At 33.5% G+C, this 69347-nt stretch overlaps 10 protein-coding genes, 1 long non-coding RNA gene and 1 other non-coding gene across 27 annotated transcripts; 6 read left to right on the forward strand and 6 right to left on the reverse strand.

Annotated features, from left to right (window-relative positions):
• The first annotated feature begins 7338 nt into the window (after positions 1–7338).
• LOC104750584 (protein terminal ear1-like) lies at positions 7339–9963 on the forward strand. The gene is made up of 5 exons (XM_010472401.3): positions 7339–8102; positions 8188–8635; positions 8896–9018; positions 9135–9276; positions 9367–9963. The coding sequence occupies exons 1-5, from the start codon at positions 7514–7516 to the stop codon at positions 9655–9657; spliced, it is 1593 nt and encodes a 530-aa protein (XP_010470703.2). The 5' UTR covers positions 7339–7513; the 3' UTR covers positions 9658–9963.
• A 3572-nt stretch (positions 9964–13535) lies between these two features.
• Positions 13536–17095, forward strand: LOC104750585 (uncharacterized). Its single transcript, XM_010472402.3, has 13 exons — positions 13536–14152; positions 14484–14581; positions 14674–14760; positions 14837–14966; positions 15056–15125; positions 15211–15392; positions 15481–15623; positions 15709–15900; positions 15986–16076; positions 16149–16317; positions 16403–16513; positions 16596–16692; positions 16782–17095. Exons 1-13 carry the CDS (start codon positions 14048–14050, stop codon positions 16843–16845), a joined length of 1539 nt encoding a protein of 512 aa, XP_010470704.1. The 5' UTR covers positions 13536–14047; the 3' UTR covers positions 16846–17095.
• A 39-nt stretch (positions 17096–17134) lies between these two features.
• Positions 17135–18682, reverse strand: LOC104701388 (uncharacterized). The gene is made up of 2 exons (XM_019227685.2): positions 18310–18682; positions 17135–17539 (listed from the first exon to the last, which is right to left on the reverse strand). Exons 1-2 carry the CDS (start codon positions 18412–18414, stop codon positions 17453–17455), a joined length of 192 nt encoding a protein of 63 aa, XP_019083230.1. The 5' UTR covers positions 18415–18682; the 3' UTR covers positions 17135–17452.
• Positions 18683–24880: 6198 nt separating this feature from the next.
• On the forward strand, positions 24881–27856 carry LOC104750587 (phenylacetaldehyde synthase-like). Of its 2 annotated transcripts, none has more exons than XM_010472403.2 (13): positions 24881–25012; positions 25097–25229; positions 25320–25392; positions 25486–25716; positions 25794–25957; positions 26023–26163; positions 26246–26305; positions 26400–26564; positions 26660–26716; positions 26818–26882; positions 26977–27100; positions 27185–27322; positions 27416–27856. In XM_010472403.2, coding segments are annotated over exons 1-13 (1473 nt in total). In that variant the 5' UTR covers positions 24881–25010; the 3' UTR covers positions 27536–27856. The 2 variants fall into 2 exon arrangements, with proteins under 2 accessions (XP_010470705.1, XP_010470706.1); XM_010472404.3 differs by having other exon boundaries at positions 24938–25012; positions 25324–25392.
• A 5090-nt stretch (positions 27857–32946) lies between these two features.
• On the reverse strand, positions 32947–35768 carry LOC104750590 (protein SIEVE ELEMENT OCCLUSION C-like). The gene is made up of 7 exons (XM_087492458.1): positions 35554–35768; positions 35384–35482; positions 34861–35298; positions 34579–34720; positions 34359–34480; positions 33772–34254; positions 32947–33698 (listed from the first exon to the last, which is right to left on the reverse strand). The coding sequence occupies exons 1-7, from the start codon at positions 35701–35703 to the stop codon at positions 33132–33134; spliced, it is 2001 nt and encodes a 666-aa protein (XP_087348584.1). The 5' UTR covers positions 35704–35768; the 3' UTR covers positions 32947–33131.
• On the forward strand, positions 33311–35902 carry LOC104750589 (uncharacterized). 12 transcript variants are annotated; one of them, XR_015584986.1, is made up of 5 exons: positions 33311–33448; positions 33530–33581; positions 33777–34040; positions 34825–34923; positions 35097–35902. It is a non-coding gene; the product is annotated as an uncharacterized LOC104750589 (long non-coding RNA). The 12 variants fall into 12 exon arrangements; XR_015584987.1 differs by having other exon boundaries at positions 34829–34923; XR_015584989.1 differs by having other exon boundaries at positions 33789–34040.
• A 483-nt stretch (positions 35903–36385) lies between these two features.
• LOC104750588 (E3 ubiquitin-protein ligase RGLG5) lies at positions 36386–42280 on the reverse strand. 4 transcript variants are annotated; one of them, XM_010472405.3, is made up of 14 exons: positions 42149–42280; positions 41827–42039; positions 41132–41403; positions 38620–38901; positions 38442–38526; positions 38224–38364; positions 38020–38133; positions 37834–37931; positions 37635–37714; positions 37448–37553; positions 37219–37346; positions 36970–37141; positions 36825–36881; positions 36386–36728 (listed from the first exon to the last, which is right to left on the reverse strand). In XM_010472405.3, the coding sequence occupies exons 1-14, from the start codon at positions 42213–42215 to the stop codon at positions 36648–36650; spliced, it is 1896 nt and encodes a 631-aa protein (XP_010470707.1). In that variant the 5' UTR covers positions 42216–42280; the 3' UTR covers positions 36386–36647. The 4 variants fall into 4 exon arrangements, with proteins under 4 accessions (XP_010470707.1, XP_010470709.1, XP_010470710.1 ...); XM_010472407.3 differs by lacking the exons at positions 41132–41403; positions 41827–42039; positions 42149–42280 and adding an exon at positions 39374–39540; XM_010472408.3 differs by lacking the exons at positions 41132–41403; positions 41827–42039; positions 42149–42280 and adding an exon at positions 39374–39467 and having other exon boundaries at positions 38620–38912.
• A 1044-nt stretch (positions 42281–43324) lies between these two features.
• On the reverse strand, positions 43325–44779 carry LOC147925690 (uncharacterized). Its single transcript, XM_087492723.1, has 3 exons — positions 44704–44779; positions 44237–44527; positions 43325–43785 (listed from the first exon to the last, which is right to left on the reverse strand). The coding sequence occupies exons 1-3, from the start codon at positions 44777–44779 to the stop codon at positions 43325–43327; spliced, it is 828 nt and encodes a 275-aa protein (XP_087348849.1).
• A 2366-nt stretch (positions 44780–47145) lies between these two features.
• On the reverse strand, positions 47146–47742 carry LOC147925691 (uncharacterized protein At4g02000-like). Its single transcript, XM_087492724.1, has one exon. It carries the CDS (start codon positions 47740–47742, stop codon positions 47146–47148), a length of 597 nt encoding a protein of 198 aa, XP_087348850.1.
• A 1694-nt stretch (positions 47743–49436) lies between these two features.
• On the forward strand, positions 49437–51375 carry LOC147925692 (zinc finger BED domain-containing protein RICESLEEPER 2-like). The gene is made up of 2 exons (XM_087492725.1): positions 49437–49774; positions 50715–51375. Exons 1-2 carry the CDS (start codon positions 49437–49439, stop codon positions 51373–51375), a joined length of 999 nt encoding a protein of 332 aa, XP_087348851.1.
• Positions 51376–66477: 15102 nt separating this feature from the next.
• On the reverse strand, positions 66478–66565 carry TRNAS-GCU (transfer RNA serine (anticodon GCU)). The gene has a single exon. It is a non-coding gene; the product is annotated as a tRNA-Ser (tRNA).
• Positions 66566–67994: 1429 nt separating this feature from the next.
• LOC104750591 (sufE-like protein 2, chloroplastic) lies at positions 67995–69104 on the forward strand. The gene has a single exon (XM_010472410.3). It carries the CDS (start codon positions 68247–68249, stop codon positions 69033–69035), a length of 789 nt encoding a protein of 262 aa, XP_010470712.1. The 5' UTR covers positions 67995–68246; the 3' UTR covers positions 69036–69104.
• Positions 69105–69347: the final 243 nt, after the last annotated feature.

Consider the following 69347-nt stretch of genomic DNA (forward strand, 5'->3'; position numbering starts at 1 on the left):
CAAAAAATTCAAATTCTTGTTCATTATGAATAAGGGCAAAATAGTCAGACACAGTGATGTTTGTGTGTATTGTTGTGCCTTTCACTGTTCTAATGCATAATTACGAACCTTACTCCATGATAATGCATGTTTTTATAAATTTCCCTAAAAGTATAACAATAACACTTCTTAAAACAAGAATTTGCTTTTATTCGTTTTTGGTTCTACCAACTACACCCTCTAACTCAATATATGTATACATATATCACCTACACTCGTATATACATTATGTCTCTGATTGGTTATATGAGGATGTTATAAATTATCAATGTATCACCGCAAATCCAACGAGTGCTATTTAATATTTTTATGCAAAATCTAAACACTTGTTTGATAATATAATATAGCGTACTTATTATCAAAGTCTTTTAATTAAGATCAGAATTGGCATATTGTACAAATTTAGTATGAGCTTTATTTTTTTTTCTATTTCTTAGGTCAAGTACAATTCAAATTGAGCATGTATTTTGTTTTCAGATAGGGTTGGAAAGTGATTAGCTCTCTTGGACATGAAACAGAACTAAAGAAGTGGTGAATGTCGACGTTGACATTGTAAAATATCCATTTGAGATTTCCGAATAACAATTTTTAATAGTATACTAATATGAACAAATATAAGAATCCAAATTTAAACAATGTCAAGAAAAACAACACATTGACAAATAGGGAACAGATGCATTGTGATCTTTTCTGAAGAAAAAAGTTCATACACAAAGCGTAGACAATAATTTCTCAAATCTAGGCAAACGGTAAGACAATCAACAACTTGATCTGTTGTAGAAATGTGTTTAGTGTCTATGTACACGTGAAACACATGGAGATCAATCGGATGTGAATGATTGTGTGTTTTTATTCATTAACGTAAATCAATATTTATACAAAGTTGGTTACATATACTTGGTAGGATTAAATCAAAATAAAGTAGTATTGACATATAGTGATATTCTAATATATATTCTCACACTAAATCAGTTCAATTGTGCTACATTTTTTTTTTTTTATCTTGAATGATCAGTTCACACTAATTTACACAGTTACAATATGTTAAATTAATTATTATAATTTTTTTTAGGTTTGGTTTCTCTATTTTATATTTAGGATATAGTATTGAGGGTTTAGAATTTAATATTTGGACTTTAGGGCTTAGAATTTAGTTATTTATACATAGAAATAGAAAAGAGGTATTTTTGAAAATGACAACATAAAAGAGTAATTTTGAAAAATGACATAGGAAAATATGTATTTTTGAAAACCCCCGTAAAATAATGTAGATTTAGGATAAGTAGATCTAGCATATTGTACATATTTAGTGTGAGCGGCCGAGCTTTTTTTTCTTTGTCTTATTCGCAAATGCATATACGTTTCTAAAAATGTGAATTAGATCTTCATTTCTTATACATCAAAGAATGTATGTAGGAGAGATTGTAGAAAAAATAATGGTAGGAGAGATGTCTGAATTATATAGTAAAAAAATAAATGGTATTTGTATTTATGGGCATTCTCAAAAATACCTCTTTTTGAATGTCCTTTTTTTTTTTAATACTTTTTCATGTTGACCATTTTCAAAACTAAACATTTTTATGTACAAAATGACCAAATTACCTTTTCATTGAGTGACAGCGAGAATGTACAGTCACCAAAATCGAAAAAAAATTCCCGCCCAAAAATGGAATTTTTTTCCCGCCAAAATCGAAAAAATTTCCTGCCAAAAATTGAAAAAAAAAATCTTGTCAAAATTACGAAATTGGATTTTTCCGCCAAAATTTTTGAAATTTATACCTTTAAAAATTATTATAAAAACCTTGTAAACGATTTTAAAAACTTTTAAAAAACTTTTTAAAAGACATTTACAAAGTTTTTATAAGGTTTTACAAGACTTTTATAAGGTTTTTAAATCGTTTATAACCTTATAATAACTTTGTAAGTTTTTTTTGACGGGAATTTTTTTTTGTCGATTTTTTTTGTCAAATTTGTTTTGACAAAAAAAAATTGGCGGAAAGTTTTTTGAAATGTTTTTTGGCGAAAAATGTGGCGAATTGTTTTTTATTTTATTGATTAAAATATTTTCATGTAAGGGTAAAATGGTCGTTAAAAATCAAAGGTGAACAAAAATGAAAATGACAAAAAAAAAGGTATTTCTAACAAATTCCTTATATTTATAAATAGGTGGCAAAGAATGTTAAGTACTAGATACTATATGAATAATATATAATTAAGTAAAATACATAGAACTTATTTAAAACTATACTTCCGTAAGTCTCTGTCTGAAGACTTCAGATTTATAATCTCGTCGACGTAAGAAGAGAATTAATAAGAATAGTTTTTTTCATTCTATATCTCAAAATAATATAGGAGATTGATGAAATCTTATACAAATCTATGAAACAAAAGCCAAGAGTAGGCTAATATGGCCAGAACGAAAATGTAATTGTTTAAGAGAGTGAGCTTTTACTGTTTTACATCGGCTAACTAGACCAATATCACTCCAGGTTTCTACGATGTTTTTACGTGAGAAGGGATGTAGTTGTTACAAGAGCACTCTACTTCTATTGGAACATAAACAATACGAAATTATCTATATATACACATTGCTTAGAAAACCTATACGCATATTATTTAGTAGATAGTTAGCATTTGAGATGGGGAGACACGACAAATCGGCCCATGAACTTTTGCGGTGAAAATGGGGAACACATACGAGCTATTCGCACCCAAATACAAGTTCTACATATGAACAAATGATACATGGATCATGATACCCAATTAATCGGAAACTGTGTTCTATTTATAAAATCTAATGTATATTTCTGTAGTAATTTTAAGTTTATCAAACAACAAATATGTTCTTTTTTGTATATAGATAGTATTAGAGAGAAATAGTTAAGAAATAGTATCACACATATTCTATTTGACCTTCCTTACCTCCAATTCAATGGGATTTAATTTCTTATTTTTTGTTGTAGTGGGAAGCACTTGCGCTCTTGCTGATAGGGATTAGTGTAAATCAGCTGCCTTCTCTTCCTGAAGGTGCTACTGCTGTGGCTGTTCCAATTGCTACGGGTGCATACATCTGTACCTTTATCTTTGTAAGTTACATTTCTTGGCTCTTATATATATCCTTCCCTTGGAATTTAGTGTGGAAGTGATTTCATGCACATAGTCTGTTGTAAGTAATGCAATTGCGAAACTGTTGCTGCATCAAAGAAAACTTGTAATTCGTGCTAGACGCTTATTCAGCACATCATCATGCAGGTTACTATACATTTTTGGCATCCGTCTACAACGAGTATGCTCTAAAGAGCCAGTACGACACAAGCATTTATCTTCAGGTTAGCTAATCTTGATACACAGTTTTTTTCTCCATATAGCATCAGAGAAATGAACTCTCTTTTCAGTTCTCTGGTTGAGTTGGTTGTGTTAACTAACGCTGTGGTCAGTTACTGTCTAGATCAGAACTTTTGGCTTGTGTTGTTGAACTTTCTCTGTTCTCTGTTCTTAGATAGTGAGGTCTTTGTATGAACTTGATGTGAAGACACTATTCTCAACTGGTATCACAAAGGAACCCACCCGTTGCTTTTCTAACGGCAAGTTCAGATGACTTAAGTCGAGAATATTTTATACTTCATTATTGTTTACTTATTAACTCTTTTTAAATGGTATATTTTTGTGAATATTTTTGTAACATTTCTTCAAATCTAAATTATATATCTGTTTCACAACATTGATAAATCGGATATTGAATGGTGTAGAAGATATTCGGTTTTTTTTTAACTTCATAGTTAGGTAAACTCTTCGTTGGTATTCGAAAAGATCTCATATACTATTCAAGATTTGTTAATAAACATGACCCATTTTCATTTCAAAATAATTAGTTTTGGATTTTATGTAATTCAGTTGAACTTGATATAACTTAACAAAGAACTGTATTAAAACCGTTTAAGATTTTTTTTTAATCAATTACTAGAACTCCAAAATAATAATTTTAACATTTTTGAGAAAAATGATGAATATTTTAACTTGAATACAAAGAGTTTTCGTTACATAAATTCATTGTTACATTTTTTTGTCTATCACATAAATTATAAATATTAAATTTGGAAATGAAATATAAGTATTCCACTTATGAATTATGCCATTCAATTTTCAAAAAAAAAGAATTTAAATATTTAATTGGGAAATTATTTACCCAATGAATTAACACTGCATATTATAATATTACAACTTTAACATATTTAGTTATTAACCAGCTGTCTTAATACGAAAAAGGGAATGATAACGATGATCAACACAAAATAATCACTATATTGCATACTAACACCAACAGAACTAATTAAATAAAATTATTTTTAAGCAACAATAAGCTAATTCGCTCTTTTAGATCATTGTACCAATATAATCCACGGGCCACATCCATCATCACAATTTAATATCAATCTAATAACACAAGTCACATGGATCACAAACTAACAAAACAAGTATATTATAATTAGATAATATATTAAAAAAATAGAAAAATTAAAAGGACAATTAGCATGCATTACATTCTTAATTAATGCAATGTCGATTTTTTAAATTAAAAATAGTATTCAATTGTAGGTTGTATGTGAGTTTTAAAAAATATAACACAAAAATATAATTAGATATATTTATCTAATATAAAGTCTTAAAATATTTAAATAATTTGTAGTGTATATCAGTACTTATCAAATTAAATTATTTTCAAAGAATATGTGTATTAATGTTTAAAATTATGTATTATTTTCTAGCTCCAAATATATTTTATAAATTAACAAGAGCGATTTATTCATATGTAAGCGTAAACGGTATGAAGCAGATATACTATTTACTCACGCGAACGCATGACATATTTGACATGTTTAACAGTTTTACCTTAAGGCACTTTAAAATGTACATTATGGGGAAAATTAGAATGTATGTAAAAATCTTATCCCACATGTCAATCTTTTAAAATGTTTAAATCGTTTAATTTGCATAAAAACGACAAAATTTCAGCCTATGCAAATATATTAGCCAATACGAAACGTGACGGAAAGCGACAGGACGAGAGGTGAAAAGATGGGACAAGAAGGGTTTCCTGTTCTAAAATCTAACTAAAATCAAAGTGAAATATGATATTCTGATTTAACACCTCTAAGCAAACTATGTAAAATATTTTGATTAGTTTGAAAATACATAAGTAAATCACTTAATATTTTTAACAAACACTGGGTGTGTTTGTATTTTATGGATATCATAAAAAAACTAAATAATTTCAACCGAAATCGAATCAAAAGATCCAAAAAACACTAAATAATTTCAACTGAAATCGAATCAAAAGACGGATTGAAAATCTTTAATCATAAGATTATTTTTTTTTCTTATAAATATACTCTTAATATAATCAGAAACATATTAATGTTTACGCATATGATTTCATACCATAACAGAACATGTAAATTAAACTATAATTAAAATTCCAGTCTATTTATGGTATTGCGATGAGAAATAGTGGAAAATGACAGAAATTGGTTATTCATATAACAGAAAACATTGTACTCAAACTATTTTCAAAAAAAATTTGAGTAATATTATACAATTAAAAAATTTAAGACCCTAAAAGGGTTTATTATTTAACTTAATATATGTTTTACCACTGTTTTTGAAGTAATTTAATTTACTAATTAAGTACATATACTTTAAAAAACAATAATTAAATTTTGAGAAAAATCCAGTCTATTTATGATATTAAGACAATAAATAATATATATAAACTGAAACGGGTAAGTCGAATAATGAAAAACAATAAATTGAACATTTTTTAAAAAGGGACATAAATTTTAGATAAAAATACGAAATAAAAAAATATAGGTAGATAAATTCAAATGTGACGCTTTCACTAATTTGGATAAGGATTAACTATGCAACATGTAATTAACTACTTTGGAACGAGCACTTAGAAAATTTTGGTATTTTTGAAGAAAATGATATAGTTTTTGAAATTATATTTTTTTGATCATTTCAACTAACTAAAAAAATATAATCAATGGAAAACTCTGGTATCCCGTCTAAATTTCTTACTCAATCTCTTTTAATAAATATTGTCTAACGAGTAATTGTTTAACAGAAAAAAACATTATAATAATACATGATGCAACGAGAGACGAGATGAGACGAGAGAAGATGAAACAAGATAAAACAGGTCACTAGGGGATGAGTTAGGACGAGACGTATTTCCCGTTCCAAACTAAACACGTCTAAGTTTGAATTTTATTAATTTACATGAAAATAGCGCACATGTGCTATAACACCCGGATTAATATAATTCTTAGTCATTTGACGAATTTAAAATTTATATTAAAATGTTTTGTCCCGTATTGTAGCACGGGTTATTACCTAATACCCAATTAATCGGAAATTGTGTTCTATTTATAAAATCTAATGTATATTTCTGTAGTAATTTTAAATTTATCAAACAACAAATATGTTCTTTTTTTGTATATAGATAGTATTAGAGAGAAATAGTTAAGACATAAAAAGTTTAACCTTTTTTAATATGTGTGAAACTATTGAAACATCCATCTTTTAGAAATAGAGAAAATATTACTTAAAATCCACCATAGTTTTGTAAAAAGATCAATTTGTAGTAGTATATATTGCTGAAAATATCAGATATATGCTAACAGTCACATTAGACAAATATCTACTAAAAAATACATAATTCATGAATTGCATTGGTAAATTGTTATCTTTGACGGAATTACCATATTTAGATTTGACTATTTTAAAATGGTTTTGTATCTGTCTCAAAAAAAAAAAAAAAAGTAATCATCTGTTTATAAAAAAATAATTTAATCTAATAGAATAGTAGGATAATTTTTTTTCGAAATATTTAATTGAAAATAGATTTGTATGCGATATCCATAACAAAAAATGATATTAATCCAAATTAGTGAAAATTTAGGTATTCTAAATTTCTGTTTGGATATCTAAATATCGACATGTATACAATTACCATCATATCATGTATGAAGAAGGCCATCTGATGCCATTTTTATTCATTTTTCTCTTATACTATTTTCTTCTTAACCGGAAAATAAAATCCTTAACCGCTTTATCTACTGGTCATCAAATCAGTCCACTGCAATGAAATCCTCCACAAGGGTAAAACTGTAAAATTTCTCGGACTAGTGAGTATCACCATCAGATTAAAGAACCTTGACTTGTTGCGTTGGTAAAAAATAAAAACTCAAAATTGGGAAAATAATAATTACAAAACTCTGCAGAATAAAAACAAAACCCAAAAATTCCACTTTTTGCTCTCTCTCCCTCCCCTCTGCACCAAATAAAGCGCTAGCAGAGAGAGACAGAGACGAAATAGTACGATCACTGAAGCAGAAGAAGATCGAACGTCCCATAGTCATCATAGCACCGGTCACCGGCAAAACAACCTCTCTCTCTCCCTTCAAACCAAACCATGTCAGTCACCGGACCCTTCAGTCACCCAACAAACCTTAACCCAACAGCTCCGGAATTCTTACCGGCGACGACAAACCTAAACCCAAACCCATTCCCTTTCTTTATTCCGACAAGAATCTACTTCCCTCTTCCACCTCCTCCTCCGCCGCCGCCGTCTTACCCTTCTTTTTTCCATCTCCCTCCACCTCATCTTCTTCCACTAACTTCAGTAGCACCAACCAGAGCCCTGATGCTGTTTCCAGTCACTGGCAACGTCACCGAGTCATCTATAAGACAAGACATGGGACTGTTCGGCGAAGTCCGTGGTGTCCAAATGGAGAGAGCAGACGAAGGGATCGTGACCGTCCATTTCTACAACCTGAGAACCTCGCAGACAGCTTTCAATGAGATACGTTACCGTCACATGCAACATCAACTCCACTTCACGGCGGCGCGTGGACAAGTCTATAATCAACCGGTTTGGGCTCATTTCGTGTTTCCTCAACTCAATGCTGTTCCCGATGGAAACAATCAAGGCACGCTCGTGGTTATGAACTTGGAACCCACCGTCTCTTCCACTACCCTCCGTCACATTTTTCAAGCTTATGGTAAACGTTTTTAACAAAAACCACAATTTTTTTTTTTATGTAAAGTTTCAAACTTTATGTTAATTTTGTAAAAATCATGTTGTAGGAGAAGTGAAGCAAGTGAGAGAGACACCGTACAAGAGAGAACAGAGATTTGTTGAGTTCTTTGACGTTAGAGACGCCGCAAGAGCTCTCCGTGAGATGGACGGTAAACTTATCTCCGGTAAACCAATGTTTATCCAGTTTAGCCGTCCCGGTGGTTTAACTAAAAAGCTCTTCCTCGCTTCACGCTTCCATAAAAACTTCACCTTTGATAACAACCACAGCCACTATCATCCACCACCAACGATGATGATCTATAGTAACCAAATGTACGAGCAAAAACAGAGGAACAATAAGAAGAAGAAGAAGAAGAAGAAGAAGAAGCAAGAGAAGCATATGAAGAAGAGTTTTGATGATCCTCGTTTCATGATAAGGGAAAACGCTATCGCCGCAGGCGAGAACAGAGACAGAAGAACCACCGTGATGATCAAGAACATCCCAAACAAGTACACGTAAGTAAAAATAAAAGCATGCATCTTTTTCATTAAAACTTGTGATGGTGATAGGCATGTGCTTGATGATATTGTTCTAAAACGAGGAAATGCTTTTCTCTTCTTATTGGGGTTGACAAAAAGTCAACAAGACCCAATGGATATTAGTAAATGAGAAGCTCATTTGTATTTCATATGTTACTATTTTTGTATATGTTCTGGTCCCTTGGAGATTAACAAATATCGACTAGTCAATTTTATAGTATTGTTTCCATTTACAGTCAGAGGCTGTTTTTGAAAATGTTGGACACACATTGTAACGAGTGTAACCAAAAGGTAATCAAAGAAGGGAACAAAACTCCTATGTCTTCTTATGACTTTGTCTACCTCCCTATTGATTTCAGGTAATGTGTTATATACAGCTATATACACATCACTCTTTTCTTCCTCCTGCCACTTTTGTTTGACTAAAGAGTAAATCAGTGATTAATAATTAAAAAATTTGGTGTTTTGTGTTTAGCAACAAATGCAATGTGGGATATGGGTTTGTGAACATGACATCACCAGAAGCAGTGTGGAGACTTTACAAGACCTTTCACAATCAACATTGGGGAGTTTTCAACACTAGAAAGATCTGTGAGGTCACTTATGCTCGAATCCAGGTATTAAGTAAAAAAAAAAAGTAAACAATAAAGGTTCAATCTTAATCTCTGGTTTTATATAAGCTGTTTTGTTTTTGTGTTTTAAAAAAGGGTCTTGAGTCGTTAAAGGAACATTTCAAGAACGCAAGACTACCAGGAGTAGAGATGGAGCATAACAAGTACATGCCGGTTCTATTCTCTCCGCCACGTGACGGGGGGCTGCTGACGGAGCCTATGGTCATTGTTGACTCTTCGGATAATACTAATGTTAAGCCAGTGGCTGATGAAGAGAGCTGTAATAGTAATAACTCACGACGAGACGGGTTTGTGTCCGACAAGGACATGGTAGGAAGTGATGGTTGTTGTTGTCTTGGTGAGAGAATCGAAAGCGGCGGCGTTTGAAATGACGTAAGGGGAGAAAAAAAAATACAAACAGGAGATGAAAATTTAATGATGGTTTCGGCTTTTAGGCTGCGATCTATATGTGTAGCTCTGTGTCCAATGCCTTATCATCATCATGTTCTTCGTTCTCTCTCTCTCTCTTCATCTTTTGTTTTTAGGTTTTTTGTTTGGATGTGTAAAACATCTTTTGGTTAGTATTGAAATGTTTGGCAACTTTTTCTTTTGTATTAGAAAACAAAATTAACGTTGTACAAATGTGTAGGAACCTTTTTTGTCCTCAAAATATTATGGTTGTACGTTCACTTTGTTTTGTAGGGGGTTGCATTTTGTTTTATTGTTCCCATGTCTCAATTACTATGGTTAACCAGTTTAAGATCTAGTTCGTAAACACATAATTTTTGTTCGTAAATAGAATGTAACTAATTATTTGCACATTAATATTGATAATGATACATACATGAAAGAGTACAGTCATCATGTTAAGCTCTTTTTTTTAGCCTTTCTTGTCACTTTACTTTAATACTTGGAAACAAAAATTACACTGCAATTTTAATGACTATTATGCTATGAAATCTCTAATCACTAGCTAGTAGCCTAGTAGTAGTACTATTATACTCCTAGGTTTTAATCATTTTTCTCTTTTTTTTTGGTTAAAATTTGGGTTGCTTGTTCGATTTAATCAGTTAGTGTTGACTTTTACAGATTCTTGGGAATGATTAAATTTCAAACAAGTACTCGTACTTACAATTTCATAATCCTTGCCGGTTTTGCTTCACGATTTTCACAACACTTCTTAATTCTGAAATTTGCTTGTCATTTTTATCCACTCTTTTTAAAGAGTTAGCGTTCTCCAATATTTTAAGTAGTGTTTATGACTTGAACATGCAACTTCGAAACTTCTAAAGCATACAATTAAATTCACTTATGCCTTAGAACCACCAAAACGTTTTAAGTATCAAGGCCTTACCAAAATTATGAACTCATAGACTGCAAGCACAACATAATTCTAGAATCATATATATGCCTTCGACTCATTGTTTTTACAGTCATATCCGCAAAATATATAATTAATTGTGGACGTTTAGAAATTGTTAGCTTAAATATGTATAAGCTACGAAAGAAGATTTATATTTTGTTGCATAATTCGGATATTTAGTTACTACTACAGCAAAAATGAGGTAATTATCAAAGAGGTCGTATCCTAGTGATTGTATTTCAAAAATGAACTTCACTTGGTAGGTTTGAATATTCATGACAAAATACCTCTATTTTAAAAATCTTTACCTAGCACCGATTACGCCCCGTAAATCGCTATATTTGTCCTTTTCGCCTCAATTAATGACTAATCCCCGTGTAACATCGATTATCCAATTATACAGCAAAATCCAACTAATTCCCGCTTAATTTTGTATATACCGATTAATTTTGTATATATTTTTGTTATTTAGATATTTAAATTAAGAGTTTATGATGTTTTACAATAACTAATGTACGAACTTTTGATTAAAATTATAATTTTTTTAAAAATTACGTTTTTATGTGTTAATCGTAATTTTAAAGACAATACTATAGTTTTATATTATATTTGATATTTTTCTTTTCACATAAACAGAATTATACATATATTAAGTACTATATATTTTTAATTTAATAAAATAATCATAAAACTAGTCTCCGATTAATTCCTGTTTAATCTCCGATTTTCTCAATAGGTGTTAGGCCCATCCCAACCGCCCGACTAACGCTTAGCGATTTCTAAAACAAATGAAAATACTAATCAATTTACATGTTCTAGTAGCCCGACACACATATACGTGCCAACAGTGGCGGATCTAGAAAAAAAGATTATCCGGGGCAAAATTTGACTAGAATTAAAAGAGAAAAAAGCTAAAAAAGATTTTAGGAATTGAAGTATAGTTTAATGAAAAACTCTACTTTTGTTTTCTTTTTAAACTAACTTTCTAAAAATTTGGTTAATAACTTGTACGTAACCCAGTATTATTAAAAAATATGGGCTTGTAATGAGAAATTAAATAAAATAAATTGGGCTTTTTACTTGTGTTTGTATGAATTAGAAAAATAATAAGTTAAAAAAAACGTTATAGAATAAACAGAGTACTAGAGACATTTAACATATATTTACTAGGAGCATAATTCAAAACTGTTATAAAATAACATTAATCTCAGAAAAATTGACGGTGGCAACTGCCCCTGTTTAGTACAACGTGGATCCGCCCTTGTGTGCCAACCAAAACTCCAAATTTCGCAGTTATAAAAAAGTAAAAACCTAACCATCAAATCATTATTATCAAGTGTAAAAAGGAGATAATACATTAATAGATTAACAATTGTAGTTCTGCATTAAATATGATAAAGTATAATTGATTAATAATTTAATATTGAGTACAATAGTGGATGCTTTTTTTTTTCTCTTAATTTAAAACAGAGGAAGATGAGGTTGCGCCTTGTTTTATTTAAATCGGCCCTTAGTTAGCGTAGGTTTCCAACAGACTACATATTTTGGTGAAAAAAGGGGCCGATTAAAAACATATTTTTATGGCACCAGCTTCACTTGCTTGTACCAATCACCGACTCTATATTTAGAATGTAGTTTTAAGCACATAGAATTTAGTATTTAGAATTTAGGGTTTAGTTTTAAAAATTTAATTTGAAATATAATTCTGTTTTTGCAATTTAAGAGACAATGTGCTAAATTTGAAGAAAAAAACTTTTTTTGGTGGTATTTGTGAGAATTGCTGAATTTTAAAGAATAACATCATGTAGATTCATTTTCATATACTATTACAACTCCTTGTAAACATTGAACATATTATAATGCTAAGGAATGAAACAAAAAATAAACATCATAAATTAAAGGGCAATATTAGTAGATAACTACAGATTCAAAAAAGAATTAAAAAATGACCATATAGGTAACTAATTTTTTTGAGAGAGGAAAAAAATCAAAACTGCCGTCAAACAAAAGACAAAGATACAACAATTTATTGTTATTTGTAAAAAACATAGTATTTAATTAAAAAAGTCATATCATACTAAAAAATGCATATCATTTGGAGAAACAATATGTTTTTCACATTAAAATTTATGTTTTCGAAAAAAATTACATGTAAATTTAATAAATAAATAATGTGTAATACAAGAGAACAACATGTTAAACAGAAAGATCTTATGCTATCACTTGTTACTTGTGACTATGTGTCAGAAAATACAGGTAACTAATCTTTTTTAGAGAGGGAAAAATTCAAAACTGCCCTCGAACAAAATACAAAGATACAACAACTTATTGTTACTTATGGAAAACATTTAATTAAAAAAATTATGTCATACTGAAAAAGGTATATCATTTGGAGAAACAATGTGTTTTTAACATTAAAAGTTATGTCTTTGGAAGAAATCATATGTAATCTTGATAAATAAATAACATGGAATACAAGAAAACAATGTGTTAAAGAAAAAGATCTTCTGATATCACGTGTAATATTGAGAAAGTAGCGTGTTACAAAAAAAATTAACATGTATAAAAAAACACAGACGATGGAGATTCTAAGAGCAATGCAGTGCAAGGTTCTCAAATTAGTTATCACAAAAATAAATTAATGAAATATTAAAAATTAAGAGAGAGATTTAGAATCGATTCTCAACTAAGAACTTTTGAAAACCCTTGAGAGACTCTCTTGTCCACATGTCACTATATAATTAGTTTAAATTTCTATTTTATTTAAAATTAAAAAAAATAATTTAAATAAATTAAAAGTAATTAAATACTGTACTATTTTTTGAGAGACTTGGTGAATCTATGTGCATTGCACATGCTCTAAGAGAGATTATAATCTAACAAACGGAAGAAAGAGAATATTAGAGTGTGAATGATTGCAGCAATTGAAGCAGACAAATCTGTCTGCGAATTAGACTATTTTTTATTTAATATTCATGAAGCGTTGTTTGCAGGTTGCAGCGGTATGATCCAAGGCTGCAGCAGACTAACTATGGACCGCTTTTACAAGGGTATACTATACGGCCGACTGCTCTTACTATTCACACCCTTAACATTCCAATTTCGTTTCTTCTACCTCTTAAATTTTTTTTACACAGCGGTCATTTTCAATATATTTTTTTCCCTCTATTTGAAATTTTAGCCCAATTAAAGAAGAGGGAAAAAACCCTTTCAGATTCCCACACTACTCCTTAACTTTTGGTTTTCTCATCTTCTCTATTCAATTTCCCAAATTTTCTTAAAGTTGCTCCATTGCTCTCCAGATTGAGCTTCTTTGGTTGTTTTCAAATTCTTCTTCTGCATCGATTTTGTTATTCAGACTCTCTATTGTTCCTCAAATTTCGAACCTTTTTCACCTTTACTTTCCCCGTTGTTATGGCTATCAAGGGTGAGAAACAATCAAGGCGCACCACCAATCCCGGTGTACGAGTCATCGGAGGAAGGATCTATGATTCAAGTAATGGCAAAACCTGTCACCAGGTGAAACCCTTAGAACGACTCTACGATTTTCTGAAATTTTGTGTGTTTTTCGTTGGTTATGCTAAAGACTTGATTTTCTTTTTGGTTTATGGTTAAAGATTTGATTTTGTTTGTTGTGGCTAAAGACTTGGTTTTGTTTGTGGCTTTAGACTTGAGTTTGTTTGCTGTGGCTAAAGACTTGATTTTGTTTCTCGCTTTAGAATTGAGTTTGTTTGTTGTGGCGAAAGACTTGGTTTTGTTTGTTGTGGCTAAAGACTTGATTTTGTTAAGTATATGATATTAAAGTTTCTTTTTTTTTTAAGATTCAAATGTTGGCTTGTTTTGTTTGCAGTGTCGACAGAAGACGATGGACTTTGTTGCATCGTGCAAGGGCATGAAGAAGGACAAGCAATGTACCATTAATTTTTGTCATAAGTGTTTAATAAACAGGTTTGTTTTGTGTTTTGTGTTTTCTTGTATCATCAGATGTTCCTGAGGTTATGTGTTCTTATTATGTGTGTGTTTTTGATATTGAATCATAGGTATGGTGAGAATGCAGAAGAAGTAGCAAAGCTGGAAGGTTGGATATGTCCTCAGTGCAGAGGCATCTGCAATTGCAGTTTTTGCAGGTAAATTACATGTCTTTGAGATTGAGCTTTATGAATTAAAGAGAGCTTTTTAAAAATGGTTGTGAGGATTTAACAGGAAGAAACGAGGGCTAAATCCCACTGGGATATTGACACACAAAGCTAAAGCCAGTGGATTAGCTTCAGTCTCTGAGCTTCTTGAAGCTGAGGGGCCTGATAACTTTGCTTATCAGAAGAAGCCAAAACTGGTACTGTATACAATTACATAAATCCTTGTTTTTGTGATCTTTAGCTTCCGAGTTTTATTATGCTTACTTGATTAATATGGTTTCTGCAGGATGTTGCTTCTATGGAAGACAGTAGTGACAACAGTGACTCTGTTCTTGAGAAAGATACTAAAGGAGCTGGTGAGAATTTGAGTTTTGTGTTTTGGAAATTGTCTACTTGTCTTATAAAAAGGAGAGGCTAATGATTTTTACGGTTATGAAACAGATATTACCAAGGAGAAGAAGAAAGTGGTAGGCAAGAGCACTAAAGCACTAGAAGAGGAGATACAATTTGAGGCTCAACTTCCTCAGGGTATAAGCTTGACTTCTGTGTCAGGCATTGTTATACCAACTGAAGAAGCTGGAAATGTATTCCAGCTTTTTGAGTTTTGCTCAGCCTTTGGAAAGGTATGTTAATTGCTCTCTATTGCTTCATTACTAACTTATGATCTGTAATTGTTTACTCATGTCTGTTTCATTGTGAATTTCCTAATAGGCTCTTGATTTGATGGAAGGACAAGCTGAAACTGTTGTCCGTGAACTTTTCATATCTGGGCGTAACTCAAGGAGACAACAATACTGTTCTATTATCCCGATGATGATCCAATTGTTGGATTTAATTTCACAGGATAGAGAGATGTATGAGTCATTTTCAACTGTCATCATAAGTACACATATGTTTGTTTTCTGCTTATGTGTCTGATGCATTTGAATTTGATTACAGGTCTTTGTCTCTAAGTGAGACTGACAGCAGTTGGTTCACTGCTATTGGAGAGATCCTATTGCAGTCAGAAGTTTCAAGCGATGAGTTCCCACCTGAAACTTTTGTAGCGGGTATTGCTGAGTACGAGAAGATGAATGCATCAAGAAGGCTCAAGCTTCTCAATTTCTTATGTGATGAATCACTTAGCACATTGTATGTGAATCTTTATATGCCAATATCAACTTTTCTTGTGGCTTATACTTCGTTATGAGTTAACGTATTTGTGAATATTTTCCAGGGCAATGAGGAATTGCATTAACAACCAGAATGCAGAGTGGAAAGCAAAGGACAAAGAAGCTAAACAAAGGGCTGCAGCTGCAAAGGAAAAGGTATTTTGTAAATCTGCAAAGCTGGTTTAAATTTTAAACTCTTTCTGCTTAAAAGCTCGTTTTGTCTTATAGGAGAAGCAGTTCAAACTGAAGATGCAAGATGATGTTGCCAAATCCATTATGGAGAAAAACAGAGCTCCTTTGTCCATTGAAGAGCATAACTTAATTATGTCTCAAATTAGAGCTGAAGCTAAAAAGGCTCATGAAGAAATGGTGGAGGCAAAGGGCATGACATCTGGAAGTAAGTCTAAACCCTTTTTGTTAATTGTCTAACAAATCTTCCAGTAGATTTTTTGTTTCTTTAACATGATGAAATCCATTTGCAGCAATGCTTATATGTGATGCACGTAGAACTGAACCAATCATGTTGGAAGAAAATGGTCTTGTTCTCTGGAAACTGAAGTGCTATGAAGAAGAACCAAATATTTTGCTTCAAGGTTCGAACTTTACTAAACTCTTAGTTTATGTTTGTTATGCAAATTTGTTTAGTAATTTAATCTCAATCTTATTGATGCACAGATCTAGGAACATTTGACAGTTTATGTCCAAATGAAAAATGGTTAGCTTTTAAGCCTGAGCAGAAACCAGAGATAGAGAACTATATCTCTTACAAGAGGTAAGTCATTCTCATAATGAGGCAAGAGCATAATATTCCGATTTTGTACTGTTAAAATGAAGATTTTTTTGTTTGCTTCTGTTATGTAGGAGGAAACTGATTCAAGCACAGAAGAGCGCAAATGAGGAAAAGAATGCCAATGCGGGTGCATAAGAATCAGCACCAAGTCAGTCCCAACTCAAAGCTCAGCATTTCTGAACAACCTTGAAACTTTATTTTTTCTTTCTATTGTATAAGAAAAGTGGAGTATGAGAATAGGCCATTAACTCATTTCCTATTCTCTCTTTTGATTCTTCTTTTTTTGTCTCCTCTGGTTCAGTTCAGTTTAGTTACATTGGTATCGATTAATTGTAACTGGTCTAGTTTTTTGGTCTAATGGAAACTGATGGAGGATGATATGCTAGTTTTATGATTCACATTCTTACTAATTACTAGCTCTTACTAAGCTCAAACTTGTCTGTCATCAGACATCTGAAATCTGTTTGACTTGTACATGAACATGAATCCATGACATATAGTTACAGTACAAGTTAGAGGAAAACAAAAAACCAGAACAAAATGCTGATACGTCCCCACTTGTAGTATTTCATTAGTTAAGAAGAGCAACAAAAACGCCATTATTCATCATCATCATCCGACCACATTCAGAAGCATATATGGGAATGTCATTTTATGCAAACTCAATTTCGGTCCATAACAGTAAAGACAAAATGTGCAGGAAGAAGTGAACTGATATGATTCCCGAAGAAGAAGAAGAAGATCAGGCAAGAGGATCCTCCTCTCTAGCTTTCCGCAGCAGCTCTGCTCTAACCCGCCTTACCTCCGCTTCCTTCTCCAATCTTTCTTGCTGCACATAGTTACAGTTTTATAATCAGAATACTACTACTTAATTCCAAGAAGAAAACATATCAGTGAGCTGTTTTTTCACTTCCCTAATCACAGTCTCTACTTTGTGCTTTCTCACAGCAAAAACAATCACGAATTGAATCAAACATATCAAACAAAAGTTAGGCTTAGCTTAGCTTCTAAATCATGACATCTTTAACAAGGCGTCTAACGAAACCCCTAGGCCAAATGAAACTGTTCATCTCCATGACCCAACATTTCATAATCTAATCATGGTAACGCTTCTCAAAACAACTACTAATGTTTGGCTAGAGAGGAGAACATATCAGTGAGCTGTTTCTTATCCCTTATCACAATCTGTGCTTCTTCCACAGAACAATCCATCACAAATTAAAGTAAGCGCAAACGAATACAAGTAAAGATTGAAGCTTCTATAATCCAACATTCCATAATCTAAGCATTTGAGTCATAGAAAGTGCTAATCATGGTAAAGCTATAACAACAATTGCAGATAGTGAAGAACACTAAGACACTGAACAAAAACCAATTACTCCATGGCTATGTACTTGTGTATCTTCAACAAAATGAGAAACGAACACAAAACAACCCATTTCTCAAAAATCGAGATCAGTCTAGGGTTTGACCTAAATTCCTAAATTCGGTGTCACATTAGCTCAAAATCGAAAACTTTTTATGCAATTGAATCCAAAATTATGACAAAAAGGTTTCAGATTTCACAGAGAGAGAGAGAGGGAAAGAGAATCAAAGAACCTTCTCGTCTTGATGAAGAGCGATCCACACATGAACTTTGTCCATGGATTGCCAAAAGGCGAAAGCTGCCAATGTCATGCCAAAATAGGTCAAAACCTTCACCATTGTTGTAGTCGTCTGCTAAATCTTCTTTCGCCGTATAAGTTTCTTCTTCTTCTTCTTCTTCTCGTCGTCGTTTCTCAGAACAGAGAAGGGTCGCAGATCGGGGGATGATGATGGTGGTGGTGGTACGGGGTAAAGATCTAGTGCAGGAAGATACACACAACTAAGTGTGTGTTTACAATTCCAGACTGGATTTATCTCGAGTAAATGCCACGTGTCTTTATCCTGGAAAATCAAGGATAACCGGATCCGGATCGTGCCTTACCTATATTCGGATATAGAATTGTGTGACTTTTTGATAACTGGTTTTTATAAATAAATATAGTAGTAATATGTTAAAGACCACAATTGCGTTAGGTGCGATTTCATTTCTTTTTCAAAAATCATATCAACCGAATTTTGGTCCACTATGAATACTGTGGGCATTATGAGTACTGTGGGTATTGTGGACATTATGGGCACTGTGGGCACTTGCTTAGGCTGAGACTCAGAAGGAATGATATTTACAAACAACATACATCTTCGCTTCTCATAATTAACAAAGTCTAGATAAATATTAACATTCTTATCATCATTAAGCTCACAATGTTCCGATGTTTCTACTGTTTCTACCACTAATGGATTGTAGCTCAACTTCAAATTCAAGTTACTTTCAGCAAACCCAATCTTCATGTGTATCTTTGCTTTTAACATCAACAATGTTATATTCCTCTTGAACATTATGCTATACATACGACCTTCAAATTTAAAACGTAGGCTTACGTTCTCGCACATTTTATCCTGCCAAACCAACAAATATAAAAAATCTTAATTAGTACGACTACTAGTTTTACTAGTTGTACTACATGAATCAGTATTACTAGTTTTACTAAATATACCAGTATTACCAGTTTCACCACCTTCTCTCTCCTATCAAAATCGAACAAAATGGTTTCGGGTTCTAATGGTTCTAATCCAATCTCTGTAATTCACTACGATTCAAACACTAAAATCCAAATCCATTTCTTATCTACTAGATAACTCAATCGACCCATAAACCTCCTTAAAACACCCAATGTGCTAAGCAATCTTCAATCCAAATCCAATTCAATTTTTAAATTTTCAAATCAAGAAACAAAATCAATCAAAAGGTACTCTAATGTGAAGAACGCACCTGCATTTTGAAGGAGAACGAAAAAATGAAGAAAAAACAATGGAGCTCCGATCATAGAATACTCGCCGGCGGCGGACCCGAAGAGATCGAAGACGTCGAGCTGATTTTTTTTTCTTTTTGGTTTCTGTTTTTTTTGGGTTAAAAAAAATAAATCAGAAAATGAAGAGGGTAAAACCGTCTTCACACATATGTTTGAAAAAGAGGGGATGGGGTATGAAGAATAGAGAAGGAGATAGGAGATTAGTAAAAAATTTATAGGGACTTTTAAGACTGTTTTAACCTAGTTTATATGTAAATAATTTAATTGGAGTAAACATCTCAAAACTCCCTCTTAGAGTAAAACAAATCTCTTATCTCCCTCTTTATTCTCTATACCCCTTTCTTATTTAAAAAAATATGTTCTGACTAAAATACCATTCCTTCTATTCTTTCATTTTTTAATTAAAAACAAAAAACAAGAAAAAAATATAGATCTCGATCCTCTCTTCCTCTCTCGCCGCCGTTCTTCGCCGGAACTCTCCACCGTTGCTGTTTCATCGCCAGAGCTCTCCATCGCCGCCGCTTCTTCGCGACTATGGAGCTGCATCGAGCTCTTCTTCAAAATCCAAATACCTTCTTCAACAAAATAATCTAACAATAGTTGATTGAATTGGTTTTTCTCTTGGGTGTTTTATAGATTTGATTATGCAATTATGCAATTATGCAATTATGCAATTCACATTGGCTGTTTACCATAGCTTATGGGTCGATTGAGCCTTTAAATTGATAACAAATGAATTTCAGTGGTTGAGTTGTAGTAGATTGTAGAATAGAACCCAAAATCATCCAATTTGAGCTTTTGTAGTATTAATGGTAAATGTAGTAAAACTGGTACTACTGATAAATGTAGTATAACTAGTATTACAGACTGAGTTTTTTTTTTTTGGTATTGTATTTGTAGGATACAATGAGCAACAATGTCAAAATACATTTAGATTGTTAAGGTCACATGGATAGTTTAATGTTGAAGACATATGTGGGATATGATGAACAATTTACTATTTATGATGATAAGGAGCTATGTGTTTATCTAATCTAACATCCATTGATAATGAGAACCGTAGGTGTATTTTGTTTGTGGAGGTCATCACTATTTCGGAGCTGTTTAAGCAAGTGCGGAGAGCAGACACAAGAATTATGACAATTTCCACTCAAAGGATGATAAAATCGGGCCTAATGCCATTTTTTGTTCAATAAAAATCTGTAAATGTGGTTTACAAGTTCGAAGGATTGCAAAGACACATATTTCTCAATTACAAACTGATTTCAATAATGTAATTTTTATATACTAGTTTTTTTGGCAACATGGTAATACTGGTATAACTGAGGAAAAACATGTATAACAATTATGTTTTTTTTAACAAAACCTAAACGAAAAGTACTTAATATACTTACTGTCTTCGTAAACTTTAGAAAAAATGTTACAATGTGTAATAAGAAAGAAGTTACAAAATTATGCTGTTATGAAAGACTCAACACAATATATTCCTTATACTTTTAAGGTCAGTTTGTAAATAATAACCAACTAAAGATGAAAAAGTTGCATAAATATTTGTTTTAAACATTTGAATGCATAAAACATTCGTAATTATATGTTAATAGAATTTAATCAACTGTAAAACTAAAAAATATAATTTTAAGAGTGTGTAAAACTAATTAAATGGAAAAAACCTAAAAGTAGAACTATTTACAAGTATGGTACAACTACTATATTGGGTAAAACTATGTGTGAACACTAGGTGTGAACACACATATTACACACGTGGAAATACATTTCGGATTTTTATTTTTATTTTTTTCCCCATAAAAATCAAAAATGTTGAAAATCTCATATTTTCTAAAATCCCAAAATTCCAGATTAGTTTTACCTAATATTTCTAGTTGTACAGGACAAAATCCAAAACAAAAAAAAACAGATTAGTTTTACATAGTAATTGCAGTTGCACACAACTAAATTCCAAAAAGTAATATGAATCCAACAAAGTTTTATAAGTAGTTCTACAAATAGAAATAAGAAGAACATCCAAACACCCACAAAATTAGTTCTACATGTCCATGACCTTGTAAAGACTCTTTTACTACGGTTATTGGTGTCTTCCTCCACGGCAGTCGGTTTAACACCCTTCTTTTTCTTCTTACCAATGTCTTGTACCAACATCATCTCATGGATATTACACCTCGTCGATACTTGATTTTCTTGTTGTACTCACTCGAGGGGAAGTAAATTCTAAGAAGCTATAGTGGTGTCGAGGAGGAGGATTCCTGCAACAAATAGTTATACCAAGTATTATCAAGTTATATTTTTTCAGAAATTCATATTAAGACTCTTCGTTCTACCTAGTTATTCTAATTTTACACACTAGTTCTACCTAGTTATTCCAGTGTAACAAAATACTAGTTAGTAGTGATACTTCTATATACCACAAAAATTTGATTCCGAGAGACATCAAGAGCAATTCCAACTAGTTTTATTTATTTTACATGTTCATACGAATCCAAACTTACCATTGAGTCGATGGTCTCGCTCTCACTTCGGCTTCTACTTCTTCTCGAGTTTGTTCCCAGCTCGAACTACTTGATTCCATAAAGAGGGATTCTTCGTTATCTCCTTAAACTTCATCTCGATTACTTGATTCTGGAAAAAGGGATTCTTCGTTAGCTCCTTCTTCTACGACCGCATTGGAATCCCTCTCTCCCTCTTCTTTAACCACCAGATTCAAAACCTCTTTCTACCACCGGATTATCTCCTCCTTGTACCAACGGTTCTGAACCCTTCTTTTACCACCGATTTTGAATCTTTCTCTCCTCCTTCTTTTACCACCGCTTGCGAATCTTCCTCTCCTTCTTCTACTTGTGTGATCTTAGTGTTTTTTTTCCCCCACCTTGTTCTTACCATCCTCGTTATCAAGTATGAAGACAAACGATGAAGAAAAAGAGCGGTTTGTATTTTCTCTTTTAATTTAGGGATTTAATCGAGTTAGAAAGAGGAGAGAGAGAGGAGATTGGGTTAGATCCGATTTTGTTATGGGTGGGTGGATAAAACCCTAGTTTTCTTTGTAATTTTTCTTATTTTTGTAGGGTAAGGGAGTAAAACACCAATTTTTCGGATTTTAAATAAATCAAAAATAAATTTTAATTAGACGGGGGAGTTTTGAGATTTTCGATTTAGTTTTAGGGACTTTGGAGACGATTCCTCATTTAATTGTATGTAAATGTTTTAAATGCTAGTTTATAATTTATATAAAGGAATTAAATCCTAGATTGTTTTGAGCGGTTTGAACTCATTTTCAAATTTGGATTCGTGATAACTTATCAATTGAGTTTATTCTGATTGCAAAAAGATAAATACTATTTAACGATTTTAAAACGCAATGAATCGAATAGTAAATCACATTGATCTCCTATTATCTATATTAGTATCATAGACAGATTAGGAAGAAGAGGTGATGCTAATCATGTCATGTATTTGGCCACATATATTGCATTGATTCATAAGCTAGAGGATCCTGAGGCATGAAGTACATGGTCGTGCTTTCCGCTGCTTGTACGAAGAGAGTTGTGGTGGTGTCTTATTCAAAAGAAACCACCTCATCCAAAATAAACCACCTCGTGGAAGGTTTCAATATCTTTTGTCTTTGACAAAACGCCCGCCGAAGTTTATATTATAGATTAAACCACCTCGTATCTCAAGATGATCTATTACTTTTGGGGTGAGCGATGTTTTAAGATACTTTTTTTTCCTGATAAGATATTATACTGTTTTTACTAATGCGGATCTGTAAATATGAAAAAGATAAAAAAAATGAAGATGAATATACAAAATATATGCATTGCTGTCTCTAGAGGCATATATTTGTTAGGAGTTTGAAGTCCCTTTTAGATTGGTAGTCTTATGTTTGTTTACGAAGAAGCTAAGACGATGAAGATACACAGTTCATTTGACAATATGATCTTTTACTTTAGTGAATGGAATATCGAAATAGCCAAATGATGAGACAAAGGGAGATATTCTCAAAACAATTCCACAACAGCGTTATTTGATGACGGTTACTGTCTACCATAAAAAAACATAATTTGCAAACTAAACACGAGCCTTGTTTCTAATTTCAGAGTTGTAATGATCTTCAATTGTTAAAGTTTTCAAATGTTTTTAAATATTAAATATACAAAATAAGTAGCCAACAATATCTATATATACATTTTTTAAGTACGTTTTGGGTTCTACCCTTTTAATTTTGCTTATTTGAAAATTTAGTCCCTACAAAATTACACTAAAAGCAATAAGTAAAATATGGTAAATTGATAAAATCACTTTTTTTTATAGAAACTAATTAATTCTACTTAAATTTCTTATTAATAGCAAATTTCTTTTCTATATATGTGTCCAAAAATAAAATAAAAATAGAAAAATCAATCATTAAACTGTATACACTGAAAAATAAAAAATCAGTTGAATTAAATAATTATATATCAAACAAAAAAAATAATAGTATTATTTTAAATAAATAAAAAATATTATTCTGATTAATTATACATTATACAAACAGTTATAATTCATAATTTTAGTGTTTTATCCTGATAAAAATACTTTAAGAATAATTGTATCACCGTTTAAATATATTAAAAAAAAATTAGAAATATATAATTTTATTACTAAATGAAATACCGCTAAAAAAATTATTATAAATAAAATAATTATTCCGTGGTGTACCATGGTAAATCCTAGTAAGATACAATTATATAACATGATAAAATAGTAAAAACAAGTTTAAGATTTAAGAACATGATAAATAGTAAAAACAAGATTAAGATACAATTTGTTTTATACAAAAAGTGATATATAATTTATGTAACATATCTCAGGAGGCATATTATCAAGTAGAACTACAATTCTATAAAATGATAAAAAGGTAAAAACAAGTTTAAGATTTCATCAATTTTATTAATAAATTAAAGGAGACCTTTGTCTCTACTATTCCACCACAAAAAAATAGATGGATGCAAATCATGTATTTGTGTATACAATCAATAAATGAGGTGCGTTTGTGTCCAGAAAAAAAAATATAAAGTTGAAGAACATGAGAAAAATATGAACAATTTTCTCTGACAATTTGACATCGCACGTAGGCCTGGGCAAATTGATCTCATTCATTATTGATAAATGATAATGATTTAGGTGGTTAGGTTACCATAATAAATACCTGAAAAGTATTTGATTCTTTTTTTCTCTTTATGGAAAATACTTATATATAATTGTCTAAATATATATACTTACATATTTTTAAAAGTCTGGTCCTAGCTATAAATAAGTAATCTTACTCCAACTGGAACCTCGCAACAATTCAGAAGGCTCCTGAGGCACAACCACTAACTACCACCAATCCAAAACGAGGCAAGACAAAACAAAATGTGAGTCATTGAAGGATTTGGAATCCCGTTTTCTCATATTTTGTCAGACGACATGACTTGTCTTAGTTTTTTTTTTTTTTTTAGGGAAAATGGAAGCAAGAACGTGTTGAAGCCGATGGATTCAGAGCAACTTAGAGAATACGGACATCGAATGGTCGATTTCATTGCCGATTATTACAAAACCATCGATAAGTTCCCTGTTCTTAGCCAAGTTCAGGTCATTTCTACTTGTTTCCTCTTCACATTTGGTCTTGTTTAATTTGAAGTGAAAGTGTAGATTGTTGAATATACTTATGTTTTGATGCAGCCAGGTTATCTTCATAAGCTCTTGCCTGATTTCGCACCATACCACCCTGAAACGATGGACCAAGTTCTTGATGGTGAGATAACTGAATATTAATACCATCCCTGACAGTTTTGGTTGAGAGTATAGTTACGTCTAAACTTGAGTTGGTCTGAGTTTATTTTTGAAGATTTTCGGACGAAGATATTGCCTGGAGTAACGCATTGGCAAAGCCCGAGTTTCTTTGCTTATTACCCTGCCAACAGCAGTGTTGCCGGGTTCTTGGGTGAAATGTTGAGTGTTGGTCTTGGAATTATTGGTTTTAGTTGGATAACTTCTCCAGCTGCAACTGAGCTTGAAATGATTGTTCTTGATTGGCTTGCCAAACTGCTCAACCTACCCGAGCAGTTTCTCTCCAAAGGTAATAGCTATAATGCATACAAAAACTTATTTGCTTTTTTATATAAAAGACCTAATAAATAAGTGTGGCTTGTGTAGGAAATGGAGGTGGAGTAATACAAGGGTCAGCTAGTGAATCTATTCTTGTTGTTCTGATTGCTGCACGCAATAAGGTTTTAAGAAGCGTTGGTCAAAACGCGCTTGAGAAGCTTGTAGTCTACTCCTCTGACCAGACTCATTCAGCTTTACAAAAGACCTGCCAGGTGAAATTTTTTTAGATTACCACTCAAAAGAAATTTTGTAAAACGAAGCTAACTATTGTTGACAGATTGCTGGAATCTATCCAGCTAATTTCAGGGTGCTAGAAACGGACGCCTCTACAAATTACGCTATGCGTCCAGAATTGCTTCAAGAAGCTGTTTCTCAAGATCTTGAAGCTGGATTGATTCCATTCTTCTTATGTGCTACTGTAAGAAGTAGCGCATGTGTGAATTACTTACCCTCTTGAAGTTGAAGCATGTCCTTTGATGAATTTATTTGTTATATTCTAGGTTGGAACCACTTCTTCAACCGCCGTTGATCCATTAGCTGAGTTGGGAACGATCGCTAACGTTAGTTATTTCACATTTTCAAAAAACAAGCTTCATTGAGAACTTATTATGGCATATATACAACTAATGTTATTTCTCTTGCTACGTTTCTCAGAAAAATGGCATATGGTTTCACGTAGATGCAGCTTATGCTGGAAGTGCTTGTATATGTCCAGAGTACCGACAATACATTGACGGTGTGGAAACTACAGACTCTTTTAATACGAGTCCTCACAAATGGTTACTTACTAATTTTGAATGTTCACTACTTTGGGTAAAGGTATGGTTATAATATCCTTTTTAATCTCATATTCTCTTTTCTTGTTCTTTCTTCGCGCGTATATAAGAAGAAACTGATTAATAGTTATAAAACAGGATCAAGATTCTCTCACTGAAGCTCTTTCAACAAATCCAGAGTATCTCAAAAACAAGGTAAAGAAATATTTGTTACCATAAATCTGTACTTCTTTGAGTACTCTATTAGATTAGTAGTCTTGTTATATCCACTTTTTTTCCTTTTTTTTTTTGGCCAGGCCTCGCAGGCAAACTTGGTTATTGATTACAAAGATTGGCAAGTCCCTCTCGGACGAAGTTTTAGGTTCTTTGCTTTCACATATATTTTTAATTTAAAGTCTTGTAAGAACATGTTGCATAGATACAATCTATGTTTTGTTTTTGTTTTTTTCCGACAGATCATTGAAACTCTGGATGGTTTTACGGCTCTATGGATCTGAGGCCTTAAAGAGATATATAAGAAACCATATCAAACTGGCTAGATATTTTGAACAACTTGTCTCTCAAGATCCAAACTTTGAGGCAACTATTAAAATCTCTAAAACTCTCTAGAAAAACAAAATATTTTAGTAAGAAGGTGAATAAAGTGATTGTTCTCATTTTCAGATTGTAACTCCTCGGATCTTTTCTCTTGTCTGTTTCCGCCTCGTGCCTAAGGAAAACGATGAAAAGAAGTGTAATAACCAAAACCGCAAACTCCTAGACGCAGTGAACTCTTCAGGGAAACTCTTCATTTCTCACACTGTAAATGAGACTTATCTTTCTTCTTCTTCTTGATCTAGCTGATTAATGTTGTTGTTAATCAATTTAAATGTATTTGATTTGGGGGGGAAACAGGTTTTGTCGGGAAAAGTAGTACTTCGTTGCGCCATAGGAGCACCATTGACGGAGGAGAAGCATGTGACGGAGGCGTGGAAGGTTATTCAAGATGAAGCATCTTTCTTGCTTCACAAGTAAATAGTATAAGATTTTTTTAAAAATGCTCTAGTAGTTTGCAAACAAACTAGAGCATTTGGGTTTGGTTTGGTTTAATTTGATTTGATTATAATTATTTAATAATAATAATAATAAAATCAAATAAAAACTTGCTAAAGTCAGAGAATAATCACCAATGGTTTTGATTTCTGTACACTTAAGCAAGGTAGTCATGCATGTGTGATTGTGTGTATTGTATCCTCTTTATTTTCCCCAATTGTGTGTATTGCATCTTTATCTATGTTGTTTGGATCTATTGTGGTTAATGTAAGCAATGACAATAAAAAAGTTCATGTTTTTATTGTTAGAGGTTTTATACCATGCGATAAAATAGAGAACAAATGAATATGAAAATTTACACATAATAAAACCCCATGTTATATTGACTATTTTATATGAGGTAGCTGGTAAATGTTGCATTTTCTATCTCTATCAAGTTAGTACCTGTCAACACCACAATCCACAAGTCGCATAGTCTGAAAACAAATGCTAACTTTGATAGAAATTGGCTAAAAGCACAACATTATAGGCGGATGCAAATTCACTTCGACACTTCCCAACAATATACACTTTTTTTTTTTTCTTTTTTGATAAGTATAGAAAACAAAAATACTGTGTTTCTTTTTTTTTTTCTCTCGAACCATCATGTATCCGACGTATCCTATTCATGAATGGAGGAATTAGAAATTTAGAAGAGAGTGGAGCTCATCTAAAAACAAAGGTATCACGATACGCATAATAGTATTCTTCTCCTGGTTATATTATTGAATCCAAGGAGCGAGTAGTGTATCGGAGACCCAATTAAGCTATATAGCAACTTTTTAGGTAGCAATCTGCAATCTTCAAATAACAAATTGCGAGGGAGACTTATGTGTTACACGTAACACATCTTTTTGCTTCAATTTTTAGTTTTCTGTATTTTATAGTCTTCTTTTGTTTAAGTCTATGATAACCTCTAGCTGATGATTTGATGTTCTTGTGCGAGTGATCATAAGACTACAGGATGCTAAGAACCCAAGCTATTACATCTCTCAACCTCAAAATGCAACATGCCCTTTTCTCAACACAACAATGTCTTTGAAGAAACCAAAAGCAAATAATAACTTTATACTAGGGAAAAACTCATTTTCAGTACCAAATGTGAGATAAATAAGATGCATTATCTAAGTAAACACCTTGTGTAGTTCGTCCTAGCCGCTATTCTCTTTGGCATAACCTTCAAGATCCCTTCTTCCGGCGGCATCAATTCTATTCAGTGTTGCTGGGACACATTTTCTTCATCTCTATCTCCTCTAGTTTATGTCTTCTAGTCTTGGTCTTGTCCTCTTCTAATTTCATCGGAGTTTCAATGAGATCCCAAATCTCTACTCCGATCATGATTCAACTTCATTCTCCCCTTCCTCTCCCTTCTCACCCGGTGGACCTCGACGAGTCTTTTCTCTCCTAGTCCCATCCACCAATTCTAGCCCCCATCGATCCAGGTCACACATCCAAACCTTCACTAAGGATCTCCTTCTCGCCACCACTATAAATCAACAAATCAGAAGCCTCTAATGGTGGTTCTTGCTTTGTATGAAACCCTCACATCTGTAAACGGCCGCCGAGTTAGCCCTCTCATGCTTCATGACAACTCCTGCACATTTATATGCAGTCCATCCTATTACCCACTTTCGCCTAGGGAAATTCCCAATATCTTTATGCAAAAGCTCAGGTCTGGTCCATACTCTTCCTTGTCCTTTCGTAGCCAATCATTGAGTCAATTCATGGAACCAATTGATAGAGGAAATCAACTGGAACATAATCAACCATTGTTGCTAAACTGGTAGAAAAACAGCTTGAGAACCATGCCATCCAAGGCTATTTTCTATGAAAGTAAAGCTTGAAGAAGAATGACATTATGATCCCGTCTCCAAGCAGCGGTGGTTACCAAAGCTTCTTCAACCTTTCACCTTTCCCTCATATGTACATGGAGTTCATACAAGAGCTATTTTGCAACATTATGGATAACAATTTTGGAAGTACAAGAGTGAAGAAGAACGGCATTATGAACTCCTTTTGATCTGCTTCATCTGATTATTGAACTCAAGCTCATACCAGAAAAAATCTATATCTTTAAGGATATTTTACCACTTGTGCTAACGTTCTCATTGCGTTTTGAGCCAACAAACCAAGAGATAAAAGACTCTTTCTCAACGTCATATGCTCTCTTATTGATCGTGACTTTCTCAAAATTCCCCGAATTGATCATGGAAGTGTCTATAACACACCATGAGGTTGCATGGGGCTGTTGCTTGTTTGCTTATGTCTCCTACTCTCTTTGGTCTCTCTATCCTTATCATTAGCTTATGCTCTTTGAAGTTGTAAACCTCTTAGTGGACCCCATGTCCACTCCCAGTCCATGGGCTCACCTTCCTTAATGGGCCTCACATCCTCTCATAGGCTCGTGAGCCCATCCATATCCGATGATGATTTGCTACGTCCGGGGGGGTTTTTAAAGACTTGTTACCGTCCCTACAAATCACCACATGATCTTTTCCTGTGTTTTGTCCTCACTCGCACAGTTCCCACAATTACTTCCCGAAAGGTCATCCATCCTGAGACTACTCCAGCTCAAGCACCCTTAACTATGGAGTTCTTTCAGACCCCTTCACCGAAAAGATAAGTGCACTTTGGTGATATAGGTGGCCAAATCAATTATTTTAAACCTCTCTGCAAGTCTCTAAAATCGGGTATCACAATTCACCATTACTAACAGATTGCAACGTCCTCTTTGCACACCAAAACCGTCAGCCCCGACTGTGTGAGCCTACTTGACTCCACATGCGTCTAGGTTCAGCTCTGATACCACTTGTAACGCCCCGACCGCCACCTCTTAGTGAGCTCTATGTCCAATCCCAGTCCATAGGCCCACTTTCTTTAATGGGTCTCATGTCCTCTCACTAGGCTCGTGAGCCTATCCATATCCGTGGCCGGTTTGCTACTGTAATGCCCCGACCGTCACCTCTTAGTGGGCACCATCTCCACTCACAGTCCATGGGCCCACCTTCTTTAATGGGCCTCACATCCTTTCACTAGGCCCATGAGCCCATCCATATCCGACAGCCGATTTTCTACGTGGTGAGGCTTTAAGACTTGTTACCATCCCTACAAATCACCACATGATTTTTCCCTGTGTTTTGTCCTCACTCGCACAGTTCCGACAGTCACTACCCGGAAGGTCACCCATCCTGAGACTACTCTAGCATAAGCACGCTTAACTATGGAGTTTTCTCAGGACCTTTGACCGAAAAGATAAGTGCAGTTTGGTGACATAGGTGGCCAAATCAATTCTTCTAGACCTCTCCGCAAGTCTTTGAAACCGAGGTGTCACAGTTTCTCAGTTGCTTGTGTGTATAGTCTAGTATTTGTGATAATAATTATGCATCTCAATTGTTATTTGTGGTGTGCAGGTATGTGACGTGGAATCATGGCGATGAGGAGGAGGATGATCTAGAGTCTCGGCTATGGTTATTAGTGTTGGAACCTGGTTTAGTAGCATGCTAGGTTGTTGGTTAGAATGGTAAGGAATGTTCTTGTTGTTGCATATTGGTTGTTGTTGGTTTAATGATGATTTGTGGTTTGATGAGTTTAGTTAAATATTATGGGGTGCTTAATTATGATATATAAAAAAAAACGGGTCTGGTTGTTTCAAAAGAACAGTGACAAATGAGAGAGCGCCCAAAACATTATAGAAACATCACTTAGAGCTGCTCAAAACCGGCTCTAAACCCGGTGAACTTAAACCCAAACTGGTTAATTTTATGATTTCACATAAATTGATTGGTTCTTCCACTTTTCTTCAAGGCATAAGCGTTAAAATTAATTCTTTAATTCTTCAAAAATATAATTTCGAAGCTATGAAGACCATATCAGAAACTGTTGACAATACCGTCAATAAAATTATAAGGATTTTTAGATAAAACACATATTAAGACATCTTGTTTATTTTTGTTGTACTTTTTTAACAAACAATTTATTTAATATCAAATTAAAATAATCAAAATTAATTAGACAAAATGCAATTGGAGGTTGTTATTCTAAGTGGGGGTATTGGACACCGGACTGTGAAAGAATTTAATAGAATAATGAATTCCAGTGTTATTCGATCAAACATTTTATAAATTCTTATAAAGTCTTGTGTTATTCAAGTTGTTACTTTTTTAACTCTATTAAAATCAAGTGTTATTGGATGTTATCTAATTTTATACAACATCATTATTTAGCGAGAATTCAAGAGAAATGTTAGTGTAAAATGTGAAGAATAGATTCTGAGCTTTTAAGGTCAGATTTGGATAGATAAAAAAAAAACATATATTCACCAATTACTCGTGACGCTAACTCATCATTAGAACAAATAAACAAGATATGCGTCCATTGCTCCCAGAATCGGCATTACGGCAGCAGCGAGAAGGTTACGGACGGTCCAATCCCAGCATGAGAACAAGGTATGCGTCGATTGCTCCCAGAAGAATCCACAACGGAGGCAACGATTGTCTCAACAAGTTTCTGGCACAGTACGGATCTCTAAAGAGACCGATATCATCGCAAAGTATAAATTCGAACGCCGCATCTGTGTATCAAGATCGGATCCAAGCTTTAGCTGAGGGAAGGCAATGGAGAGATCCGCCGGTGGTGGAGGGATGTATAAGAAGCCTCCGTTGTCTCAGGGCGGTGGTAGGGACTCTGGTAATGGTGGATGGGATAATTAGGATAGTGAAGAAGAACAATGGTGGTCATAAGGAGAGAGAGAAAGGTCACGAGGAGAGAGAAAGGGCAATATCTTTTTATTCTGTTAAAATTTTAATATTTTCTATTAAAATGTTATTAAATATAATCTCTGGAATGATAAATAAAGATTTAAGAATCTTTTATTATCACTAAAAGTCTGTAAATTATGACTTAAATTCTATTCAATTAAATTCTCTCACAATCGACTGTCCAATACCACCCCCTAAGTTTCTAACCATCTTGTTTTGATTAAAGTTAAATATTTAAGACTTGCATAGTTATTTGAAAAAAAAAATATTAAGGAAACAATAAAAAATAACTACTTTTTAAAAGAAATAGAGGGAGAGTAATTAACAATTGTAATATTTTAAGAAATGTCATCTTTTTTTAACTGCTGCTTTAATTGAATAATTTGGAGTGTGATCTTCAAGGAGGATGTTTACTATGAAGTTTGGAACATAAAAGCTGCAGACATAGCAAAGGAAATATTTTCAAGATCAGATGAATTTTAAGAAATGTCTTTAAACAATTTTGACTATTTGAAATAATTTTAATGATAATAAAGTACAAATTATAAATTTTTAGTTACTTGTTAATTATATAGTAGAACTATACTATTCCGTAGATTTTACAACATTCTCTTTATTTTATTATCTCCAAATCAACCTCCTTTATCCGAAAATATCACATTTGCCTCTCTTTTTGTTCACCATTTTCACATTTTTACTGGAATGAAGCAACATAGAAGAAAAAAAAGTTAAAACCATATTATTTCTGGGCGTAATAATTGTGAAAGTGACGGGGCTGTGAGTTACTGATACGCAACAAACTTCTTCATTGGCCGCTTACATTTCTCGCACGTGACAACTCTCACCGTCAACGTTTCCTGAAACGGAACAACCACCGTGTGACTCAGTTCACACGGCTTCTCCGCCGCGATTTCAATCGCCTCCGTAAAACCCAATCCCTTAGCGTACTCACCCCACCGTACAATCTTCCTCATCCTCTCCGTCAGCTTCTCTCCGTCAACCGTCACCGCTTCTGATCCCTTTCCGATGATCCCCCAACCCTTGTGTTCGCCGTAATCGAAGTCGAGAAGTTTCGTAACTTCTTCGAACACACGATCAGGTCGTTTCGACGATTCGATTCTCTTTACTTTTGATCGTTCGATGCTTTCTAATCTTAGCCAGAAGAGTTGTTGTACTGTAGGACTGAACAGGATTGAGCTCTCTTCCATGGCTTTTGTTCGCTCGTTGCTGAGGTAAACAAGCTCTAATTGGAGCCCTAGATTTTGAATCTTTCTTGCTAGTGACACAAATTCATCAACCCAATCCAAGTTCTCACTTCCGAATATGCATATCTCTCTTCCTTGTTTCACCTGAATCGTTAGAGTCTCATCACAAATCTGATCATAAGAAGTTGAAATGATTGATACTTAGAGAAATGTGTACCCAAGTTTCAAATGCAGGATGAATGCCATCAAGCAAGAGCTGCATAGACCATCCATGTTCTTCCCAAAGCTCATCTTCTCTAGTTACTGAGAATGGATATGCTTGAACACCCCATATCAACACCATATCCATGGCATTCATGTTCGAAAACTCCCCGTTAGTATCCATCAACACCACCATTGCCTCGTCGTCTCCGTAATGCCATTCTCGTTTGAAAAAGTTGACTATTGTGGAGCTCATCAACCATGGCTGCCTTACTGAGATCCATGGTAAGGAATTGGAGTAGAACTCGAAGATTTCTTTTTCTTCGTCTGTCCATTTTTGGGAGGATGGTATTGGTATCCATATGATTTCGTAGTTTTGTTCTGTGTTGGTGTTGGATGGATGATCGTATAATTGTTGAAGCAGGAAGAAAAGTGGCTCTACTGGTGGTTGTGATAGTAGCAGCAGTATTACCTTTTCTTTCAGCTCAGTTATACCTATCTGTCATTGGATGATAAAGAAATGTTCTTTGTACCTCATCTTTATGTAAAGTAAAAGAAGAGACATGAAAAAGAAAGAAAGAAAGAAAGGATAGTTCTTTGTACTTGTCTGGAGTATTGTTGAAGTGGTAAATCATCTTGTAGAGAAAAAAGTAGGTGGAGTACGTCTTGGTTGTCTTGATGAGTGCCTGTCTTAATGTTTCTAAGCTTTTGATTGATTTCTTCATCTTTAGACATTACAACGGAGAAGCAACATCAGAGATGAGTTTTGCTTTAAATAGAAGCTCTGCTTTTGGGAATTAACTTCAGAACATTTGAAAGTTACCTATTTGTGTGCTGCAATCTTCTATCTGCTTGTTGAGGCGGGTATGGAGGCTGAGTAATTGATATCCCAAACTAGAAAGTTCCCCTACTGCTCTTCTTGACTCCGTTGAAAGTTCCTGTGCTGCTTTCCTTGTTTTTGTTGCCTAAGTATTTCAGAGAATTCCTAGCTATGAGAAAATTTGATGTTGACTGCTAATATGCTAAAAACAATTTCTCTGCTGCTCTTCCATTTGTTTCTTTTTGGAAGGAAGATAGAAGAAGGGTGGAAAAATAAACAATGGACCTGCTGGGTTTGCCTGAAATAAGGGATTTGCTGCAGGCATGCAAGTGCACTTTTGACAACCCGGTAAGTAGCTAAATAGACATTAGACAAGGTTTTCCCCACAATGTTGTTGTCTAGCTGCACTTGTTTAATTGGTAGTCTTTCGAATTTAATTATGCATTTGCTTACATCCACCATTGCTTTGACGAGCAACCTCAGAGATTCTAACCATGGTCTGAACTTGGTTCTCTCAACAGGCAACTGGTTGAGTGTTGCAATTGAAGCTGCGACCGGATCACAGAAGGCTAGATGAACTGGTAGCAATAGTCCTCCAAATGTTGCAGCAAGGACTCCAAGTACTAATACAGCTTTTGCGTCCCATCGGTATTCTTTCAGAAGATCAAACAAAGCCATTGTTCTTGTCTGGATCTCATTTTCCCCCATGCAAGGACAAAGCATCTGCAACCGCAAGAGTTTCAAGATTTGCGGCTCCAAGGAATTTTCCAGGGAGGGTTGTTTTGAGAAGAAAGGATGATCTTTTTACCTGAACAGAGATTCTGGAGATAGCATATGGTAGTGTTTCCTTTGAGTCAAAAACTTGAACGTTGGTGATACAATTCTCTGTCATAAGCGGTCTAGGAACCTGAAAGTTTAGCGGCACAATTATTGGCAAGAATCAAGACAAGTCTTTAAAGAATTGGACCGAGAGCTCACATCATTTTGAAGAACAAAGCTCAAGATGGTTTCCACTTCCTGAAGCAGCATTTCGGAATCAAGCCAGCGACCATCTGGATCATGGCTACGAAGTAGCTGCTCAACTATGATGTCTTCATTCAGTGCAGAGATGTCGCTTCGGAAATTCATGGTAATATACTAATATGGCTGTTGTATTGAAAAGACTATACTTTGAATTGTATTTTACTTACCACAAAAGGATGTGTGTCTCTTGGTTTTGCGTGATAAAAATAGTAGTAGGGTCCCTGAAACTGAAGATTGTTGAGCAATCTGACAGGAATCTTATTCAAAGACGTTAATCATGGCTTTATCTTTTACAGATTTTGAATATCTTCATGTCTTAACTGTAGTAACACTTTTTCGTGATGAATGAATGAGAATGGAGAGGATAACCGGACCGCTTAACCTAACCATAATTGTAAACCTGAAAAAGAAGAGTAAGAATAGCAGACTCAGCTTGGGGTATCTTTGATTAAGACTTGAGTTCCAATCTTGTTCAGTACTGGGGACGAAGACCAAGAAAAGTATATCACATCTTCTGACAGTATGAACAGTACAAAGGTATAACTTTCCCTTTTGCCATTTTTTCGTTGACAGCTACATTATTTATGGATCTACAGCGACAAAGAATAGATACGATCCATAAGATGTCAAATATGGTAGTGAAAACAGGACCACTTTGGGCTCCTGTGTTGAAAACTAGAAGTCTTGGACAAGAAAGGTATATACTGTTGTTTGAGACATGTGTACATAATAAATCATGGGACCATTCAGGATTAAAATCTTCAGTAAAAATTTGTAACAGCAGAGCAAGGAAGATAATACTTTATTTACGAGAAAATCAGCTGTCTCTGATTTTCATGTGCAATGAGATTGCAATTACTCACAAACAGATTATCTACATATAACTTCGAAAGGAGCCGTGATTGATCGAAAAATCACTCAAAGGTTATTCCGCTCAAAGTAAACACAAATGTTGGGACACCGGTAATATCTCCACCACCATTGGTGAATGTTGGCTGTGAAAGATCTCAGATCACCTGCGGTTTCTTCTGTTCTTTAGAAGAGTTATCTTAATAAAGCTTGATACGAACGGAGATTGAGCTCCGGCAAATGGGGCAAACAGTGAGGTCTTTCCCACATTCTGAGCAAGTCTGATAGAGCAAAATAAGAAAAACAACGGACAGTTAAAAGATTTTGTTTCATGTGCGATCGATCCTTAGGAGGTAACTCAGGACTGGAAAATGCACCTGATGGCCACAGTTGAAAGCCATGTTCTTTGGACTCATTAGACATACGGGGCAAACCTGTGCAGTTAATCCAACCAAAAAGATGTGAATAGCAGGAAAAGATTGATCAAAGCATTGTTTTTTTTCTTTCTTTGTAAAATCATACCTGCCCCTCATTACGAGCAGTTGGAGGTGTTGCAGACGAAACACCACTATCATCAGATGGTCTGTTTTGAAAACTGGTTGATCTGGAAGTTCTTGGGCTGTTGCGCATAGCTTGAGTAGCATAAGTTGGTGGTGGAAGCGCAATCCTGTTTGGACTATGTCCAGTTCTTTGTCTGTGAATTCGAAACAAGGAACGAACTTGAGATCAGTTCTTTGTCTGTGATGCACTAGTGTGTCTGAAATTACTTACCCGAGTAAGCCAAGCTCAAGGGTGGCTTTATACTGAGATGGTATCTCCATCAAAGCCGAGAGTGCAAATTCTGCCTCTTTTCTTGCTAGATCAATGTTCTTTGACATAATATCCGTGAAATTCACAAACTGAAATGATTAAAATGATGAACAAACCAAAATACCTGTTAATCTGCCAGGAAGAGACAGGAAATATCTACACTACTGCAGAAGCTTGTTGGTATTATTACCTGGAAATTGTCAAAGGCACGAGCAGGGATGTTATCATCAAACTGTCTCATGGTGTCCCAAGGACCATCTCCAACACCAACAAGAACTATGGACAAAGGGTATTCACTGCAATGGAATCCATCACAAATAAGAAAGATGCGGCTGGAAATTGGATTTGTCCGCAAATAAATAGTATATTATTATTACCTTGCTCTTACAATAGCATCAATGGTGCGCTGCTCTTGTGGACTGAATCCACCGTTCTCTGTATCAACACTTCTTGTCACCTGTCAGGATAAAAGCTCCAGTGATAACTATACAAATATCTGAGAATGAAGATAAAACTAAACACAAATAGGTACATATGCAAGAACTTTCTCCAGCCAAATATGGTTCCAAACTTTACCTGTCCATCAGCGATGATGAGAAGAACATGGTACTGGCCGCCACTTTCTTCCACAATTGTCATGGCCCTTTCAATGATGGGTGCAAAAGATGTCGGACCTGTTAAAGAACCGGTAAAATATAAGGAAAAAGTAGAGCAAGAGTCAGAAGACAGGCAGAAGAAAAGGACTACTTCATCTCACTCAACCTGAGAGGTGAAGCTGGGGAACAATCTCTCTGTAACACGTAAGGACTTCTTCAAAACCATTACAAAATGTATCATTGGGATTGAAACTGAAGACATCTTGATCATGGGTAGTTGCTGCATAATCGAACCAATCTTAACATCTCTAATCACAGACTTAAACAACAGTTATACAAGAAAAAAAGACTGGTTCTTGACGGTTATTACCATCTCCAAACCCATAGCAGGGAATCAAATTATCCTCATCGAAAACCGATAAAGTCTTCCCGATGATGGAAATAGCTTGCTGGTAAGGGTTTGGGGTTGTTCCAATGTAATGCAGGCTCTTCCTACCAAATGACCTCGCACCTGAATCAAATCACCTGAGTAAGCTACCAAACCAAAGCAACCTAGACTAAAAACATTGAGATAATAACTTCTCTAACCTGTCCATTCGTTGCTCTTGGTGACATCTATACCAACAATCAAATTCGAGGACTCCAAACCGGCATGTGAAAGAGCAGCCGTAACCTGTGTAAGAGAAGAGATTCACAAACCAACAACACAACAACAATAAGAGATAAACAAAAACAAAAACAAAATGATGGATTCAATGATACAAACCTCATCAATTGAACGGTAGTTATCAGCAATCCGTGAATACTTCCTCTCTAGAGTCTTCGGAGTTTGTCTCCCGGAATTGTAGGAGGAAGAGGCAGGAGAGGCAGATGGATGGTTTGGTGTGTGATAAGAGCTGTTCTGGTCTCCATAATCTCCCCAGGCAGACGAGCTCCCAGACACACTACGTTCATACCTCCGATCAGTTCCTCCGCTAGTCGGCTCTTTCGAACTACTTCCTCCCATCCAAGACAACCAAACCCAAAACAAGATGAACAGCACAATCACCTGCAACAACACTTCAAGCATAAGTCAAAAAATTTCAGATTAAACCCAAACAACAACAAAGTACCAATACAACACAGTAACACCCATATAAATAGGAGAGAGCTTATTGACTTTGAAACAGATCCCAAAGTTTGGATTTTTATCATCGAAGTCTTCACCTTTCACATTGTTTAAAACATGTTTGACTCAGTAAATTTCACATTTTTGTTGTTACATAATTAAAACTAATATAATAATAGTCAGACACAGTCGCTTTCAGACATAATTATAACACATCGCCGTGTGAAATACAAGGAAACTCTATTGAGAGATTTTTCCGGCGAGAAATGATAAATTAAAGAAGAAGACCCAATTTCAGAAGATTACAGGAAACAAGGGGAGTTACATTACACGAGTTGACTCATTCAAAGATCGAAACTTTTTCATTGGAGTACTAAACTAAACTTAAACGTAGAAGAGACAGAGACGTTACCTGCACAATCGAAACTGCTCAAATGGGATCTCTCTTGTGAAGTAGAGAATTTTCAATGTATATATGAATTTATAATAATAAGAACAATTGTGGCATTTATATACGTTATCTATTTCAGAAAATATATATAGATTTTGTCGTTTTATTAGCTTGACCAATACAAATGTATCTTGGTCCTTGGTTTTGGAATTTTTATTGTTATCTTTGTCTTCATTATACACAAGTCTTATCATCACCAATTTTTTAAGTATTTTTTTCCTCTTAAGTTTTATGATTTAGTTAGTTTTAATTTTAAATATGGTTATTTTAGAATTTATTTTTTATTTAATTGAAAAAAATCAAAATATATAATACCAAATTGAGCTATGTATCTCCATCTATAGTGTCTTAAGAAAAATGTTTTCCTAATCTTTTGAACTTTCTATTTATTAGTTAGCTTTAAATATATGGTCAACACAGTTTATCATCTTAAATTTCTCTTTTTATTTAATTGATGAATTTAAAGAAAAATAAACTCTCTTCTTCTAGAGTGACATCTCATCACCATTTTTTTTTAATATACATTATTAAAATTAAAATACATATTTTCATATTCAATTTATTTATTAAACAAAATATTTTTGAGTATTTAAATATATGTAGCAATGATTATAGTATTATCTAAGAAATGCAAGTCTAAATAAAAATTATATGATATCTTGCTTCATGAAATAACATTGAAAATGGAAGAAAACTCTAATAAACATGAAGCATGTTACAACATAGAACAAAAACTGCTTTAAAAAATACTTTATCGATATGGTTACGAACATGTAGGGACTTGATAAAGCGGAAACTATGAATTGTGTAATGATTAATGATTACTTAATCATTTTATTTGGAATTTTTCCATATACAAAATGGAATATTCTTAGTCTAATAGTCTATCTAGTAATTTAAGTGATCTAACCAATAAATGTTTGTAGAGGAAGGTATACGAAACGAAATGTTTATGATAATTTAACGGAATAGAAAACAAGTTAAACAATTGGTTTTGTACACTCAAGTTCAGTCGTCGTAAGCTATGACGAAACTACATTAAGATATTAGTATTACTCTACTCTTTCCAACAATACGGGATATTAAAGTACGTACGTATAACGTATCAGTAACCCAATAGTTGAATCAAAAATCTTGCCCGAGAATCATATATTATATAGTTTTTGGATAATAAAATGATGTATGAAGAAGTAGGTTGGAAAGGGTAGTCTTTATGACGATTGTTTGTAAGGGCCTGAGGGGACGTCGCCTTCCAATACCATTTTGTGATGCTTTCTATATATTCTTGTAACTTGTATGGAGTGCGACTTTGTTCTCCATTCCTCGCATAAAACATATATCATCATCCCTTACACAAACACCCCCTCTATCCTATACTTACCATTTCCCTAGCTAAGTTAGCACCATTACAAATTAGTAGTATAAATGTAAATCGTTATGTAGAAATAAAGTATAATACAAAAGAGCGTTTGATTTCAATCTTCTTATTTTCTTAAGGTTCACACTTTTTTAAAAATATTCTTTAAAGGCAAAATTATTTGATATCTCATTATATAAAATTATGATAGCTAATGGTCATATTTATATGATTATGATTAGAAGTTATGATTTTGAAAAATAATACGATCTGAAAGATATTTATATATTGAACTTTGTTACTATCATATTAAATTATATTTTTGCGTAACAAAAGAAGTGTATATATAAAGAAAAACTTACAGGTTTTATGCCATTTCCGGCGATGTAAGTTATGTAGTCATTACCAGCAACACTAACGAGAGCTAGGGAAGAAGAAAGGTCGGATGGGGAGTAGACATTGCCGATGAGTTTTTCGAAAAGACTGATCTGATAGGTCATGTTGAGATTTGAATTTATATTCTCGAAGACTCCGGTTTTGCCATATGCAAAATTCATTCCATACTCTAACCGTTCATGTCCCGCATAATCTTTCCATAGGTAAGGAATTGGGGATTTTAACCCCAACAGTTTGGCTGCACCCAACCACCAACACAATTATAATTTTATAAACATGTGTTTCGAAACATATAAGCAATGTCAACAAGCAGACCATTTATATTTGTAGTTAAGGAAATAAATTTCAAACTAAGTAAAATTCATTTTAACATGCAAGTATGTGCATATGTATCTACGATTTGAAGTTGGGTTGGCTATTAGATAAGATATACTAGATGTTAAACGCATATAGAATACGTTGAATTCACTAAATTAATATGACAATATTACAATTTTGCGACGACGACTAACTTAATTTCGCAACTTCAAATTTTATATATTTCAAATGTATAAATGGTGATCTTTACACAATGTTTCCCTCACTAAGAGGTTAAAGTGGATTCCTCACTAATTTTATGGTGAACTCATTCATGATGTTTTAGGGACGGCCGAAGAGGTACCTAGATAATCGGTAGAGACACGACCGTCTGAGAAACGGCCGGAGGGTTTGCGTGGGAATGTGATGCCATAAGGGACTTCCCATGAGGGAGCTTCATGCATCTTAATGTTCCCGGTATCGACGTAAGAATCTCCAAACACGAACAGCTTCGTTGGACCTTGCAACTGCTGATGATGAGGAAGCTTCTTTGAACTCTCAACTCCACTGATGTCTCCTGCCAAAATAAATGGATAAAGAACAAATTGTAACTTCTAAAAATATGCCTATGGATTTTAGGGAATCCATACTAATTTAAGAAAGTATGCAAGATAGTTGTGAATTACCAAAGAGGAGATAAGAGAACAAGACCGGTAATAGTAGTGAGACGAAGAGTTTTAGCATGGAATCCATTTCAGAACACACATTTTTTTTCTTTCTTTTATTAAAGAGAGAATATGTTGAGGAGATGAGTATAAGAATGGAACTTAGAGAACTGAGAGTGTGCACTTATTTATAATTAGATTTTAGCGAAATTAACTCTCAATTTTTGGCTGATTTATTTAAAAACGATATAAAAGTTTTAAAATAACTGTTGTAATTTAATTTTATCATTCGTTCTTGTGCTTATTTTTTTTTCTCAAAAAAATTATATATTGATTAAAAATCAGTCATTACAGAGAGAGTTTTGTAGCCATAGAGGCTTTACAACTGAGTCAGTGTAATATGGAGAATTTATACAACCATATTTAGCTAAGACATGTGCCACCCTATTACAAAATCTATCTTTGTGAAGGTAAACGAAAATTTCTGTAATTTGGAAGACCAAGCTCTTCTGTCATGGATAAGATTTTTTAGTAAGACATCCACAGTTATACCGTTAACTAGTTTAATCAGAGTTTCACAGTCCCCTTCGAAAATAATTGAGTGATGACCTCTAATCCATGCCTGTTGTATCGCAACAAGAAGTCCTTTTGTTTCCGCCTCTAAAGGTGATCGTACATGATGTAGTTTAGTTGCACCCCATACAATAGCTTCGCCTTGGTGGTTCCTAAAGATCCATCCTCTAGTGGCATGGTGAGTGTGATGATCGTAGCTCGCATCAAAATTGCACTTAATTGTCGGATGAGTTGGGGGTAGCCAGGTAGTTGTGTTCGTGCTTGTAGTAGGCAATGATGAGGAATTGTTTTGTAAATTGCTTATCCATTCTTTTGTGTCTGACTTCGCCTGTAAAACAGTCTTCGATGTACTTTCACAATAATTGTTAAAGACCTGATTGTTTCGTGCTTTCCACATACGCCATAAAAGAACAAAGGGTAGAAGTGGATCATATGTATTGAATGCTTGTGATTGATATGATAAGAGTTGAGCTATAACATCCTCCGTATTTGAAGATATTTGAGTGATGTTCATGGAAGGGGTATTGGAAAGTCTCCATGCCATTATTGCAAAAGAACATGAAAATAGGACATGGTGAATTGTTTCATCTGTTTGACGACATTTTGGACATAAAGGATCAATGTTCACACCTCTTGTCTGCAAGGATCAATGTTCACACCTCTTGTCTGCAATCTTGTTGTGGTTGGTATAGCTTGTGATAGTATGCGCCATAGAAAGTGTTTAATCTTTGGTATTAACCGCAATTTCCAGATCTTGTTTTTAAGTTCAATCAAACCGTGAGGTATATTTAATGCATCTCCTGGGTCAAAAGGATAGTGAGTGATGAACCAATATCCAGACTTTACAGAGTATTCTCCTGATCGAGTACAGTTCCAAATCAGTTTATCCGGTTGTTCCACTTGTGAGAGATGAATTTTCTCAATGAGCTCCTGCTCTGGTTGTTGGACCAAGGAAGAAAGTGTTTGGTTGTCCCAAGTTCTAATATCACCCGTTTTGGAGATTATATGTCCGAGTGTTATGGGAGATTGCAATGGTGATGTTTGTACTAATCTAGGTGGATGCACTTCAATGAAATTATCCAAACCTAGACGTATAGTTTTACCATCCCTAACAATATATCGAGAACCTTTCTTAATAAGATCTAAACCTATTAAAATAGACGACCATCCATAGGACTGTTTCTTTCTTTGTCTAGCATCTAATATAGAATCATCACAGTAGTATCTATTTTTCATTAACCGGGCAAACAGGGAATTAGGATATTGGATGAGCCTCCATGCTTGTTTTGCCAAGAGTGCATCATTAAATTTTGCTAAGTCCCTAAATCCCAACCCCCCCCCCCCCCCCTTCGTTTTTTGAACTTTGTAACTTTTTCCAAGCAATCCACGGTATACTACATTGATTTGAACCTTTTTCCCACCAATATTACATTAAGAGTGATTCTATTTTGGTTGTGATTCCTAAAGGTAGTTTGAAACATGACATAGCATAAACGGGCATTGATAAGGCCACTGAGTTAAGCATTATTGCTTTACCTGCAGGAGATAATTTCTTTGCAGTCCAACCATTTGTGCGTTTCTTGACTCTCTCGACAATATATTTAAACATTTCCTTCTTTTTCCGAGCAAATTGTTCCGGAATGCCAAGATACTTTCCTCCTGCTCCATGATTTGGGATTGCTAGAATTGACTTCAGTCGTAATTGAGTGTTCCCATAAACTCTGCTTCCAAAAGTGATCATAGATTTTGAAGGATTTATCTGTTGCCCTGAATAGTATTCATAGATATCGAAAATATCTTTCAAAGCTTGGCAGCTTTTCTTATTGGCTGTGCAAAAAATAAACAATCATCAGCAAACTGCAAGTGGGTAATACTTGGAGCACCATTTCCAATTCGGATGCCACAAAGATATCCTTCTTGTTCACTTGTTGTAATTAAAAGGCTGAGTATATCCGAGCATAGTATGAAGAGGTACGGTGATAGCGGGTCGCCCTGTCGAATACCTCTTGTTGGTTTGATATAACAATAAGGAGTGCCATTTATTAGAACAGAGTAGTTCACAGTTGTCACAACCGCCATGATCCAGTTTATCCATTTGGGACAAAAACCAAAGAGTTTCAAAGTTGTTTCAAGGAAATTTCACTCGACACGGTCATAAGCTTTGGTTACATCCATTTTTATGGCCATATAATTCTGTGAAACTCGATTTCTGACCTTAAGTGAGTGCATTAATTCGTGTGCAATCATCACATTATCTTGAATTAATCGTCCTGGAATAAAGGCTGCTTGTGATTCTGAGACTATGTAATTCAAGTGTGGTTTTAATCGTTGTACCAGACATTTGGATACAACCTTATATAGGACATTACATAAAGCTATTGGCCGGTAGTCCGAGAGAGTTTAAGGGTTGTCAATCTTTGGAATCATGCAAATGTTTGTGTGGTTGATGCTTTGCTTCATTACTGCGCTCTCGAAAAAAGGTGGACTTCTCTTATGACTTGTGGTCCGACTGTATCCCAACATGCTTTATAAAATATGGCTGTTAAACCGTCTGGACCCGGAGCACGATCATCATCTATTGAGCTAACTGCAACATAAATCTCCTCACCACTAAATGCTCTTGTTAGATTTTTAGTTGTTTCCTCTGAAACTTTTGGCCTGAAATCCGCAAAAACCGAGGGGGAAACATGGTGATTTGCAGTGGAGAATATGTTTGTAAAAAAACTTTGAGCATGATCCCCAATCTCCTTATTACCCTGATATAAATTGCCTTGATCATCTGATATAGAGGTAATTCAGTTTTTGGCAAACCGTGATTTTGCACAAGCATGGAAAAAACTTGTGTTTTGATCTCCAACAGTCATCCATTGGTTTCTACTTTTTTGTTGCCAATGTTTTTCTTCATCACTATAGGCCTTTGTCAAGTCATCTTGCAGAAATGGGATTGTTCTCCGTATATGTGGATTTAAGCTCTCCGTTGCTAAGTTTAAACGAGTTTGAAGTGTGACAATACGTTCTTCCGAGTTTAGATGGTAGTCTCGTTTTAAGCTTGCCATGCTTTGTCTGCAGTTCTTGATTCTTTCGGTGATTGAAATGTCAGAACTTTCATTATCAGCTAACTATCCATATTTTACCGCATCATGAAAGTTTGGTACATCCAATAGGCATTTATCGAACTGGAAGGTGCGTCTGTTATGACTAATTATGTCATTTAGATCAAGTAGAATAGGCTTGTGGTCCGAACCTACAAAGTCTAAGAACTGAGCCTATGCATTTGGGAAGATTGCTGCTCCTGGGGACTTAAACATGGCCCTGTCTAGACAGCATTGGATTGTATGAGAATGACGTACACCAACCCATGAGTAAGTATTTCCTCTTGAGCGTATGTCTTGAATATCACACACAGCTATCATGTGTCTAAAGTCTCGAAAAGTCCATTCTTCACGAATTGGTCCTCCTGTTTTTTCACGGTTACAAGTTATTTCATTAAAGTCTCCAATTAGTAACCACAGAGCATTGCACGAGAGTGCTAAGTGTTCAAATCGTTCCCACAGTTCATGTCGTTCACTAGGAACAGGATGACTATACACACAAGACAAGTAGAACCTGATATTATTATGGTCAACTGTTACATCAATAAGCCTCTCATCCTATGAAAGTAAGGATAAGGCTACCTTGAGGGGGTTGAATAAAAGCATTTGAGAATCCTAAATCACACTTAAGTTTAGATATTACATCATTTTGGTTTAGAGTTTCAGAGAGAAAGAGAATATCACACTTAGTAAGAAAACATAGTTTTTTTAAACGAGAAGACGTTAGAGAAGGACCAACGCCCTGGCAGTTCCATGAGAGGATCTTCATGATGGAATGTCTGGGGGTACCGGGCCTCCCGCGCCTCCATCGAATCCTTTGTTGATAGAACATGAACCAACCAAAACTATGCACTGAGTCTTCCTGCGAAGTTGGTTCAGGATCACCAACTCCTCAGTTGCTTCTGCTTTGTTGAAGGATGTCTCGAACTGCACTCGTTTGCGCTTCATGAAGACAAATTCAGGCTGTGCATTGTCAGAGTTGTCATCGAGATAGTTCGTTGGGACTTGATGATCAATGAACTGTCCAGCATACTTAGCATTCAAATAGCGGATACGCTCAACCGTTAGATCCTTGTCCATTAAGACACCTGGTAGAGAGTTGTTCGCCATCGTGTGTGGAACATAACCCTGAGTAGGGTCTGGTTGTGGTGGTGCCATTTGTAACCCCGGGATAAGACTTGCAGGGTCTACTGACGGTAAGGAGGTTGCATCAGCCATATCTTTGTCACCATCAATGTGATTCTCACCATCAGTATCATTATCCGAATCTTCTTCTTCAGGATCATCAAATTCAAGGGAACACTCCTTTGCGTCATGTTTTAGTGACCCACATTTTGTACAAAAGTTTCGAAGTCACTCATAACGAAACTTAACAATTGTATTCTCATCAGCAATGAATTGGATGTTCTTTTGGAAACGTAAAGGATCATCTATGTTCCAGTTTATCTTAACACAGACAGCCCCTACTTGCATCTCATTCTCATTGTAGTCTACTTCAGAAACATATCCTATCTTGTTCCCTACCCACTTAGCCATATCATTTGTTGAGCAAAGAGTTGGGATACCTTGGATTTGTACCCAAAAGGGGATGATCTTCATGTTAGCATCACTTATGTTTGGATACCAACGATGTGTGGTTACCATCCAATCGTTGAAAGACCAAGGACCCCTACGCAGCACCAAATTCAAAGAATCTTCTGATTGAAATCGGAATTGGGCCCTTCCACCATCGAGAATTCGTCCCACACATTCATCAGGAAAACCCCATACTCGTGGCATTTGCCGTATTAGGGCTCGGAGATTCTGCTTTCGAGGGTTGACCGGAGTAACAACCAGGGTGTGGCGATTAACAGAGATTGCTCGAGAGAGAAATTCCGGTGGCAGCGAAATTGGGGCATCATCAATCCCCAAATCGAGATCCTGAACAGATTTGCGAATATTATCGCTCATATTTGGCAGTGGACTGGGAAGATCAAAGTGATTTGAGGAGATGATTGAGAGAAAGCGTGGGAAAATTGTGAATTTATAGAAGACCCATGGCGGTTCTCTCCCGTGAAAAATGGGAGAAACAAACTGTCATCTTTAACTGACATAAATAAACTGCCGACATGAATCCCCAAACCGTTATTGAGAGATCTATCAGCCGGAAACCAACTCCTGATCAGTAAACGGATCAGAGAGAAGAAATTGAAGGAAAGAAGAAGGTGATCGCCAGAAGAGTCGCCCAGAGAGAAAAACATTTTTTTTCAATCGTTCTTGTGCTTATTTTCAAATGCATTTTCTATACCTGAATTTTTCATTTTCATTGTTTTACGCAACATCTAAATTAACATTTTTGAAGTAAATTTTGTGGTCTACCTTTTAAGTTATACTTATTTAGATTTTTATTTACAAAATTAATTACTACAAAATTGCACAAAACACTACTAAAATATAGCAATTCAAAATCGAGTACTCAGTTACTATGTGTATAAAATTGTTAAACCAATTTGATTCCTAACATATCTCTTCTAAATTAATTTATATTTTCCTCAATCATTTTTTGTTTATACAATCTTTACATTTAACATTATATTCCTAAGTTGATATTTTGAATCAGGTATTATCCTTATAAAATCTCCACTTCACTGCTATTTTCCTTTATCAATTAAAATCTTACAATCATTGCAAATAAATAGTTTAAAATACTATATAACGTATTTATATGGTGGGACGTGTTATAGACTTGACGGGTTTGAATTAACATTAGTATAAATTTAAGATATTATTAACTTGGTGTTAAAATAAAGGTTAAATTCTCATTTAATTATTTGGTCAACACTACAAATATTAGAATATTAGATATATCAAATCAAGGTAATTTAACTAATTTCTGTAAAACAATTAAATCATAAGCAAAATTGTGTCTTAATCAGGTAATATCTTATAAATAACTTATTATGTATTTTATTCTTTATACTAATAATGAACAATCCAAATACTATTTAACTAATTATAACAAACAAATAGATGTTAAAATTCTATTATATAAAAAGAATTGTCCCGGGAAGAAGTCAAATGGTTACAACACCAACTCTACCACTGATCCCACCGGAGTTCAACTCCACTAAGTTACGTTAACCCGCGTAGTAAGGATTTGCTATGATCGGACCTTGTCGAGTTAATGATGACAAAAAAAAATTGTCTTGTGGTGTACCGCAGGTTAAAATTTAGTAGGATACAATATCTTACCTAAATTGAGTCAACGTTTCAGATTCTCAATTGATTGCATCAAATTTCTAATATTTTTTAAAACAAACACTGCATTCTCTTTGTCTAAAATATATTGACATCGGTTTTAATAAATCAAAATACATTGGTTTCCACTTGCCTTTACTGAGTGTCTGACATGGAAACACTTCAGCAACAAGTGTAATTTATTCAAGCCTCATTCAAGAAGAACAGCTAGTAGAGATATAATTCAGATGTATGTGGTGAGGAAAGCATCTTTGAAGGTTTGGCTATCTTCTCAGCAGCATAGAGTGTCTCTTACTACTGACATATGGACTGCTAATGTTACACGAGCTAGTTACATGGTGATCACTGTGCATTTTGTGGATGCAGAATGACAATTAAGGAAGTTGATTCTTGGATTTAAGTATATCATGGATCACAAGAGCAACATAATATCAAAGGTTTTACTTGAATGTCTCGCTGATTTGGGCATAGAAAAGTTATTCACCATCACAGTCGACAATGCAATTGCCAACAGTATTGGATTAAAGAAGGTTGTTGAAGAATTTAAGTTATTGAGGCTTGATTCTTTAGTGTTAGATGAGACTTACTTGCACATGAGGTGTTGTGCTCATATCATCAACTTGATTGTTAGGGATGGTTTGTCTGAAGTGGGTGATAATGATGGGGACATCAACTCATTATCATCCAAAGATCAGGGAGTAAACACCAATAGGACGCAAGATACCTGGAGAGAACCAGCCCGTGCGTACCAAAGACATACATACATTTTTTGAAGCATATCAACCCAAACAAAAGGAGTTAAGCTACAAAACGACTTGTTCTACATTCTTGACCCATCAGAGGAACACGTCGAGTTGGAATCAAGCCAAAATCAATTTTGGTTTAGAAGTTATTCAATTTCTAAATCAATGGTTTCTAGACTTGCCTTATTTGGAGTCTCAAGTGTTCAGTAAAGATCAAACGTATCTGTGGCGGCCAAGAGACTAATGATATACTTCTAGAAGCTCCCTACAACACCCTAAGGTGCACCAACACACAAGATATCAGGCGGATCCTCCCACACCTTCACTTTCTACACCCGAAACTAAGCTTGCCTTATTTTCCTTCTTTGGAGCCTAAGGAGATCAACCAGCAACAGTTCTTTCCCAATCTGTTTGAGTGCGTTACAGAGACCCTCCAAGTGAAAAAGAGACTTCACAGGATACACCATTTCCTTCCCAAGCTACCAAGATACAAACAACGGCTATTTCCTCATTTGGACGATTTTCTCATTAAATCTCCAACGGCTACTTTGTCATTTAATTTTGCGATTCTTTACTTGTTTTAGCTTCTTAGGACCGTTATATATGAGCCTATAAAAGCTCAGTTTCGTTCTCATTGTAGATCACCTTTCAATCATCTAAGAAATATACAAGTTTTTTTTTTGTTTTATTCAAAGAGTGTCTTTGTTTAAGCAAATTTGTCTTTAAGTTTCATTTGAGAGATTCATTTGATTCTTGAGATTAAAGATTTAGAATTGTTTGGGTGATTCAATCAAGTCTAGTTCCCCCCCGATTGAGAGAGTCAATCAAGCCCACAGATTGAGAGAGTCAATCAAAGCAACACCACCACCTTTACCGTCGTATTCATCTTTCGCCAAAGCTTATTGATCAGTTCTTGATCACCGTTTGTTTATACGATTGCAGAGTGATTCCGGATCCTATATCAGATAATGTGATAGCTGTTCGCATTGGAGTGCAGTATGTGAGGTCTTCAGGTCCAAGATGTGAATCATTTGAGCAAAAGGTTGTGTCAGGGAAGATGACTATGGGGGGTTTGCCTATGGATATGAAGACAAGGTGGAATTCTACATACTTGATGTTTACAAGCGCCATGAAGTTTAAGTTGGCTTTCCAGAAGATGGAGGATGAAGACAAGTTATATAATGACTACTTCATGGAAATTGAAAATGGGGTGAAGCGGAAAGGACCACCTTCTTACACGGATTGGAGGGCAATAGAGAGGTTAGTGAAGTTTCTTGGATTGTTCTACACTGCTACTTTGGTTGTCTCAGCTTCCACTAAGACTTGTTCGTACAAGTGCTATGGTGAAATTGTCACTATAGAGAAGAATCTCATGACTTTGAGCAATAGTTATGATAGAAAACTAAGCAAAATGGCGGCTGAAATGAGAGAAAAGTTTACTAAGGATTGGGAAGGGGTCAAGAATATTAACAAGATATGGATTGTTGCTAGTGTGTTCGACCCTAGACAGAAAATGCAGTTTGCTAAGATGTGCTTTGATAAATCTATGGAAAAGATAGTCAAGACTCTAATTATATGTCCATATCTGTTCATAATGTCATGAAGGATATGTTCAAGGAGTATAGTTTCAACCACAAAGGATCAAGCACACAATCATCTCAATCAATTCTATCTTCTTCTAGTGTTGCACAAGATCGGGTTATTTAAATCACTCTCAAGTGAATTTGCAAAAGAAATCTCTGAGTTTGAAAGGATGGACAATGCTTACAATGAAATGATCAAGGAAAATGGACTTGATGCGACAAAGGATGAGTTAGATATTTATCTCAAGGATGCTATAGAGACTCCTAAAACATTTCCTACAATAGAATGGGATGTTTTGTCTCGGTGGAGATTCACTAGTCAGAAGTTCCCTACTTTATCTGAAATTGCCAAGGATGGTCTTGCAATGCAAGTGTCCTCTGTCGCCTCTGAAAGTGCTTTCAGCACTAGTGGTCAAATCATTGAGTCTCATAGGAGCTGTTTAACTCATTACATGGTGGAGGTGTTGATGTGCACCGAGCAATGGATGAAACAAGATATGAAGATTAATGAAAAGGATTTCTTTGCAAACTCATAGATCCTTGCTGATATTGAATTATTTGATAGTCTTCAGAAAGGTAAGTTCTAAATTTATGTTTAACTTTTTAATTTTTTATAACGGTTAGCTCAACATTTTTTTGTTGTTTCTTTTTAGAGTTTCAAAATGAAAACAACTTCGACCCAAAATAGGAGACATTATACTTGGTACTCGGCTACAAGGTAACTTCATCTCTGTCATATTTTTGTTCTTTAAAATGAGTTCTAGACTTTTAGTCTTAAAAATGTTTGGTTTGATGTAACAGGTCATGATCTCTGGATAATCTCTTAAAGGCTGACATGCAGTGATGATTCTTCTTTCTTTGTTTCTTTCACTCTATCAGTTTATCACTCAATTAGTTTCATTTGTTTAAGTTTTTAAGTCATGTATTTCTTTGTTGGGATGCTTATTTTGCGAGACATGGTATGTTTTTGACTTGTTTTACAATTAAAATGCTCAAATCATGGTTTAATATGCGTTTTAGTTCATTGTTTCTTATTGAATTTGTTAGATTATATAACTGTTTTTACATGTATATTTCAGGTTTTTCGGGTTTTGTGGGTACTTTGGATAGGTTCGAGTAGGTACTACCCATAACCAAATATATTTTGGATATATTTCAGGTTTCTTAAAGTCAATACCCAAATTACCCGAACCCGAAAATAACCGAACCTAAACCCGACCCAAAATTATATGAACACCTGTTTGGATCTTATATCAGTAAACTCGAAAAACCCAATCCCAAAATACCCGAACCCGAAATACCCAAACCCAAAATACCCGAACCTAAACCCAATTCGAACACCTAAATGTCTTGCCCTAACAATCTCATTTATAAACTTTACCATATCAGATTCTTTTTCAAGTTTAATATAACTAAAGCTAATAAATAAATTATTATTAAAAAAATCCTAATGATTCACATCACTTGTTTTTTTTTTCAGCAATCACATCACTTGTTTATATGTCAAAAAAAGGAATGGTCCCAAAATCAGTTATTAATAAAATAACAATAAACAAGTGATTAACGCTGTCAAGATTATAAAATCGCAAAAATGATTCTACCGACCTACCTATATGTATTAAATAAAATTGAAATAAAAGAAACTTATCATACAAAATCGATGTGGCGGTAGTGAAAACTAAATTTGGTTCATTGATATTTCACAAACTATTATGTATCAACAAGCAAAAAGGTTAACACAATGATGTTCATGATATTTATTGAATCATTTTTTTAAAAAAGTTATCAAATTATGTGTCACTGACTCATATCATTAATAAATACTAGTTTAAATAATCATTTATTCAATATCGAAAATCTGGACTTAACTTTGATTTTACATTATAATAGATTTGAATCGATTTGGAAATATATTTTACTTAAGAATAGAGATGTTTGAATCTTTAATCACACTCACACGTTATTTTATATAAATTTGCACAAAAGAATAAATAAGCATTTTTGTTTTCCAAAATGCATGTGTCTACGTAGAGAAACTTTTAAAATAAAATAAAAAAGCAAAAGAGAGACAAAGGATTGTAGTACTGTAGTCTCTCGGCACGAAACATAGCAAACTTCATGTATGTTAATAAAATCTCATAGGTAAATAAAAAGATTCAAAAAACAGTAATATTGGAAATAATAATAATAATAATAATAATAATAATAATAATAATATTTATGATCACTCTTAAGTTATCAAAAAAATAATAACAATAATAATATTATGGATGAATTGGGTGAGTGACCAAAATAAAAAAAATTATAGAAGAATATATTATCATATTCAAAAAAATTAGGAAATCAGGATAAGAGTAGGGTAAAATTACCAGTTTAGTCTTTTGGATAGAGAAGGGGTGGTGGCTGTTGGCCAGCGGCTGGCGGCGGAATAGATGGCCGGCAGCGGAAGAGATGGCCGGAGACTGGTGGTCGAAGCTTCGGAAAAGGCGGCTGGTGGCCGGAGGTCGGCGGCCGGAGGTGGTGACCGGAGATCGACGGCCGGAGTTGGTGTCCAGAGGTCGGCGGCCAGGAGAAATCGCCGGAAGTTGGCTGCTGGAAGAGGTGGTTGCCGGCGGCGGTGGTTGCCGGCAGTGGTGATGGCCGAAAGTTGGGAAGAAGTGGTGATCAGAAGAAAATAAAACGGGCAAAAACTGTTATTAATACATAAATATAGATAATATAATTGATATATGGTTAGTGTGGTTAGTTTGTGAATTATAGTTTTTTTTGAATTATACAACCCAATTCCCCTAATATTATTATTAATCAAAAAAAAAATCAACTTGATGACAATAATGATGAAGTCTTTAAAATCTAAGACTAACACTTTTTTTATTTGATCATTTCAAAACGAAACAATCAAAACTATGTGTTAATGAGTCTGTGATTTATAAATAGTACTAGTTAAAACCATCATTTATTCAATGTCAAAAACTTAGGCATAGATGTGATTTCATATTGGATTTAAAAATGTATATTACTTAAAATTAGAGAGGTTGAAATTCTTACTCACACCATGTTTAAAAAAAAAAAATTATTTACAATAAAAGGATATGTAAGCATGTTTCATTTTCCAAAATGCATGTGTCTACGTAGAGAGGCTATTACAATAAACAGAACAAAAGAGATACAAAAGAAAAGGTAAGCATTTTTTATCTTCCAAAATATATAGTGTAGTCACCCGGTACACAGCACACAGGAAACATAGCAAAAAAGTCTTTATCATCTATAATAAAACCTCGTATATAGTTTATCATCTATTAATAAAAACCTCACATATAATAAAAAAACCAGCAATAAATTATTAGTAAATAATTATTATTATTATCAATTTAAACAAACAAATTGATGACAACAATGATGAAGTATTAGAAATCAAGACCAACACAAACACAGAGATAACATGTCAATCAGTGGAGAGAAACAAACCATAAATATATAGAGAGTTAAATTGAGAGGTCAAAGATTTATTTTATTTAATTTTTTATGCTATATGATATATTTATGTTTTATCATAAAGATTATTTTGATGTTTGACTTTAGAGTCTCAGTTGTATGATTTTCAAATCCATTTGATTTTAGAATTTTAGAAAGTTTTCTAAATTCATTAAACTCCATGAACTGATTAGTCTACAATCTAGGTGTTAGAAATAAAACGCCTCATTTTTTTTTTGAGACCAATTTCTATTAAAAGAAAAAAATTAATAATGGTATGGTAAAAGATAGTATTATTGGAGAAGAGTAGTATATAACTCTTCTTTTCTTGAGAAAGGGGTTACAATGAATAAAGCATGAGAAATAGAGTGGTAACAAGCTTTCTCAAAGCTAGAGTGTTTGGCTTTTAGCCCATTAATCAAAATATTATACTAAAAGAAAATTATAAGCTCAAAAAATGCATTTATTTAGTGTGTTTTTTGGCAGCCCTTTATTTTGTGTATTATTTGAACAAATATTATTTTTATAATCCAAACATAGTTATTTAAGAGGCCTTTTATTACTTAATTAAGAACTTCACTGATATATGTATGATGAACATCTGTAAAAAAATCAAATCTTTGACGTCAGTACTTATTTTTATTTATGTTTTGAAATAAAAAGAGAGTTTGAAAAATACTCATTTTCCAATACCATTTCCAAAAATGCTCTTTCTCTCAAACCTTATCGAAGATGTCAATACAAATCTGGGATCTACACCAAAACGTGTTTATCTTTATAAAAACACTAGATTCGGACCAGCACATACGTGCGGGATTGATTTGAAAAGCTAAGGTTATTTTTTAGGTCTACAATATATTATGTATGTGTGAGATTTCATTTGTAAATATATTTTTAACAAATATTATTAACATTTATAATCTAAACTCATACTAGTAAATAAGAAAAAATAATATGTTTATTTCTGGAAAGAAAAACTCGTCACGTCTCATACATGTCATGTTTTTCTATCTCATAATCGTGGTTTTTGATCAAAATTGATTACACCATAACATTTGGATCGACACGACGGTGGATCCAAATCAAATGTGAACCAAAGTGATCGGTTGTAAAGATTAACCAAATTGGATTACCTAAATTGTCTAGTTGGGGGAACTCACATTGATAGGCCTACCTCGTAACGATTTTGCTATTTTTTACTCGTAGAAAACCGGTTCTCCAAAAACCACATGAGCAATATCTGCATTCGTCCTGCAGAATTTGCAAAACACGTGGGTAACGGCGTTTCAAAAAAAGAATTATAATCTATAAAATATGTCTTTTTTTCTCAACCAAACAGTAATTAAATTAGAGCTCCATATTAGTTGTCCAAACTGGATGGAAATTGTTTACAAATGTAATTTCTGACACTAATGATCTATAAAATATGTTTTAAGAGATCGGTAAGAGATTATTTTCTGTTTTAATAGTCTCAAACTCTGTAATTTTTAAAAGTACCAAATTTTTAAAAGTATCCAATTTTCACAGTTACAACAGTCTTAAGATATACTTTCATAAAGGTAAACAAAACATTTAATTGTTTGTACTTTAGAAGGAAAATATTATAATCCTAAAAACATTAAAAAATATAAGAGTAGTTCAAAACCAAACAAAAAGGGCTTACATATATTTTCTTGAGTTATGCCTGAATTTTCAACCCTGTAAAAATACATTTAAACACAAATTAGTTTTATAATTAAGAAAAGACTTATACAAATAAAAAAGAACCTTATAGCACTGCAAATTTTATTATGATTTGGAAATATATTGAAGAAATCACTCACACTAATATGTTTTAATATCAGTAGGCGATTTGTAACAATATAATCATAGAGTAAAACTACACTATTATAGTAATTAATCAAAAAGAATCGTAAGATTAAATCGATTATAACAACTTATTGTTTCATAGCATCAGTATTCTAGAAGTTTACAGTCTTAACGTTTATGTTTCACATGTTCTTGAAGAGTTTAAGATTATTAGTTCCTGTTAGTTTGGATAGGCAATTCTAGCCATATGTTTTGTTTTGTTTGATCGCCCCAATTTAAATAGCACACAAATTAAATGAAAAGAAACAAAAATGTGAAATTACAATTCGAATGTTTTTAATAAAATAGTAACATTTTGATTTTTTTTTTTATACCACATATATATATATAAACATATATACCTATGCTATATGTGTGGATGGATAAACATATCTAATATATAATTAGATGTTGTTTTCCTCTATATATAAAATCTAAACACAATCAGTTAGTGCAATTGATTAGAATCAATAACTTCTTCATGTTTTCTCTTTCACACCATATGTGTAGTAACAACATTTGTTCTTTTTAGCGTCTGCAAACATATATATACATATAAATATTATTAAAACATGTGTGGCTAAAAAATATTAAATTTATTTATATATTAGTACCTCCATGAATGTATATTGGTACTTTCATGTATCTATAATAATAAATAAAAATGAAAAAATATCAATTTAAAATATTATATCTTAAATGAAAGATATTATAATTTTCACAGTTACAACAGTCTTAAGATATACTTTCATAAAGGTAAACAAAACATTTAATTGTTTGTACTTTAGAAGGAAAATATTATAATCCTAAAAACATTAAAAAATATAAGAGTAGTTCAAAACCAAACAAAAAGGGCTTACATATATTTTCTTGAGTTATGCCTGAATTTTCAACCCTATAAAAATACATTTAAACACAAATTAGTTTTATAATTAAGAAAAGACTTTTACAAATAAAAATCGATAATTAATGTTTCCGAAAATATCTCAAAAATATATAACCAAATTAAATATGTTTACTTAGACATAATTTTGAATTTATACCCGTTTTTGTAAGTAGCTAAGATAGCTACATATTTTGGTAAGTACCTAAGATTTCATATATGTGATAATTTAAAATATTTTAAACTAAATCAAGAAAATATATGAAACATGTAGAGTTTGTATCATATTAATTTACTTATTAAAAACGATTTTGCTAAATCACTGAAATTGTGGTCGTATTTAAAATGCTAATTAACAACCAATTGAGGTTAATTAGATATTTGAATTGATATCATTAGATAAGGTAATTTCGAGATTTCAACTTAATGATTCATTTTAAATTTGAATTTTAATATGGATAGTTTTCTATATTGAATTATATGTTATTTAGGATTTGTGATTAATGCTCCACAATAATAGTTATGAAAGTTACTAATTGTCACGATACTGATTTGTTTTTACTTCCATAAAATATTTATATTATATATATTTTTGTTTGACTTTTATTATACATAATTGTGGTCTGGTCGATTCTGTTTGGATCCAAGATTTTTTTTTCCTAATCCGATTTGTAAAACATGATCCGAATTTAGAAAACCCGGGTCACATACAGATCCGCCCATTTTGATGTATAAAATTACGTGATTGTCCCTCTCCTATTGTATTCTTTATAATTTATTCAAGGACAATATTTGTCCTAATCTAATATTTCATTTTTGCCTCATTTTTACTTTGAAAAAGTGCTTCCCTTTTAATAGTTTAGATACACAATGTACTTTTATACGTGTGTAATATCTTATTAACACATTATAAATATTAGTTGTGGAGCTAGAAAAATATTTTGTATATCTTTATAAAGTTGTTTTAAATACATCATATCCATACATGATATAATTATCATATGGATATGTAAAAAAAATATAATTAATTAAAGAAATAATAATAGTACAATTATAATTGACATTTCAATAAAGCATGCCGACAAAAAAAAAACAAAATTAGAAGAAAAATGTACATAATTTTTACTAAATTATTTATAGAATAAATAGATAATGAAAGGGAAAATACACCATGTAAAAGTGCATAAACAAAAATTATAAATTTAGTGTGGGGTACATGGCATACTCTTTTTAAAGCCTACACCTGCCTCTGATAAACACCTCGTAACCTTATAAATACTTTGTAATCTTATAAAACTTTATAAAATATCTTATAAAACCTTATGAAAAATTGCACCGTAAGTTGTTTGAAAAAATTTAGGTTTGCTTGAGTTTATAAGAAAAAGGTACTCATCTCTAACATGAAAGAAAATACTAAACAAAACAGTAGTTACTACTTTCCCATCCTATTTTTTGTCTTGCTTTATTATCTTTCTATCTATCTTAACATTTTTGAAATACTTTTTTGTGTCATCCTTTCTTATTTTCGTATCCAAACACAATAATTTCCTTATTTGATAATATTAAATTCCTAAAAACTATCTATCTAATTTAAATCAATATGTTAGACTTAAAATATAATTCTCCTTGCACTTTTATTTAATCTTATATTTAACTATTTTAATTACTATTTAATACATAAAGTTAATAAAATTTTAGATTTTTTTTCAGCATTTGATGTGATTTGAATTTTTATAAACGGATATATATTTTAAAATTTTTCTTAGGATATTTATAACCAAACAAATATATCCACATATAGAGCTCGAAATACATTTTTAAAGTACAATAGGGTGCCATCACTTTTTGGCTTTTTGCCAACTTTGGGTCAGATTTTTAACTAAAATTATAACCGATTCAATTATCAGGATCTTCCTTAAGATTACTGAATATTTTGGACCGGTTTTTAATTCATAGCATACTTATTTACATCTAATTAATGTCCATTATATTTTAGGAAATATCTAATTTACATGCCGAATTTTTAGGGCTAAGTTTGACAAAAAGAACTGATAACACAAATTTTGTAATCACATCCCTATAATATAGCAACTAATTCAAGATGAATACATCTTAGGAAATATCTAATTTGCGTTTAATAAACGATTACATATTTGCTAAGTTCTTATTAGCTTTAAATGTACACTATTAATCCAATAATATCAATTGAGAATCAAAATAAGAATATGTCATATCATTCATTCCTAAATCATAACTAACCAAATCAGAAAATGTATATTCTAAACTTGCAAATCAAAAATTTATACAAAACCTATCTACAATCGTTAACAATATATATATATATATATGCAATTCACTATCGACTATAAGCACCACTAAACTATTACAGTATCATATCAACAAAATAATAGACTCGTGGTGTACCACTGGATAAAACCTAGTATCATTTAACAAATCACAACTACAACTCACTTTTTTTTTTAACTGCAACTCATAATTTTTGGTGGTTTGCTATGCTGAAAGGGATAAACAAAATCTCTCTTGGATTTTGGGTTATGACAAAATCTAAAAATTATAAGGAGATCCTGGAATAAATCTTCCCATAGGCTTTAATGTAGCTCTGGTGGCCAAACGAAGTTGGAGACTACTGCAAAATCTATAATTTCTACTAGCAAAAAGTATATAAAGCTAAAGCAAACTTTATATTTGTTTATCAAAAACAAAAGCCTATAAAGCTAAAAAATTATCCTAGCTAGACCTCTTTTATAGAATAAAAGCAGAAATGGACATTCTAACCATTTTGGATAAGCATATTAATACAAAGTAATAATTTACTTTCCAAGGGACAAAATAGCTAGATGGGAATTGAAAACAAATAAAAGTATAGAACGGATGTGGTCATTGACAACCAACTAATTCATCAAGACTCACACAAATATATGGAGCTGCTAATATGGCTAACTTAAAAGTTATGTGACATTTTCATACCAGGAACCTTTAATATTAATATACAATTACTTAGGATTTGAAGACACATTTAGGTTATCATCTTTTCAAAGCCATTCAACTTCTCCATACCATAATGTTTACCAAAATGTTTACAGATTCGACATTAATATTTATTGGTCGAGCATTCTTGAGGGAGACAACAACAATGCTGCTGGCAACGTCAATGCTCAAGCATAGGGAGAAAACATCAATGTCAACAATGGTGGTGCTACTGCTGCTGGAGACCACCAAAACAATCCTCCTCCAAATCTTGCTGGTCAAGCCAACTACATCTATGGCAACTGTCTCTATTCGGTGTTTAATCACCTAGGTGATCTTTAGGTTCTGTTTCAGTTTTTAATCTTGATCTTTAGGTTCTGTTTCAGTTTTTAATCTAGTAACAGCAGAAAACTCTTTTGAGTCTCTCATCTTTGATGTGTTCATTCAGAGATGCATTCTAAAAATAACCCAAACTTGGATATTATTTTCCTCTTCAAAAAAAACAAAAGGTTCACTGTTCACTATTGGTTCACCTTTCACTCTTTGATATGTGTTTCTTGTGTTGTGTTTTTACTTGGGCTAAAGCCTATATTTACAAACTCTACAGCTGGGCTGAGCCTTTGTATCTTTTATTTTTTTTGCAATTAAATAGAAAGCCTTTTCTCAAAAAAAAAATAAAATAAATAAATAAACAAAGGAATTCAAGAGGAAGCTTGTAGTTTAACTAAATTGTCAACTATGTGGAGAACATGGAGAAAGCATCCATCACCTCCTCTTGCAATGTCGAGTGCATAAAGGAAATAAGAAAGATTGCACACTTGTCCATCAACCGTCACCTAGCTCTTCTGTTTTTTCATGATACTCAATAATATATGTTTCTTTTATTGAGCTTAACAAGCATTGTCTTTTTCTTTTCATTGGATGGGCAAGTGTGCAATCTAATTGTGATTAACAAGCATTGCCTTTTTTTTTTGTAAAATATATTTTATTTGTTTCATACAATGTTTATTCTATTTTGATAAGGATTATGCATTAAACTTTATTAAAAACAAAAAATTGTCAACTTCAGTTAGAAACTTAAGACTTCGAACTAGCAAGACAAATCAAAAGAAAACAAAATATAAGAGAAAGTTCTGCTAAGTAGTGTTAGATCTAGGCTTAGGCTTGTGGTTTTGCTTCCGTTTAGTTAAATTCACTAAAAATCCATATGTTAAAAATATTTAAAAATATAAATACATTTAATTATGACAATATACTCCACAATTTGGCGAATTTTTCTGATTCTCAATAGATTTCATGCCAAGAAAATGCGAAGGATAAACCAGCTCATATAATATGCCTATATGAGACGAACTCCATTTTATCTCGTTTTGTGATTAAGCAATACATGCCGATATGGTTACACTCTTTTGTAACGATTGATTAACCGAAAGTAACTATTTTTTTACATCGTATAAATTGTTTACGAGTGATCAGTGAATTTAATATAATTTGGAACGTCGCATATAAAATGGTGGAATCATCTTAGTTTATCTATTATTTTAAGTGATCTACCAATAATACATCTATACTATTTTAATAGTGTAAATAGGAAACGAATGGTTAAGATATTTGATGGAATCGAAAATTAGAAAACAAATTTAAAACGTGGTGTTTGGTCCCAACACAATCAAATCAACTGTAGCCGTAGGCTATGACGAAATGAAAACTATTTAACCATATGATATCTCAAGTCTTTTTCCGACATCATGGGCTCCTCAAGAATCAGGGGTCGTCGAATCGAATATGCTTTTGCCTTCCCCGAAAATGATAATTTATTTTTTAATAGAGAAGACGTTTGTTGGAAGAGCGAGAGGCGAGTCAATCACGTGCCTCTCTGATGTTCATATATTTTACCTTGTTTTCTCTTAGTTTATTCACAACTTTTGCATCTTTTGCTATTCATTTAGGTCATTATTGTGTAGCTTTAGGACTAATCATGCATTAGAGTATAGTTGCATTGCATTTGCATCTTTTCATGCATAAACATGTGATTTTGGAGCTTAAGGAGCATGGAAGCAATGCTGAGGAGAAGTGAAGCAATCCTGAGGAGAAAACAAGAGAGTTAAGGCTGTAGAATCAAGGTCCGGAGTCCAACTCGACCACCACTCGACCGTGTGCTGAGGAAGACTCGACCGAGTGGAGAATGCACGAGAGAAGCCAGCTCGACCAGCCACTCGACCGAGCACTGGTCGAGTTGACCGAGCCGTTGACTACTTTGACTTTTTGTATTTTTAGGGCTTCCACCTCACCTCCTATATAAGGCCCTTGTACCTGCAGCCACCAAAGAGTCCAGCTTTTTAGAGAGTCTAAAACCTAGTTTTTACCTTTTTTAGATTTTATTCCTTTTGCACTTTCTTTTATTTTTAGATTTTGTACTTGTTTGAGAGAGAAAGACTAGATTCTTATATTTTGTTTGTTTCATAACTTTCAAAGTATTAAGATTTCGAGTTTTATTCCTTCATCAATATTGTAGATCTCTGTTTCATCTTTCTAATGATGCAAGTTTTATTATTTTCTGGGTTTTTGACATATTTCACCATGTGTTCTTGTGAGTAGTTTGCTTAGGACCTTGAGGATGGGTTAGGCTGGGTTGATCTTGTGGTTTGTTTGATTTGGTCAAGCTTGATTGTTGTAGATCTCTTCTAGGCTAGATGATCTTAATGCTGATCCTATATCTGAGAAGGTAGGGTTTGATTTCAAGCATCTTAGCATCACACCAATGTCTAAGGAGCATAGATAAGGCTAGATCTAGAGCTTACCATTAGGCTTGCTAAGAGATTAGAAGTCTTGTTTGGTTTGAGATGTATTGCTTAATGCCTGCTTGTGTAGATTCTTTTCTTTGTGAGAACAAGTCTAGAAATGCATAGGTTTGATTGTTTCTTGCCATGAGAGTGGATTAAACATGTCTTAGAATAGTATGTCTAGAGATCAGCTCAAAGTTTGCTTGAGATTTGTTGACCAAGTTGGATAACCACAATGATTAGCTCAGCCCATGAATCCCTCCTCAAGGCCTTCTTTGTTTATTGAAATCTTAGTCTAAATATCATTGCTTGCTTGTTGTTTGATTGGTTTCTGCATTGCTCTGTTTTTCTTGTGTTGCTCTGTTTTCACGTTTAAGTCTAGCTCGACCACGTACTCGACCTACACTCGGTCGAGTGCTGCTCGAGTTCATCCCCAGAACTTGTGTTTTTGATTTGTGATTGTCTTGTTTCATTCCTGTTTCATTTCCATTGCATTCACGTAGTTTCCTGTTCATTACTTGTCTTGCATTAGTTCATTAGCATAGTGTCTATCTCTGTTCTAGTTTCATTATAGCTTTAATTTGTCTGTTCTGTTTGCATTTAGTATCTTGTTCTAGTTGTTTTTACTTTCTGCATTTCATATCTCATTTTAGGATTGTTAGTGACAAACAATCTTTACAATTGGCTTGACTTAGACTCATATGCACATCTTAATTGTCCACAATCACTCAGATAGGATTGACACCTCTTATACTGCAACTGCATAAGGGGAATTGAAACACCCTGACTTCTATTCATTCCATACATCATCATTCCATACATCTTTCTTTCACCACACCACAAAGAAAGTCAGTTTCAATTTGTATATACATTAGCATTTGACATTGTGTTTTGTGACATTTAGGATCATTATTAGTATGAAACGTATGCTTGCATATTCGTCGATAGGTCAAATCGGATATGTAATTATTGGAATAATTGTTGGAGACTCAAATGGTGGATATGCGAGCATGATAACTTATATGATGTTCTATATCGCCATGAATCTAGGAACTTTTGCTTGCATTATATTATTTGGTCTACGTACCGGAACTGATAACATTCGAGATTATGCAGGATTATACACAAAAGATCCTTTTTTGGATCTCTCTTTAGCTCTATGTCTCTTATCCCTAGGAGGTCTTCCTCCACTAGCAGATTTTTTTGGAAAACTCCATTTATTCTGGTGTGGATGGCAGGCAGGCCTATATTTATAAAAAAATTCGAATTTATATAATCTAGATCCAAATTTTTTTTCATAAATTTGTTTATGATTATAAAACATAATAGTTGTTCGCAGGTTTTTTTTTAGTATTCGTATCTTAGGAGGAATACTAATAAATCAAAATAAATATGATGGAAGTGAAAGATAAGAGTAGATAAAATTTGATATCAAGCTATATACGAGTCTTTCACATCCTCTTTTTTATATTCCAAAAAGGTGTAGGACTCGAGTAAAATAGAATACAAAATGTCGAGCCAAGAGCACCTATATTCCTATATAAAAATATAAAAAGTGGCGGATGAAAAAATCCACAGCAGATCAGGTCCTTCAATTCAAGTCGCACGTTGCTTTCTACCACATCGTTTTAAACGATGTTTTACCATAACATTCCTCTAGTTTGTGTAATTGATTCAATTATGGAATCATGAATAGTCATAGTTCAGTCAGTATATCGTAATCGATACCTTTTCTTTCTCTATGATTGGAATAGTGAATTTACGCGTAAAAGTTCAGTCAGAATTCAAATGAATCCCATATTAGTTTGAATAGAAATCTATATTTATATCTATATTTATAGATATAAATACAGATTTTTTTGAATTCGGTTAAAATAATGAAAAATAAGTTTATTCTTCTTTTCATTTCAATATTTTATTCTTAAAAAAGATTGGATTTTTAAACAGAAAGAGAAAGATGGTGTACAAAGGCAATAGAAGATTGATTCGGTAATGACTATACTCTGGGACGGAAGGATTCGAACCTCCGAATAGCGGGACCATAACCCGTTGCCTTACCGCTTGGCTACACCCCATTTTGCTTTTTATTCAAGACTACTAAAAGAGTAATATTCCTATTGGTTGTTCGTCAATTCAAAATTAAATATAGGTTACGTCGGTGCTAGAGTTTTAACACGTGTAGATAGCAAATAAAACTTACTTTATTGATCATTACATAGAATTCAATTAAGATATTGTATGAAAATATGATTTCTTTAATTCTCATAAGTGAATGAAAGGATTTTTGATTGAGTAAGTTCAACAAAGTCTTTTTAGACTATCTTTCTTTATTTTTTCCTTATATAAAAAATATATTAATAACTCAATCAAAATTAAATTATCCACAAGAACACCAATTTTTGTTATGCTTAATATATTTAATTTGATCTGTATTTGTTTTAATTCTGTCCTTTTTTCAAGCACTTTTTTAGTCGCCAAATTGCCAGAGGCCTACGCCTTTTTGAATCCAATCGTAGATGTTATGCCCGTAATACCTCTTTTCTTTCTTCTCTTCGCCTTTGTTTGGCAAGCCGCTGTAAGTTTTCGATAAAATGCAATTCTTAATACTGTCTTAAAAATTTTTACGTTTTTTGTTCTTCCAACAATTCAAAAGATCAAAAAATCTTGACGGCAGCCATACTAAATCTGGATCATTTCTATTTCCTAAATTTTATCCTCTTTTCCCTAAATGAAAGAACCTAATTAGATTCGAGTTCACAAAAAAAAAAATATCTAGATGTTGGTATGCAAATCTGTTTGAATATGAAAGATTCGACTATTATCTTAATTACAACTGACTTTCTGAAACTTTTTTTTTTCTTTTTTGGTATCAAAATTAGATATTTGATATAAAAATAGAGAATCTATTCTCTTTTTTTTTTAGTAAGATCTTGGAGATTGTGTAATGCTTACTCTCAAACTTTTTGTATACACTGTAGTTATATTCTTTGTTTCTCTCTTCATATTTGGATTCCTATCTAATGATCCAGGACGTAATCCGGGACGTGAAGAATAAAAAAGAAAGGTTTTTTATTGCTTTATTTAATTAGCGGAAAGGCTCTAATTTTATTAGGATTTTATCTATTACACATCATCAAAAGGAGAAAGGGAAAGAGAGGGATTCGAACCCTCGGTACGATTAACTCGTACAATGGATTAGCAATCCAACGCTTTAGTCCACTCAGCCATCTCTCCGAATCAAAAGGGATACTTATTAGGTTCCATTAAACAAAAAAAAGGTTTGAAAAAGAACCTTCTCCACTTTATTCTTAAAAAGCTTTCTTTTTTTGTATAGATTATTCTTTATATTATATATATTTTTTCATTTTCTATATTTTATTATATATATATATATAAATTTCTTTTTTATTATATAAATATATTTATCCTCTATTTATATATATAATATATATATTACTATTATATAAATAAATGTTTTTGTTTTTATAGAACTTTCTCAGTAATTCTAGTTACATTAAAAATTTAGCTAAAGATTAGGCGCGAACTCGAAAGAGAAATAAATAAAACTACAATCATAGAAATAGAGAATCCTTTTTTTTTTGTCTAAAAATCCATCGGATGAGTTTTTTTAATTTTAACAAAAAAAGGCCCGGCTGGGGACTGACCAGGCCAGGCTATTAAAATAAAAAAGATCTTTTACTGTTGTCTATGGATCACTCGGTTGCACTACACAGCCACTACAGGTAGTATGCTCTGTTTTCATCTCTGTTGCACTTCAAGTATACTCAACTGCTAAAACATATTTCTGTTCTGTTGTGCTTTCAGGTTTACGCAGCTGCTAATGGAAAACGTGTTCTCATGAGCTTAAAGCATGACTGGTTGAGCTCTCACTTCTTGGATCTTCTCGATATGATTCCAAGGTTCAGCATGTCACTTCGTTCCATGTGACTTCACATTGAATTGTCTTGGCTGAGCTAGTATTCTCTGATTCTCTTCATGAGGAATCATTGCGTCTGTGTCTGTAGCTGGTTACACATGCTCCATCTTGTTCACTGCTTCTATGTCTAAACATGTGTTTGTATCAGACTTGTTCACTGCAACGTTCAATGAATCTGTGTCTGTACTCTTGGTTATATCAGGTTTACTCATTGCTTATTGATCATCTCTTTTGTGTTGTATAATCAGTAACAACACCAATATATGTTGAGTATATACCAATCCAAATTATTATACATGCACTGAACCTCTTCTTTTCGCTTAGGATCATAAAAGGAGGGTTACTTGGCAAATTCCGAATTAGTAAATTAATTCACGATGGTCCAATGATTGCTAATTTTGTCTTTAAACTTAAATAACTAGGGTGCCATTTTTTTTTTGTTAACAAAAATAGAATAAAAAAAAATCATTTTTTATCATCCTAGAAATAAGTTTGAAATTTCGTCCAAATTCTTTATTTGGTTGATTAAGATCTAAACCGCTCAATTAGTCCAAAAACAAAACGGAAGGCAATTAAAGATAAACTATAATTGAATATGTAAAGAAAACGGCAAAAATATGATTTTACAGACCTCAAAATTAGTAGAATTTTTTGTTAAGAATATACGTAGTCATTCTTATATTAGAAGTTTATATAAACTTCAATTTCTTTATATAATTTAACTTACTATTTTACATAATTCTAATAACATTAACAATCATTTAACAAAAACAAAAAACAAAATGTAAGTAATGCAAATAGTTTTGGCGGGTTATAGAAGGCTCTATACATCTATCTAATCATCATCCTCTCTCTGTCGCGTTGAACGAGCTCTTCTTTGATTGCCCTTAAATATCTCTGTCTCTCTCTCTCGTCTCCTTCTACCTTCTCCTATTATTTTTTTTTTTAATCTTTTTTTCATTGCCCTTGTTACGGACCATGAACACTTCATCATCGTTCAAGGTCTTTGCTTCTCCTCCTTTGATATTTTCCTCCCGACCACCAAAAAATGCTTCCCAGAACCCAAGATTCTCTTTTAAACTCCCTAGATTTTGTCCTAAAACCATTAGATGCATGCGAGATTCTCTTAATCTCCGTTCCAGTCCGAACGCACCAAGCGCTCTTTCTTTCGCAACGGTTGAAGCTCCCTTGGGAACAGAAACCTCGGACAAGCTTCGCATCCTCGTATCCGAGTTCCGGTCCTTAACCGAACCGATCGACCGAGTGAAACGTCTCTTGAACTACGCGGCCGATCTAGCCCCACTAGATGACACGGCTCGCGTCTCGGCCAACCGAGTCACGGGGTGTACGACTCAGGTTTGGTTGGAGATAAAGATGGATGAGTTTGGGAGGATGAGGTTTAAAGCAGACAGTGATTCGGAGATCTCGAAAGGGTTCTGTTCTTGTCTGATCTGGATCCTCGATGGTGCCAAACCAGAGGAAGTGATGGGCGTGAGAAGCGAGGACTTGTCGGAGATGAACGTCGGGGTTCACGGAAAGGAACAGTCAAGAGTCAACACGTGGCAAAACGTGTTGATGAGTATGCAGAAACGGACCATGACTCTAGTTGATGCTGACGTAGCGCACCGAGGAGGAGAGAGACCACCGCATCATCATAAGCATGATCTCTTATTTAAATACGTTAATGGAAGTTACATGGAATCTTCAAAGGTTCATCATGATTACTCCATTTCGTTGCTCCCCTTGTACTATGATTTCACCATATGAATGTGTATGGTGTTCATTTGAATTTTGTAAAAGCCCTGTGGAAACATAAATCAAAGTTTGTGTTCTGTCTCTCTTTGCAAAATCAAAGTTTGAGGATAAAGACCCTTAGGTTAGCAACAAATATTATGGCTAACACTAAGTCTCATTATGTAAGAAGAATTTTAGTCGTTGGCGGCTAAATAGAATCGTCCGTATTGGTAATAAAGTCAACAACACCAACCCTGCATCGGATTTCTAAATCGTCCATGATATTTGTTGGCACTCAATTTTTCTTACATTTAAGTATCACTTTCTGATACCATCTTCTAGAAT

This window comes from Camelina sativa, chromosome 16, assembly GCF_030686135.1.
Source record: "Camelina sativa cultivar CO46 ecotype springtype chromosome 16, ASM3068613v1".
NCBI classification, from domain to species: domain Eukaryota; kingdom Viridiplantae; phylum Streptophyta; class Magnoliopsida; order Brassicales; family Brassicaceae; genus Camelina; species Camelina sativa.

Bases quoted from the DNA above. Each gene is read 5' to 3' on its own strand.
- LOC104750585 (XM_010472402.3), top strand. From the start codon at position 14,048: ATGGCTATCAAGGGTGAGAAACAATCAAGGCGCACCACCAATCCCGGT. The intron at 14,582-14,673 runs GTTTGTTTTGTG...ATTGAATCATAG, and splicing joins CATAAGTGTTTAATAAACAG to GTATGGTGAGAATGCAGAAG. The intron at 15,901-15,985 runs GTATGTGAATCT...AATATTTTCCAG, and splicing joins GATGAATCACTTAGCACATT to GGCAATGAGGAATTGCATTA.
- LOC104750590 (XM_087492458.1), bottom strand. From the start codon at position 35,703: ATGAATTTCCGAAGCGACATCTCTGCACTGAATGAAGACATCATAGTT. The intron at 34,255-34,358 runs GTACAAAGAACT...ATCCAATGACAG, and splicing joins TTCAACAATACTCCAGACAA to ATAGGTATAACTGAGCTGAA. The intron at 33,699-33,771 runs GTACACATTTCT...CTAACGATTCAG, and splicing joins ATCCTGCATTTGAAACTTGG to GTGAAACAAGGAAGAGAGAT.
- LOC104750587 (XM_010472403.2), top strand. The intron at 26,164-26,245 runs GTAAGAAGTAGC...GTTATATTCTAG, and splicing joins CATTCTTCTTATGTGCTACT to GTTGGAACCACTTCTTCAAC. The intron at 27,323-27,415 runs GTAAATGAGACT...GGGGGGAAACAG, and splicing joins AACTCTTCATTTCTCACACT to GTTTTGTCGGGAAAAGTAGT.
- LOC104750584 (XM_010472401.3), top strand. From the start codon at position 7,514: ATGTCAGTCACCGGACCCTTCAGTCACCCAACAAACCTTAACCCAACA. The intron at 8,103-8,187 runs GTAAACGTTTTT...ATCATGTTGTAG, and splicing joins TCACATTTTTCAAGCTTATG to GAGAAGTGAAGCAAGTGAGA. The intron at 8,636-8,895 runs GTAAGTAAAAAT...TTCCATTTACAG, and splicing joins AACATCCCAAACAAGTACAC to TCAGAGGCTGTTTTTGAAAA.
- LOC104750591 (XM_010472410.3), top strand. From the start codon at position 68,247: ATGAACACTTCATCATCGTTCAAGGTCTTTGCTTCTCCTCCTTTGATA.
- LOC147925690 (XM_087492723.1), bottom strand. From the start codon at position 44,779: ATGGCGGTTGTGACAACTGTGAACTACTCTGTTCTAATAAATGGCACT. The intron at 44,528-44,703 runs GTATTCGACAGG...TTTTTTGCACAG, and splicing joins TTATATCAAACCAACAAGAG to CCAATAAGAAAAGCTGCCAA. The intron at 43,786-44,236 runs GTAAAGCAATAA...CTATACGTCTAG, and splicing joins AAAGAAATTATCTCCTGCAG to GTTTGGATAATTTCATTGAA.
- LOC147925692 (XM_087492725.1), top strand. From the start codon at position 49,437: ATGGATCACAAGAGCAACATAATATCAAAGGTTTTACTTGAATGTCTC. The intron at 49,775-50,714 runs GTACCAAAGACA...ATACGATTGCAG, and splicing joins TGGAGAGAACCAGCCCGTGC to AGTGATTCCGGATCCTATAT.
- LOC147925691 (XM_087492724.1), bottom strand. From the start codon at position 47,742: ATGAGCGATAATATTCGCAAATCTGTTCAGGATCTCGATTTGGGGATT.
- LOC104701388 (XM_019227685.2), bottom strand. From the start codon at position 18,414: ATGGTGAAGGTTTTGACCTATTTTGGCATGACATTGGCAGCTTTCGCC. The intron at 17,540-18,309 runs GTTCTTTGATTC...AACTATGTGCAG, and splicing joins CTCTTCATCAAGACGAGAAG to CAAGAAAGATTGGAGAAGGA.
- LOC104750588 (XM_010472405.3), bottom strand. From the start codon at position 42,215: ATGGATTCCATGCTAAAACTCTTCGTCTCACTACTATTACCGGTCTTG. The intron at 38,134-38,223 runs GTAATAACCGTC...TCGATTATGCAG, and splicing joins CTGCTATGGGTTTGGAGATG to CAACTACCCATGATCAAGAT. The intron at 37,347-37,447 runs GTAATAATACCA...TAATCATTTCAG, and splicing joins GTGCCTTTGACAATTTCCAG to TTTGTGAATTTCACGGATAT.